General features: G+C 44.8%; 1 long non-coding RNA gene across 7 annotated transcripts; it reads right to left on the reverse strand.

The window, feature by feature from the left end:
• Positions 1-6,660: 6,660 nt before the first annotated feature.
• On the reverse strand, positions 6,661-45,794 carry LOC140454062 (uncharacterized). 7 transcript variants are annotated; one of them, XR_011952580.1, is made up of 11 exons: positions 45,725-45,794; positions 42,132-42,214; positions 39,934-40,035; positions 38,897-38,983; positions 35,007-35,235; positions 30,030-30,122; positions 27,161-27,243; positions 24,569-24,678; positions 21,357-21,465; positions 15,718-15,824; positions 6,661-7,228 (listed from the first exon to the last, which is right to left on the reverse strand). It is a non-coding gene; the product is annotated as an uncharacterized lncRNA (long non-coding RNA). The 7 variants fall into 7 exon arrangements; XR_011952577.1 differs by lacking the exon at positions 39,934-40,035; XR_011952581.1 differs by lacking the exons at positions 35,007-35,235; positions 39,934-40,035 and having other exon boundaries at positions 21,410-21,465.
• Between the last annotated feature and the right edge of the window lie 26,295 nt (positions 45,795-72,089).

The raw sequence follows: 72,089 nt of genomic DNA on the forward strand, positions 1-72,089 counted from the left end.
ACTACTTGTCTTCTAAACAGCATAAGCAGCAAGTGATAGACAGAGTGAAGCAATCCGGGAAACAACAGAACAGATCTGAGATCTGCAGTCCAGCCACATCCAGTTGTGAATGATGTCAGAGCACAGCTGGAGTTCTGAGGACAGTTCTCTTCAAGATATTAACCAACAAGAATGTCAGACTGGATTAATTATCATAAAACTCAAGTCCGTTTGATATTCATATATTTACAATCAGTGTTCAATTCACCAAATGTAGCTGAAGGTAAAGATAATCTTCAAGTGATTGTTACGGTGGAGACATCTGAATACTTGATCAGCAACTTAAAGCCTGTTGTGTTTAGATAGTAATAATTTTAAAGAGATTTTAAAAAAGTAAGGTGATGTGTACAATGGAATAAATTGATTGGTAGGTAGCTGATTATCTTGTTTTAATCTGAAGTTAATTTAGGATTAGCTAACAAATAAACACATGGTATGGAATCCCAGCCCCATGGAGCGCACATCCAGTTCCATGTGGGAAAACCAGGACACTTCTTGTAAGCAACAACCATAAGAAAACGGAGGTGACATGGGAAATGTTAGGAACAGTCGTTTGACGACAGGTAAAGTACTGGCACACACTTCTGATCCCCACATTCCAGGGTTGATGTGATCACACCAGAGAGGGTACACAGGAGATTGATCAGAATGTTTCTACAATTGGGAAATTTCTGCTCTGATGAAAGGTTGGATTGGCTGGGGATGATTTCCAAATAGGATGAGCTGAGATTTAATTGAAGTGATAAAATGCTGAGGAATCCAGTTCGAGTGGATAGGAAGGAGCTATTCATTAACTGAGAGGTCAGAAACTGAAGGTTTTAGATTGAAACTATTTCTCAGAAAGAAGGGGAGGGAAGAATTCATTTCACTCCGAGATGGTGGTGCAGGAACCAATTGTTGGAGTGGCAGAGGCAGTAACCAGCATCACATTAGAATAAAAGGACATGGATGTAACTGAGATGCTGGAACATGCAGGGCTGTGGACTACAGTCTGCAGAATGGGATCATTGTGATTTATTTGACATTTCTCCAGAATATTCAAATCAAGTCCAATTTGAGAATTTATGAACATCACCCAACCTGAATTCCAAATGTCAGAATAACTTTATCAGAAAGTTACAGCACAGATCGAGGCCACTTGGCCTATCCTTCATGTGTTGGCTGTGATAGAACTACCCAGGCTTTACAGCGTTCTGTACTCACCAACGAGAGCAACAATTTCAGACTGTGAACTCTGCCCTCTATGTTGTTATAATCTGTTTTTATAATGTATATCTTTCACAGCTGCATACCTTGTTTCCTGGTTTCTTTCCCAGCCCTAACTCCATTCCCTGTGGCCTTGAGGGACGACCATTTCTGCTGTTTAATCTCTCCTGCCTTCCCCCGTGTGACAGACTGTCTTTTTGTCCTTGTCTCACCCCCACCTTGCTCAAAACCTGTGACATTTCTGATGGTTCCCAGACTTCTGTGACTGCACTGCGCCCCCTGGGTCAGTGGCACGAGTTTTGAATTCTCTTCCTCATAAGATAATCAGAAATCTTTCTGGCTGCAGTTTCCCCTAGATTTTATTTTGAAAAAAAAAGAGGATTTGCTTTAGAGTCAAGTATTTTGAGCCTTCATCCACAATTCTGAGCACTTATACATAAATTGAGACCCTCCCACAGATGTGCAGGTTTGATGGATTGGCCGTGCTAACATGGCCTGTAGTGTGCAGGTTAGGTTAGCCATGCTAAATGTGGGGTTATGGAGGTAGGGTGGGACAGCAGGTCATTGCAGACTCGTTGGACCGAATAGTCTCTTTGTGCGCCTAAGGGATTCTGTAATTCTAACTAGTTGTGATTATTGTCACATTTTCCTAAGTCCAGGTTCATTCAACTCAGGTACACATGCTGCCTTTGTGTTTCTGTGGGTGCTCACGCAATCCTTTCCTTCTGTTTTACATCAATTTCACACTGTATGTGAGGGTGGGAATGAATGTGTAAATATAAATACTCCAACCGAAACCCCTTACAAGTCAGGAACTGTTTCTGCTACTAGCATCACTCACAACAGGAAAATAAAGGTTCAGTCACAAATCTGACAGAAACACAGTAGTTATAATCACCAGGAAAGGCTTAACAGCTTAAAACTCTTTTCTTAAGAGGAGGCTGAGAGACAACCTGGTACAAGTAGGAAGCTTTGTGTCTTTGTTTTCAGAGATTTGAGGTTGAAATCATTGGGTTGAAGCATGTTTCATTGCCCTAGGTCATCAAAGGTGCTATCTAAATGTGCATCTTTCTTTCTGCCTGTCTGTCCGAGTCAACAATCAGATGGATGTGGCATTGTCTGAGTGTTTTCCCAAATCCCTGATTGAATCTGCCTCCCCCGACAATCTCAGGTGCCAGCTGCCTCGAGTCCACCCACATGGGCACGTTGAAGAGCATGACAGGAGAATGGATTCAAACCGAGAGTTCAGTGCCAGAATGAAATAGGAAAAAGGAAATAAACAGGATTTTTGGATCCCAGGGGATACATGCTCCAGGATTAGTCCTTGTGGGCATTCCCGCAGTAACACGAGACAGCATCCCATGATGAGAGTTAAATCCGGGTGGCAGTAGAAGGAACCACTGAACAGGAGCAGGTTTAGTTCAAACACAGGAGGTTTGTTCAGTCAGGAAAAGTGTATTAGACATGGAGGTGAAGTGAGCATTGATGGGAAATGTTACCACAAGGTGCAGATGGATAACTTTCATTGGAACAGGAGGAAGCCATTCAGCCCTTCAACCCATCATGGCTGATTTGTGGCCTAAGTTGCAATTTTCAAAACCATCCAAACTCATCAATAAACTCCTCTGCACCAGACAAGATCAATATTCAAAAACAAAACATCTGTAAATGCTGGGAAATCTGGAACAAAAAGAGAAATTGCTGGAAAAAAATTCAGCAGATCTGGCAGCATCTGTGGAGAGTGAACCTTTGGGTCCAGTGACCGGTCAGGTGACCACCTGCAGCTGACCATTCTGCCTTTTCTATAATACTCTCTGGAATAGGTTCTGGTGCGAGGGGAATGAGACTGTCAATAATAACTGAGAAAACAGGAGGATGTGCTCAATCAGAATAAAACACATTTTGGTTTTCACTTTTAATTCAACTGCAAAAATTATTCATTATCAGTTCAGAAATAAGATAATAGGCCAGACATCAACTCTTCATGTCATTGGGTCTGAGAAACTGTGAATTCTGACCTGGTCCAGCCTACATGTGAATCCAGACACTGAATAACGTGGTTGACTCTGAACGATCTCTTGGGCAGTTAGAGTGAATGACAAATGCTGCCCCAGCAAGTGATGTCATGATCCCATGAACAAACAAAACAAATCTGATCACTGTGGTTACTTGTGAACTCGCCGGTGTTATTGGAAGAGGATGAGTGGGAAGGTTTATGGGGTAAAGGGAGAAGAATGGCATTCAGTGAGGTGATCCTTTGGAGAGCTGATGAGCCAATCAGCCTCCTTTTGCACAGTAACAATTCAGTGAATATTTCATTCTGAGCCATCTGAGGAAATATCCAGGCAGGGTTTGTAAAGAGGTCAGATTGAATGAGTGTCTCAGTGAGCACAAGTGAGACACAGGTACAGAGAGGTTTTGGGATGGATTAAATTATATTTTAAACATTTGCATAGTCATCAACATTACAGCAGTTAAAACTGGGAGTGTAATTAAACATAGAACATAGAACATAGAACATAGAACAATACAGCGCAGTACAGGCCCTTCGGCCCTCGATGTTGCGCCGATCAAAGCCCACCTAACCTACACTAACCCACTATCCTCCATATACCTATCCAATGCCCGCTTAAATACCCATAAAGAGGGAGAGTCCACTACTGCTACTGGCAGGGCATTCCATGATCTTACGACTCGCTGAGTGAAGAACCTACCCCTAACATCAGTCCTATATCTACCCCCCCTTAATTTAAAGCTATGCCCCCTTGTAATAGCTGACTCCATACGCGGAAAAAGGTTCTCACTGTCAACCCTATCTAACCCCCTAATCATCTTGTACACCTCTATCAAATCACCCCTAAACCTTCTTTTCTCCAAAGAAAACAACCCCAAGTGCCTCAGCCTTTCCTCATAGGATCTTCCTACCATACCAGGCAACATCCTGGTAAACCTCCTCTGCACCCGTTCCAGTGCCTCCACATCCTTCCTATAGTATGGCGACCAAAACTGCACACAATATTCCAGAAGCGGCCGCACCAGAGTCTTATACAACTGCAGCATGACCTCAGGACTCCGGAACTCAATTCCTCTACCAATAAAAGCCAGTACGCCATATGCCTTCTTCACTGCACTATTTACCTGGGTGGCAACTTTCAGAGATCTGTGTACATGGACACCAAGATCCCTCTGCTCTTCCACACTACCAAGTAGTCTACCATTAGCCCAGTAATCCATCCAAAGCAGCAAATAAATCTTAAACATTGATGCAGCTAAAGGGGATGCTGGGTAAAGATACCTTAGTTAGTGTTTATTTTATTCCAGGCACACCAGCCTAGGAGCACATCCTTCCTGTATCAATCCTCTCGAGCTCTTGAAGATTTTTGTTCCTTTGAAGTGTTTCATGTTTAGATACTCCAGAGAAGACAGCTTCAAGCTCCTCAATCTCTCCTGCCAGGGCAATGCTGCTGTTAGAATTCAATTCACTGGTGCATGTTACTGGCTGCTTCATGGACTGGAACTGACAATTGAGACTGAAAGGTTACTGTATAAAATATCTTCAACGGTATTGCCAGACGTGAGTGGGTTTAGGAAATTGACCTTGACTTACAGGCATTGAGTGTCACAGCACTTCCTGTTTTGTGGGACATCCTGTTTAGATTCAATCTAATGATAACTATTAGAACTGACTTGCACTGGCTCTGTCAAAGTGGTCAGAGAATTATGGCTGTCATCGAAGCTGGTAACAAACTTGCCATGGGTTAAAAATCGTAAATGATAGAGTAGGTACGAGGTCTGATGGCACTGTTGGAGTATTGATGTTGTTGTTAATCACAGTAACTCGGCTGGAGTTGACTGAATTTATATTGTCTCTTTCTGAATCTCAGGATGTCTCTCTGGGCAATAAGTCTCCAATAAACAGCAATGTGACAATGCGCAGGGATCATCTATTTTGATTTAAATTGGGATTATAGCACTGCTGCTTCACAGCACCAGGTACAAGATTGGAGTCCAGCCTTGGTCAACAGTCTGTTTGGAGTTTGCACATTCCCCTATGATTGTTTGGGCCCCCTCCAGGTGCTCTGGTTTCCTCCCACAGTTCAAAGATTGGTGGGTTAGGTGGATCAGTTGTGCGAAATTGTCCACAGTGTCCAGGATTGTGCAGACTCAGTGGATCAGCCAGCCATGGGAAATGCAGTGTTACAGGGATGAAGCGCTCCAGGTGGGATGCTCTTTGGATGGTTGGTGGGGTTTGATGGGCCAATGCTCTCCTGCCACACTGTCGGGATTCTATTCTATGATTGATGATAAAGCAGGGTGTCCTTGGAGAAGGAGCATGTGGTATGTATCAATGCTCTCGATGTCTTTAGATAGAGGTGGGCATCGCAGGGGATACAGTGCTTTATCTCCACGGCTTTCCCCTCACCCCTAACTCTACTTTGATTTGGCCCCTTCCCACTCTATCATTTGTAATGGTTTGCTTTGCGCGTAAGGGGCTTTGTTTGTAAATATTCAATTGGTTACATGGGTGGTTTACTGCTGGTGATTATATATTAACAAAACCCAAAATGGCGTAATGATGAACGTGGGAAGGTTGCTCAGCTGTGAGAGATAACACTGGAATCAACCAATGAGAAACAAAGAAGTATGTGACGCATTCACACACCTGTGTGATGGGCAGCATGGTGGCACAGAGGTTAGCACTGCTGCCTCACAGCGCCAGAGACCCGGGTTCAAATTCCTGCCTCAGGCGACTGACTGTGTTGTGTTTGTACGTTCTCCCCGTGTCTGCGTGGGTTTCCTCCGGGTGCTCCGGTTTCCTCCCACAGTCCAAAGATGCGCAGGCCAGGTGAATTGGCCATGCTAAATTGCCTGTAGTGTTAGGTAAGGGGTAAATGTAAGGGTATGGGTGGGTTGAGCTTCGGCGGGTCGGTGTGGACTTGTTGGGCTGAAGGGCGTGTTTCCACACTGTAATGTAATCTAACCTGTAATCTAAGATAACACTTGTGGGTAGGAGAAATGGGGGGAAATAGAACACTTCACAGCTCACAGAAGGAGAACTGAAAAGCAGTTAAATCAAATCAAAGGTTCAGACAGGGAGGGAATATTTCCCTGGAGTTTGAGGAACTGGAAAGAGATGGTGTCCGGGAATAGACAGGATTTTGTTTTACAGGGCTTTTGAAATTTTTAAAAACTGTTACATTCAGATAGTTTCATTTCTTTTTGTTTTACTTATTGTGGAATAAGCAGCTACAATATTTTAAAACCATATTCACAAACCTTGTGTTAAAGACAAATGTTAAATAAAATTCATCAAACCATCCCTCACTGAAAACTGATGTGGAAGTGCAATCTCCTGCAGAATCCCTGCCCTGCTTACTTCTTCCTACCCGGGCTCCATGGCTATATAACATACCTGGGAGATAGCAGCAGAAGGCCATTCGGCCTTTCAATCCTGCTCCACGATTCAAGGGGAAACAGCTAACCATCCAGCTCAGTCTCCTGTTCCTGCTGTGTTCCAATCCCCTTTCATAACTTTACCTCAAAGAACTATATCTAAGTCCTCCTTGGGCTTCACTGCCTTTTGTTCCACTGTCATTGCTAAGTTACTGTGTGGGTGTAGGCAGGAGTAATGTGATGGTGCTGCTTCCTGGAGGATGCATTCAGCGTCCCTCATCATCCTGCAGGAACATCAATTGGGTTTCAGCAAATAGAGATAGAACCCATTTCCAGGATATGGGCATCACTGGCTCAGCCAGCATTTATTCCCCATCTCTCGTTACCCTTGAGAAGATGGTAGAGAGCTGCTGTCTTGTACCATTCACAGTCCATTTGGCGCAGATAGACCGACAATGCCATGAGGAGACTGTTGCAGGATTTTGGCCGAGTGATTCTCCATCTTTGGTTCTTCAAATTCTGGGTAACTTTATCATGATCAGCACATGATGTTGAGAGTTCAGTCTGCAAATCTTCACCATCTAGCACCCTGTATAAAGGAATATGTACAGATTAGAAATTCAGAACAGACAATTCTAGTTTCTCTGGAATATCTTTTTCCTCTTCCCATCATTCTGACTCTACTACCCCCTAATGTACACCCTCCCCATTCTCATGGAGTAACTGATAAACAGATCCATGCCACCACATCCCGTCCCTGGTTAGACTCTGCACCCTTTCTGGGTTCACTTCCTTTCCCTTCAGTTGCTGCAAGTCAATAATGTAACAGCAGAATGAAACAGACGGAAACAGAAAGGGAGGTGGCAGATCCTCGGCAGAAGAGGAACCTTCAGGCTGGGAGAATGGGTCACATCCTTCTTTGTTTCTCATTGGTCGATTCCAGTGTTATGACAAGTTGGGAATGTAAATTGGTCCCATGTGGGTGTGGTGACACTTTGACCCTCCAACAGATCAATACTACAAGCAAATACGTTCCTCCTCCAGACAATCAGAGTGTGAAATACTTTCCACTAGTTACACCAAAGCACACGCTCCAAAACCCACCCACATTCTGTACGTGTAGTGCCAGGTTTCTCCACAGACTTGCGGTCCCTGCCTCGGAATTTGGAAGTTGCAGTCCTCATGCAGCCACTGGAGCCGTGTCTCTGGAACGTGAATGAAAAGTGTGGGATGGAGGATGTTGTGTATCGGATCCCCATTCAGACACACGGGACATGTGAGCTGTCACTGGGATTTACTGAGACATCAGCTTAGACAACCTGATTTCTGACATAAGGATCATAGATTCAGCCAATTGGGGGATAGGGAGGTTAATAAGGCCCAGTAGGTTTTAAGCAGAGGTGGCTCAGTAGCGAGCACTGCTGCCTCACAGCGTCAGGGACCTTAGGCGACTGTGTGGAGTTTACACATTCTCCCCATGTTTGCATGGTTTCGTGCAGTTCTCCAGTTTCCTCACAGTCCAAAGATGTGCAGGTTAGGTGGATTGCCCATGCTAAATTACTGACAGTGTCCATGCACGTGCCGGTTAGACAATTAGCCATGGGAAATGGAATGTTCCAGGGAACGAGTGGGTCTGAATGGGATGCTCATCATAGGGTTGGTGTGGACTCGATGGATGAATACCCTGTTTCTGCACTATAGGGACTCTATTCTATTCTCATGAGGAAGAATGTACTTGTCTCAATGTGTTGTGAATCTATGGAATTCCCTATTCAAAATGCGGTGGATGCCAGGACAATGAGCCAATTTAATGAAGAGATACAGATGTTGAATTTGCAATGAGTTGAAGTGTGAGAGAGAGCAGGCGGGAAAATCCAGCTGAGACCGAGGTGAGCTCAATCATCACCGTATTAAATGGTGGAGCTGGTTCGAAGGGCTGCATTGCCTCTCCTGGGCCCAGGGCTTATCTTCTTATGGTAATAACTGGAAAGGTGAATCCAAAACTCACCATCTTCACCAAAGGAGATTTTCGGAAAATGACAGATAGGTGGATTAGCGTTCCAATCTTAGATAGTGAGGAAGTATGTAGGAGATAATGATTTTGCAATTTTAAACTGAGGGGAGACAGTGTTTTATGGTTTTAGATTGTGTCGTACATTCACACCGTCCAGAATACTCTGTTGTGAATATCTATCCTGTACTTTATTACAAAGCCAAGGTCACTGACAATGAAAACCAAAACACCCAGGAAACATCGCCTCCCCTCAGAATCTGATAAAAGGCTTCTGAGAAGTCTGGTTGAACTTAGAACACAGACGGAAAGCTGGAAGATTAGATCCACTCCCAAGATCCAGTGCTTAAACAAAAGGAGACTACAATAGGATGAGGCAGGAGTTGGCTAATATAGACTGGAAACAAAGACTTTATGGTGGGAAAGTTGACGGACAGTGCGAGAATATCAAAGCAATTTTTCGAAGTGCTCAGCAAAAGTATATATCAGTGAAAAGGAAGGACTGTAGGAAGAGGAGTAATCTACCGTGGGTGGCTCAGGAAATAAGGGAGTCTATCAAACTGAAATAGAATGAATACAAATTGGCAAATACCAAGGAGAAACTAGGAGATTAGAAAAATTTTAAAGATCAACAGAAAGCGAGATGGGACTGGGGGAGAAAAGTGATGAGTAACTATCCCCAGGGCCAGAATAGCAGTTTACACTGCTAGAGGGGAACCTATTGTGTGGGGAACATATGGCCTCTGTAATTGTTGAAGCACTTAACTGTTACCATAGAGATAATCCTGATCAAGTTAAAAATCACAGCACACTCCAAAAGCTTGTACTTCCAAATAAACCTGTCGGACTATAACCTGGTGATGTGTGGTTTTTAAACTTTGTCCACCGGCTCCTCCACATCAGAATCCCGATAGATACCCCACTGAAACTGAAGTGCCTGTCACATACTTGAGGGAGCCATGGGGGCGTGGGGGTGGGGTATGTGGTTTAACCACAAAGTGATGAACTGAACTAGACTTTCTAACTGCTGCTGCCATGGAGATAATATTGAGAGACAGTCTCTATTCAAAGTCCCAAACCACAAAGGTATAAGAATGGGAGCTTTACATCGGACAGGTGGGGAGTTACCTGATACTGCCTGGAGGTGTTCTGCATGTACACTATCCATGTAACTGCCGTGTCTCATCAATAAAGACTCAAAGAAGACCTCTCAGAGTTCTGTGCCGAGTTATTCCTATCCAGCAGGGTTCAGGAATATGAGGACACAGCAGTCAGTCTTCACAGTGGAGGATACGAAGAACATGCCAGTAATTGATAAGGAGACTGAGGAAGGTGAGGCCCTCGATAATAACCATTATCACGAAAGAGTTAGAACTGGATATGCTAATGGAGCTAAAGGTAGACAAGTCTCATTGCCCTGATGGAATATATCCCAGGATACCAGAGTTAGGGGGAGAAATAGCACATGCACTTAGGAGTTGTAGAATCCGACAGCAGAGACAGACCCTTTGGCCCAAACTGGCCCATGCTGACCAGAATGTCCATCCACACTAACCCCATTTCCCTGCACTTGGCCCATTTGCTTCTGACCCTTTCCTGTCCATGTATTTGTCCAAATATCTTTTACCTGTTGTGAGTGTTCCTGCCTGAACCACTTCCACTGGCAGCTCATTCCATATACATACCACCCTCTGTGTAAAACAGTTGCCCCTCAGCTTCCCTTTTATTCTTTCTCCTCTAACCTTAAACTGATCCAATCAAGCCATCCAATCCTTGAGTTCCTGGGAAAAAGACTGAGTGCATTCACCTTATCCATGGCCTCTCATGGTCTTATACACTTCTAGAAAAGAACCCCCTCAGTTTCCTTTGCTCTAAACATAAAATCCTCACTTGTCCAACCTCTCCCTATAATTCAGACCCCTGAGCCCTGGCAACATCCTTGTAAATTGTTCTGCACTTTTTCCAGTTTAATAACTGAAACCTACATTACATTCATCATATTTCCAGTGTTTCCCAACGGTGCTGGAACCGACGTGACAATGCCAATGGATTACAATCCATGATCGATAATTAACTCCTTTACAACAATCCCGTTTTCATAGTGTTTCCCATGGTGCAGGTATCCGTTTTCATAGTATTTCCCATGGTGCAGGTATCCGTTTTCAGAGTGTTTCCCATGGTGCAGGTATCCGTTTTCAGAGTGTTTCCCATGGTGCAGGTATCCGTTTTCAGAGTGTTTCCCATGGTGCAGGTATCCGTTTTCAGAGTGTTTCCCATGGTGCAGCTGCTGCCCAATATATGAGAATCCTTACAGTATGGAAACAGGCCCTTCGGCCAAACAAGTCCTTACTGACCCTCCAAACAGTAACTTAAACAGACCCATTCCCCCTAACTAATGTAACTAATACTATGGGCAATTTAGAATGGCCAATTCACCTGCCCTGCACATCTTTGGATTGTGGGAGGAAACCGGAGCACCCGGAGGAAACCCGCTCAGACACGGGGTGAATGCACAAACTCCACACAGTCGCCCGTGGCCGAAATCGATCCCGGGTACCTGGTGCTGTGAGGCAGCAGTGCCAACCACTGAGCCGTCTCTATAGAGTGGAGGGGGCGGGACTGGAGGACTGGGACAATGGGATTGTAAACGATAGATGAATGTGAAGGACACTGGGGAATGGACAGGTCAGTGAGGGACAGGAGCACTGCAGCAGCAGGAGGGGATCCTGGACAAACTGAGCAATGGGAGAGTCTGACAGGAGAGAAACTACAGGAAGGTTCTGTTTCGAGGCTCAGGCAGGGACAGCTGGGAGACAGTATGGCCTGGTGGCTTGGGCAGGTTTACTTATCAGCCTCTTCAAAGATGCTGTTTCTCAACTCTTAGCCTGATCCTCCTAGTCCAGAGGTAAGGACACTTACACTATTTCCTGGTGGGCAAGGGTACAGGGATTGCCTTTCAAAAGGAACTCCCCTGTGTTGGTGACATTAACAAGACTCAATACAGACTCACTGACAAAATGCTGGCGTCCTTGAACTTCATCCAGAATATTAACACCTATAACTGGGCAACGCAGACCCCAACGTACAGAGTTAAATCCTGGATACTAATAACAGCTTTGTGCATGGGAAATCATATCTCATGAATTTGACTCAGTTTTTTTGAAGTAGTAACAAAGAGGATTGCTGAGGTCAGAGCATGGACATGATCTACATGGACTTCAGTAACGTGTTTGACAAGGTTCCTCATGGGAGACTGGTCAGCAAGGTTAGATCACATGGAGTACAGAACTGGCTCGAAGGTAGAAGGCAGAGGGTGCTTTTCAGGCTGGAGGCCTGTGACCAGTGGAGTGTCACAAGGATCGGTGTTGGATCCACTACTTTTTGTCATTTATATCCATGATTTGGATGTGAACGTAAGAGGTATTGTAAATAAATTTGCAGATGACAACAAAATGGGAGGTGTAGTAGACAGTGAAAAAGATTACCTCAGAGTACAAGAGGATCTGGATCAGATGGGTGAATGGGCTGAGGAGTTCAGTTTAGAAAAATGCGAGCTGCTGCATTTTGGAAAAGCCAACTTTAGCATGACTTATACCGCTCCTGGGGAGTGCTGCTAAACAAAGAGTCCTTGGAGTGCAGGTTCATAGTTCCTTGACAGTAGAGTAGCAAGTAGATAGGATAGTGAAGGCCACAGTTGGTCTGCTTGTCTTTACTGATCAGAGCATTGAGTATAGGGGTTGGGAGGTCATAGTGCGGCTGTACAGGACATTGCAAAAGTTGCCGAATCAATATTCCATAGAATTCTGTTCTCCTTCCTATCAGATGGATGCTCTTAAACTTTAAAGAGATCAGAAAAGAATTAAAGCATTGTTGTGGTTCTGTTCGCCGAGCTGGGAATTTGTCTTGCAAACGTTTTGTCCCCTGTCTAGGTGACATCCACAGTGCTTGGGAGCCTCCTGTGAAGCGCTTCTGTGCTGTTTCCTCCGGCATTTATAGTGGCCTGTCTCTGCCGCTTCCGGTTGTCAGTTCGAGCTGTCCGCTGTAGTGGCCGGTATATTGGGCCCAGGTCGATGTGTTTGTTGATATAGTCTGTGGATGAGTGCCATGCCTCTAGGAATTCCCTGGCTGTTCTCTGTTTGCCCAACTCTATCAACAAACACATCGACCTTGAACTTCATCCAGAATGGGGGGGGGGGGCGAAGCAGACAGAGCAGGGGAAGATGGGCAGAAAATGTAGAGTTATTTAACAGATCTAAAACTCAACCCTGTTCCTGTTTTCTCCTCCTCACCTTAATTCCCTCTGAAGGGCTCAGAACAACTGCATAGTTCTTGGAAAGTAGAGTTTCAGGGAGATCAGGTTCTGAACGTGGCATTTAGGACATGAACATTGAATGGAATGTGCAGGTTAGCTGGATTAGCTTTGGGTAATGGCAGGTTACAGAGTTAGGGTGGAATGCTGTTCCGATGGTTGGTATGGTCTCATGAGCCAAAAGGCCTGTTTCCATACTGTAGGGATTCTGTCACTGAGTATAGGGGTTAGGAGGGCACGTTGTGGCTGAGTAGGGCATTGGGGAGGACAGTTTTAGAATACTGAATTCAATTGTGGTCTCCCTGATTTCAGAAAGATGTTACCAGAATAGGCCTTAACCTCTTAATGACAAGTTCCTGGGAAGTGTTGACAGACAAACAGACCGTGCAGTGTGGGTTGACAGTTCCTTGAAAGTGTGGTTGAAGGTAGACAGGTCGGTGAAGGTGGTGTTTGGTATGCTAGCTGTTATTGGGCAGTGATTTGAGGATAGGAGTTGGGAGATCATGTTTTGGTTGCAGTTTATTGGATCGGCCACTTTTGGAATCCCCAGACTGCTTTCAATTGCAGTCTCCCTGTTACAGGAAAGATGTTGGGAAACTTGCAAGAGTTCAGAAAATTTTTTCCAGGGTGTTGCCAGTATTGGAACATTTGAACCATAGGGAGAGGCTGAATAGGCTGAGGCTATTTCCCTGCAGCACTGGACACTTTAGGTGGCTTTATTGAACTTTATAAAATTATGAGGAGTAATGATAGTGTGACTAGCCATCGTTTCTTTTTTTCCCCCCAGGGTTGGGGAGTCCAAACAAATGTGAATCTTTTTTCCAAGGTGGAAATGACAAATTCTAGAAGAGAGATGGCAAGTTTAAAGGATATGAAAACTGAACCAACTGAAGATGCTGTAAACCAGGAAGAGAAACAGAAGTTTCTGGAAAAGCTCAACAGGTCTAGCAGCATCTGTGAAAAGAAATTAGAGTTAACGTATCGGAGGAAGGGTGACCAGACCCAAAACTTTAACTGATGTTTCTTCACAGATGTTGCATGACCTGCTGAGCATTTCCAACAACATCTGTGCAAGTTTAAAGGGGGTTGTTTGGAGTATATATCGGACAGGAACTTTATAAAGTGCGAGTGAGACCACATCTGGAGTAATGACAGAAGTTTTGGTCCCTTTATTTAAGGAAGTACATCATTCCATCAGAGGCATTTCACAGAAGATTGACTGGGATGAACCCTGGTTTGCAGGGATTATCTTTTAATAAAAGACTGAAGAAGTTGGGACTTTACTCACTGGATTTGGGAAGAATGAGAGGGGATCTCATTGTAACATGTAGGATTCTCAAGGGGTTTGACAGGGTAAATACTGATAGGATGTTTCCCATCATGAGGGAGTCTGGAACCAGATTCTGGGATAGCTGCAGAATCACGGATTCTGTTTTGGATTCGTCAAGTTTAAGGCAACACCGACACAAGTGAGGGGTTTCAGCAGCAATGGAGCTGTGGTGAGGTGGAGACAAGCAACATTTAAGAGATTGGAATTCCTGGTGTTTGTGATTGTGTAGATGCCTGATCAGAAGGTCACCTTGGGGTCAGATATGAGAGCAATATTGTCAAGAGTGTGGTTCTGTCTCAGACAGTTCCCAGGGAGAGGGAGGGGCTCAGCAGTAAGGGAAAGTAACTTGTAATAGTAACTGAAGGCAATGGGTTTAACCATTGCAACGTTCCATTGCAGGAAATTGCAGCCAATCCCGTAGTGGGAGTGTGATGAGCAGTTTGATAACTGAGTAATGGAGAGGGATGATGGGGAGGGGGAGCTGGGTATTGTCAGTGTACATGTGAAACCTAACACGGTGCTTTTGGACAATGTCACCTCCTGGCAGTATGGAGGTGAGAAACAGGAGGGACCAAGGAGAGATCCTTAAGGGACACCAAATACAAGGAATTCAGAAAGGAAAGGGAGAGTCAGGATGGAGTAGGTTTTTCCAACAACGGTGGAGTCAAATATTAGTTTGTAGCAGAATGGGAGAGAAGGACGTAACCAGAAAAGACAGACAAGGAACAATATCTGTGAATTGGGGAGGGGGAGTGATGAGGAGGAGGAGCAGCCCAACTCCAAAAGCACTATTCCTACATCAGTGACATCACCCAACTCTACCCTAGTCTCAGCTCATTGACCGAAATACTCGTCCATCCCTGTGTTATCTCCAGACTACGTTATCCAAACACAGTCCTGGCCAGCCTCCCACATTCAACTTACATGCAATCTCAAGAGTATCTAAAACCCTCCTGCCTAAGTGCTCACTTGTACCAAAACTTGTTGATCCATCAAAAGGCTCCTATTATAAAGCAAAAATTTAAAATTCTCCCCCTTGATGTAATTCCTGGCTGTGAACATCCCTGTCTCCCTGCACCACACAACCTGTGAAACCCCGGCAACTCATTTTCTTTCAGACTCCCAACGATGTGTTTATTCATTGCTTCATCTGTCTGGCTGTTTCTACTGTTGCCAAGGCAACGCGGTCTGGAATTCCCACCCTAACCCTCTCAGACCTGCTTTCCTCCTTTAAGGTATTCCTGAAAACCTGCTTATTTGGCAATTCTTTTGATCACCTGACCTAATATCTGTGGCCTTATGTCAGAAGTTCTCAATAGTATTTCTGTGGAATTAAAAACATGATAAAAAAAACAAACTGTTGTTGATTTGCACACACAATGTCAACTCTTCAATGTTACTGAGTGAATAATCTCTAACAGCTCTTACCCAAACACATTGTGGGAGCACCTTCACCACACGAACTGCAGCTGTACAAGGAAGTCAAACATCACCTTCTCCACAGGCAATGGGGCTTTGGCATTGATCACTGGTATCTGTGGAGGGAAAAACACAGTTGATATTTCAGGGAGAGCAAAATGGATTATAGGGAGGGAAAATGGTGCAGAATTTGGGATTTTTAAATTTGTGTTTTACAACGTGCACTAAGTTCTGTAAAACCTCTCATCCCATACCATGAAAATTTCCTTCTCTTCCTGGTCAATATGTCTTTCCTTTCCCCTGCCCTTCACCTTCACACATTTCCAATGCCTTGGCCACAACCCTGTGCTGTCCGTGACGTTTATCATGTGGTTGAGTATTGTCCCGCCCCTCATTCACTCCGATTGGTTGAAGGACCCACTAGCACCTCGCGCCCCCTTTCCCCCACTCTTATTGGTCCTGCGCTGACATCAATAATCCGAGGCCCATTGTGGGCTGGAGCATGCTCAGTGCTTCCTGCTTTTGCTGTTCATCAGGTATGAGAGAGAGAGAGGGCTCATCTCTGTTTCTCCTGATGTCAGACAATAACAACAACTTCCTGCATTGTATGGAGCCTTTCACATTGGCAAATCTCCTAAAATGCTTCACGAATGATGGAAACGTTGATTAAAGAGAACGATTTTTAGGTACATCTTTAAGGCGGACAGAGGGGGTTAGGGAGGATATTCCAAAGGTTTGTGTCCTCGGCAGCTCCAATTGTGGAGTGATACAGAACATAGAAAAATACAGCACAGTACAGGCCCTTTGGCCCTTGATGTTGTGCCAATCCAAGCCCACCTAACCTACACTAGCCCACTATCCTCCATATGCCTATCCAATGCCCGTTTAAATGCCCATAAAGAGGGAGAGTCCACCACTGCTACTGGCAGGGAATTCCATGAACTCATGACTCACTGAGTAAAGAATCTACCCTTAACATCTGTCCTATACCTACCACCCCTTAATTTAAAGCTATGCCCCCTCATAATAGCTGACTCCATATGTGGAAAAAGGTTCTCATGGTCAACCCAATCTAAACCCCTAATCATCTTGTAAAAGGTGGGCAACAGCTTACAATGGAGACAGTTAGTGGCTAACCATAAGTCAACAACCTCACGTCGTAGCCCCTTACCCCACACACCAGGCCTCGTTCTCACAGTCTGCCATTACACACTACCTATGGTTAGCCAATAACACCTAATGACCCTCCTCCAGCCAGATCTTTAACCCCTCCATTATCCAACCGTTCTTCTCACTCTATCCCCACCTATCCTTTACTCCTTTTATTCTCCCCCCACACTAACTTCTGCACATAAACTGACTTTTTTTCTCAGGAACATCTGTCCTAAGGAAGGGACACCAGGTCTGCAACTTTAACTCTGATTTCTCTTCACAGATGCTGCCAGACCTGCTGAGCTTTTCCAGAACCTCCTGGTTGTTGTTTCTGATTTACATCTTCTGCAGTTCTTTTGGTTTTAATTGACCGGGAGTTTGTAATTCAGGTCCCACAGCCTCTGTCCCAGTCTCTGCTGTCTCTCCCACCCCCAAACAGTGACACTGCACCTGCACAGCTCATGGACATGTGTTGTCTTGCTGGCCACACCCCTCATTCAATCCCATTGGCTGCAGGACCACACAGATTCTCCTCCCATTGGTCTGGAGCTGCCGTCAATCAGCCGGGCCCCATTGTGATGAGAGTGGAGGGCGAATCCCTCTCTCTGCCCTGGGATGAGCTTCACCATTCACAGTGAATGGGGCAGTATCACACAGCACAGGGCCTGGGGACTATTCAGCCCATTGGGGCTGTACTCTCTCCCTTTGGAGATGCTGCAAATCTGTCCCAAGTCCCCTGCCTTGTGCCCATAGCCCCCCAAATCTTTCCTGAAAAAGTAAAACTCTAAGTCTGTTTCAGAACACCTGCTGAATCTGTGTCGTTCAGACTGTTCCAGATGCTCAGAACTTACTGAGTTCACATTTTCACTTTATATTATTTGCCAATTACTTGAAAGTAGTTACTAAAAATTGTGACAGTGTTAACAATTCCTCTCTCTCTCTGCAAATTCAAGACCTTGGAACCAAATCTGCACCAGATCGAACTCACTGCTTCACCTTCTCAGCTCCAAGGATAATTATCTGTGCTTCAGCGAGCTCGCCACAAAATAGAGGAATGCATCTTTTTTTTATTAATATCAAAGAAACAGACCTTCAGTCCAATTCGTCCGTGCCAACAAGGAATCCTAATCTAATGGATTCCCATTTACCAGCTATTGGCCTGCATCCATCAAAACCCTTCCTATTCATGTACCCAATTGGAAGCCTTTTAAATGTTGTGATTTTTCAGCCTCCACTACTTCATCTGGTAGCCCCTCCCATACACACACCACACTCAGCTTGAAAATGTTGCCACTTAGATCCCTTTTAAATGTTTCCCCTCTCAATTTAAACCCAGGTACTCTAGTTTTGGACTCACCTAACCTGAGGAAATAGGACACTGGCTGCTCACCTTATTCACACCCCTCGTGGTTTTATAAATCTCCATGAAGTCGCCTCTCAGTCTTTGACTGTCCAGAGAAAATAGCCCCAGCCTATTCAGCCTCTCCCTGTAGCCCAAATCCTCCAGTCCTGGCAACGTTTTTGTAAATCTTGTCCAAACAAGTTTCACAACATCCTTCCCAGAACAGAGTAATTCAAACTGAAAACAGAATTCCAGAAGTGGCTTAATCAACGTCCTGTCCAGCCACAATATGGCGCCCCAGCTTCTGTATTCAATGCATTGACCAATAACGGAGAGCATTAATGGTGTCCCATTTGCCAGCGGTTCACCCTTATCCCTCTAAAACCTTCCTTTTCATGTACCCAATCAAATGCCTTTTAAATGCTGCAATTGTACTAGACTCCACCCCTTCCTCTGTAGTTCATTCCATACTTGCAATGCCCTCAACCTGAACAAGATGCCCCTTAGATCCCTTATAAATCTTTTCCCTCTCACCTTAAGCCTGTACCCTCTAGTTCTGGACCCACCGAACTTGGGAAAAAGTCCCTGACTGCTCACCTTATCCATGCCCTTCATGATTTTATGAGATCACCTCTCAGCCTCCAACTCTCCAGGGAAAATAGTCCCAGCCTATTCAGCCTTTCCCAACAGCTCAAACCATCCAACCCTGGCAAAATCCTTGCAAATATTTTCTGAACCCTTTCAAGTTTCTCAACATTATTCCAAGAACAGGGAGATTGGAACTGAAAACAGAATTCCAGAAGAGCTGTAATCAGTGCCCTGTACAGCCACAATATGACATCACAATCGCTGCATTCAATGCATTGACCAATAACGGGGAGCGTACCAAATGCTGCATTCACTACCCTGCCTACCTGTGAGTCTACTTTCAAGGAACTATGAACCTGCACTCCAAGGTCCCTTTGTTCAGCAATGTTCCCCAGGACTTTACCATTAAGTGTCTAAGTCCTGCCCTGATTTGCCTTTCCAAAATACAACAGCTCGCATTTATCTAAATTGAACACCGTCTGCAATTCCTTGCTCTAATGGCTCATCTGATCAAGATCCTGTTGTATTCTGAACTAACCTTCTTCATTCTACAACTCCAATTTTGGTGTCTTCTGTAAACCTACTGACCATACCTCATATATTCACATCCAAGTCATTTATTTAAGGGCCCAATATCCATCCTTGCAGCACACTGCTGCTCACAGGCCTCCAGTCCGCAAAGCAACCCTCCATCATCATCCTCTGTCTCCTACCTTCAAGGCAGTTTTGTAATGGCTTGCTCTCGCTGCATTCCATGTTATCTAACCCTGCGAACCAGTCTGCTTTGTGGAACCTTGTTGTCCATATAAACAACATTCACCACCTGGCTTAAATATTTTCTTTGTCACTTCAAAACACTCACTCAAGTTAGTGAGACACAATTGTGCATGTACAAAGCCACATTGACTCTCCCTGATCATTCCTTACCTTTCCAAATAGATGGATATCCTGTCCCTCAGAATCCCTTCCAACAACTTGCCTGCCACTGACTTCAGGCTCACTGTTTTCTTGTTCCATGGCCTCTCCTTACCACCTTTTTAAAATAATGGCACCTCACCTGTCGTTATCAACGATACAAATACCTCAGGAGAGGCCCAACAATCAGTTCCCTAGATTTCCAGAAAAGTTCCAGGATACACCTGATCAGGTTCCAGGGCTTTATCCACCTTGATGTTTAGATTAGATTAGATTAGATTACTTACAGTGTGGAAACAGGCCCTTCGGCCCAACAAGTCCACACCGCCCCGCCGAAGCGTAACCCACCCATACCCCTACATCTACATTTACCCCTTACCTAACACTATGGGCAATTTAGCATGGCCAATTCACCTGGCCTGCACATCTTTGGACTGTGGGAGGAAACCGGATTTAAGATATCCAGTACCACTTCCTCTGTAACATGGACACTTTTTAAGTTATCACTGTTTATTTCTCCAAACTCTCGAGCTTCCATATACTTCTCCAGTAAAAACGACTTGAAATATTTGCATATCTTTCGCACCCCCTGTGGTTCCATAGACAGCCTTGTTGACCTTTAAGGGGTCCTATTCTCTGGTCCAGTTAATCTTTTGTCTGTGATATATTTGTTTAATCTCTTTGGATCGTATTCCAGGACATCCCAGAAAGGCCTACTTCAAGGACCATAATTTTCCTCTGACTTGATCAACAATGCCCTCCAACACATACCCTCCACTTCCCGCACCTCCGCCTTTACCCCACCCCTCCAGAGACAATAAAGAATATAATCCTGCGGTCTTCACCTTCCACCCCACTAATCTCCAGATACAGTGCATTAACCTCTTATTCTGCTACCTAAAGTCAGACCCCACCACCAGAGACATATTTCCGTCCCCAACCCTATTTGTGTTCCGCAGAGACCATTCCCGCTGCGCCTTCCTTGTTTGGTCCACACCCTCCCACCAACCCACGGTCCACACCCTTGACCCTACCTTGCTGCCATGGGAAATGTAAAACGTGCGGCCACACCTCCCTCTGACCTCTGTCCAAGACCACAAAAGGATCTTTTTCACATCAGGCAGAGATTTGCCTGCACATCCCAAAACCTCATCAATTGCATCTGGACACTATGAGAAATTTAAACATGGCTCATCCAACTAACCTACACATCTTTGGGCTGTGGGAGGAAACTGGAACACCCGAAGGAAACCCTCACAAACACTGTGGAGAATGTGCCAACGTGAACACAGGCAGTCACCTGAGGCTGGAATTAAACCCAGGTCCCTGGTGCTGAGGAAGAAGCGCTAACCACTCCGCCACAATACTGTGGGATCTTTGGTGCTGATGTGCTGCCCCACTGATACCTCAGTCACTCACCCTGCCTCATGTCCTGATGACGGAGTGAAATTATCGCTGGACAGTTAATCCAGAGACCCAGATAACGATCTGGGGACCCTGGTTTGAATCCCATCACAGCAGATTTTGGAACGTGAATTCAATAAATATCTGGGAAAAATAATCTAGTGACGACAAGGAATCCATTGTCAATTGTTGGAAAAACCAATGTGGTTCACTAATGATCTTTAGGGAAGGAAAATGCCATCCTTACCTGGTCTGGTCTGCATGGGACTCCAGACCTATAGCAACGTGGTTGACTCTTACCTGCCCTCTGGGTAAACGCAGCAATAAATGCTGGCCGAGCCAGTGACAGCCTCATCCTGTGAATGAATAAAGAAAACGGGTCAGGTTGTTCCTTCTCTAGTAGGTACATCCTACAAACTGAATCTGAAATGTTCTCGTACACACTGAACAAATACCTTTCCATCCAAGCCCTTACACTACAGCACTCATAGGCCATGTTGGTAAAGTTAAAACCACTTATCATTGCATCCATATTATTCTTACAGATAACGGAGGTCTCCTGGTAAAATTGTGTCTCAATTCCCCGCTGACTATTGGGAGAGAGTCTATAATACAATCCCAGTAAGATGGTCATCCCTTTCTTATTTCTCAGTACCAACCAAATAGCTTGCTTGGAGGTACTCCCAGGAATATCCTCCCGAAGCCCAGCCATAATGTTATCCCTAATCAAAAACACCTCTCTCCCTGCTCTGCTGGCCCCTTTCTATCCTTGCTATAGCATCTATACCCTGGAACATTAAGCTGCTAGTCCTATCCATCCCTGAGTGATGCCTCTAATTGCTGTAATATCCCAGTGCCATGTTGTTCAAAACCATACCCTGAGCCCACCTGCCTGACCTGTCAGGTCTCTTGCACTGAAATAAATGCAGTGCAACTTGTCCGTCCCACCTCATTCTGTGACTTGCTCTTGCCTGCCTTGACAGTCTGACTGGTGACTCACCTCTTTTCTCACTATCTCTTTAGGATTACCCCGACTGCCCTACTGATTTAATGCCTCCCCAGTAGCACGAGCAAATCTCCCTGCTCTTCAGGACCCCATGCTTTCCCCTTCCTATGCCATTGGTACCAATGTACAATGTCCTCCCACTGGCTATTTTCCCTTTTCAGAATATTCTGCTCCCTCTGTGAGGCATCCTTGACACTGGCACCAGGGCAGCACCACCCCATTCTGATGTCTCACTGTCAGCTGCAGAAACAGCAGACTGTGCCCCTGACTAGAGAGTCCCCGATCACCATTGATCGTGTGGAACTGGATATACCTCACATTATGTTAGAAGCCAGTCTCAGTCCCAGTAACTTGGCTGTCAGTGCTACATTCCCCTGAAAGTCTATTACCACCTACATTTTCCAAAACAGTATACTTGTCTGAGATGGGGATAGCCACAGGAGACTCCTGCAGTACCGACCTACCCCTCCTCGCTTTCCTGGAGGTAACCCATCTACCTGACTGTATCTGCAGTATCCTGCATTCCTGAGACTGCCACCTATCACACCCCCCCCCCGGCTCCTGTCAATTCCTCACTGCCTTTACTCACTTCTCCACCAATCCATACGTTCCAACAGGATTTGCAATCACACTTGCTGCAGACATAATCATCAGGATCATTGAAACTCTCCCTAATCTCCCTCATCCGACAGGAACAGCACACCACTCTACAACAGGCCATCTCTCCGCCTTAACAATCTACAGACCAAGACAAAGGCACAGTCTTACTGCTCGAAACATACTGCCCGAGAATAACTTAATGCTTACGGTTCATATATTAAACATTTAATCAAGAGACTGTAAGATATTTAAAAGAAATCCTCACCTTACTCACTATTGTAGATTTAATAAAATAAAACCGACTAAGATTGATATTTGAAGAGACTGAAACTCACTGAGCTAATCCCCGACTCTGAGTACTTCCAAGGGTGAGGTCTCTCTGAGGCCAGCTGTGAAATGTCTCAGTTTCTCTTCTCTGCCCACTCCATTTCCAGAGAGGTTTTAACTTCACAGCAAGTCAGCTCAGAGAGGTCACTGTTTGGTTTTATTCACTGGGAGTTGCCTTTGCTGCCCAGACCAGTATTTAGTAGCCACCTTTACTTGTCTTGGAGAAAGTGGTGATTAACTGCCTCCCTGAAATGCTGCAGTCCATGTACACCACAGTGATGTTTGGAGAACAATCCCCCTCTGGCCCCACAACCCTCCCTGTCTCTGTAATCCCCCTCCGGCTTCAGAAATTACATGTGCGTGGCGTATGATTTTTATCTGGATTCATTTTTGTTTAATAAACCCTGCGCCCCCCCCCCCTCAAAGAAGTGAAATATTTCACCCCCAAACAAATTTCTGTTAATTGACCTTTTGGAGAGGCTGACACATAGACGTTGTAGTATTTTATCTCACACTGTACACGTAGAATAATGGAACTTTCTTTTCAACATTGCTAAAAAGGGAGGCAACGGCTTAATGGTATTCCTGCCAAATGAGTGACATGTGCAATGTTCCGAGGATTAGGGTTAGAATCCCAACATGGCTGATGGCAGCATCGGAATTCAATACAATCTAGAATGGAAAGGAGAATGATGACCATGAAACTATTGTTGATTGTTAGAAACCCATCTGGTTCACTAATGTCCTGTAGGGAAGGAAACGGTCATCCTCACCTGGTCTGACCTACATGTGACTCCAGACCCACAGCAATGTGGTTAACTCTCAACTGCCCTCCGGAAAAATACTTTAAAAACTGTTAACAAATACTCCGCAGGTATCACTTAAAAACTGGCTGTTCCCATTGGGACTGTGAATTTCTGAAAGGCCTGGAGTGAAACGGAGTTTCAGCTTCACCTTCTCCCTGTCTCACCTCACTCTGTTTACACCCAACTCCAGAACACTCTCATTGAGCCAAGCAGCCCTCATAGTGCAGCCCTGTCATTTTCATTGTCTGCTCACACCTACACTGCCCTCAGCCTCCTGTACTGTTCCAATGCATCTCAATGGGAGCTCAGGGACAGCACCTCATCTTTCAGCTCAGCCCTTTGTAACCCCAGAGTCAACATGGACCTCAGCAGTTTCTGAATGAACAGACAGTTGTCAGAAGCTGGAACATTCCACCTGAAAAGGTGCTGGAATTTGAGTCCATAAGGAATTTTAATGGGAAGTTTGCAGGTAATTGAAAATGTTAATGTGTAAACTTCACATCATGAAGTGGGTGATTGTAAGAACTCTCAGATTTAGACCCAAAGAGACGAGGTGTAATCTGGATAAATCTGTGCTCCCTCTCAGGTCAATATCTCCTTCCTCAGCTGCAGGGCCCAGAACAGAGCACATACCCAAAGGGTGATCCAACCACGAATTTATACATATTTCTGCTTAACAAAAATAATGGAGATATTTTCCCACAAATAAAACAGACAAACCTTTCTCCTTCCAAAGTTAAATGCCAATGATATTCTGATCCTGATTTGTTATCATTGACTGTAAAAACTTGCTTTTGAGATCCCAGCCTCAATTATTCTGATTTAATATCCTATGAAATGAATTCACAAAACAAAACTCACAGTCAGTGCAGGAAGAATAGTAAAGACATACTTTTCTCTTGGTATGTGCTTGATGTGTAAATGCCTCTCTTCAAGTTGCACGCCGCCCCCAAATCCTCGGAAAGGGACATGCACATGTGCCTCACCTGTACCTTACCCATAATAAAGATGGCGACCATATCCCAGAACCTGTCACCGCCTGAGGGCCGCAGCCATTTTCCCACCTGCTGCAAATGCGGGACTAAGAGTTTCTAATTCAGACTAACGAACCGTACAGAGTGTAATTAAAACTTCCCAGTCTAAAGTGACTCATTATCTCCCTGTCTCCGAGGCCACTCTCCCCTTCCCTGTTTGCGTCTCCCACATTCACCAACGGCCGTGTTACGTGGCACTGCATCAGCAGAGTTACTGGTGACGTGTCATCCCACTGGCCACGCCCCTCATTCACTCCCATTGTTTGGATGACCAGCTGGTACCACTTATCTACCAGTCCCGCCACCTTTTCCTATTGGTCCGAAGCTGCCATCAATCAGCTGGACCCCATTGTGAGGTCAGTGGTGGGATCCTCCCCCTGTCTGAATTAAACCCAGAAGGTGTATGGATGGTGTCAATCAGGAACAACAAGCAGAAGGTGCTGGGAAAGCTCAGCAGGTCTGGCAGCATCTGGGTAACAGAAATCTGTCCAGTGGCCCTTCCTCAGAACCGATGGGAGCTGGGAAAATTAGAATCCTGACAGTGTGGAAACAGGCCATTTGGCCCAAAAGGTCCACAGCGTTCCTCCGAAGAGTATCCCACCCAGATCCATTCCCCTACCCTATTACTCTACATTTCTCCTGACCAAACCTACATATCCCTGAGCATTATGGGAAATTTAGCTTAGCCAATTCAACTAACCTGCAGATCTTTGTATTGCAGGAGATAGGGGTTAAAGTGTAAATAACAGGGAGGGACAGAACCCAAAGAGAGACTGGAACATTTAGAAACAAAAAGGAGTGGATTACGATCTGGCTGGGAGGGTGCATAGCTGTTAATGGAGGGGACAGGAAGCGGTGTCTGGCAGCATCTCAGTGGAGATGGTAGAAATGGCGACTGATGATCTACATTCTGCTGCAAAAACAGACCCTGATCTTCCAGCTGCCTGCCACTTTAACACACGAGCCTGTTCCCTGGCCAACATCTCTGTCTCATGCTTACTGCAGTGTTCCAGTGAGGCCAGAACATTCCAAATGGCCCCGTATTTCAAGGACTGCAATTTCCCCTCCCATGTGGTCAACACCATCCACTATATCTCCTCCACTTCCCGCACCTCTGCCTTTGAAACCCACACCTCCAACTGCAACAAGGATAGAAGCCGCCCCTCCCCAGTCCTTACCTTCCACCCAGATACAACACATCATCCTATGTCATTTCCACCAGCTACTAACAGACCGCACCAGCAGATTCCTAAGGGGTTTGACAGAATAAATACTGATGTGTCTGAAGGTAAGTACTGAGGGGGGAGTTTGAAACCAGATTCTGAGTCAGTCACAGAATCAAGGGTTCTGTTTCGGATTCGTCACGTTTAAGGCAACACAGACATGGGTAAGGGGTTTCAGTAGCAATGGAGCTGGGGTGAGGAGGAGACAAGCAACGTTTAAGAGATTGGAATTCCTGGTGTTTGGGATTGTGGATGTCTGATCAGAAGGTCAGCTTCGCGTCAGATATAACTGCAATACTGTGAAGAGTGTAGTTCTGCTGCATAGTTCCCAGTGAGAGGGAGGGGCTCAGCAGTAAGGGAAAGGAATTTGTCAGGCAATGAGTTTAACCACTACAATGTTTCATTGGAGGAAACTGTACCTAATCGAGTAGTGGGAGTGTGGTAAGCAGTTTGATAACTGAGTAACAGTGGAGTAATGGAGAGGGATGATGGGGAGGGAGAGCTGGGCATCGTCAGTGTACATGTGAAACCCAACATGGTGCTTTTGTACAATGTCACCTCCTGGCATTGTACGTGAGGTACAGGAGGGACCAAGGACACCAAATGCAAGAAATTCAGAAAGGAGTTGGAGAGTGGAGATGGAGCAGGATTTTGGAAGAGAAGGGCATAACCAGAAAAGACAGAACAAGGAACAATATCTGTGAATCGGTGAGGGGGACTGATAAGGAGGAGGAGAAAAGAGAGTTGGAAAGTCTGTAGTTTAGTGAGATTAGGGTAAAGGGTCAAGGTGAGCTCTGATAAGGCTTGACAACAGACTGGAGGAAGATGTAGGTTTAGGACAAAAACCAGGAACACCACGTGAGGCAGTTTGGCTAGGCGGGCTAGTGGGAGGGAGAGAAGCAGCAGATCGGATTATCTCAGTCTTAGTGACAGAGAAACTCCATGCGCTCCAAACTCTTGTTGTTAGAGAGAAGGATGGAGGAGACAGGATGATGGACAGTGTTTCACAAAGAAACAAAACCTGGGTAAGTGATATTTAAAGTGAGTGAACAAACCTAATGTATTTAAATTTTATCCAAAATATTAAAACAAACGACTGAAGTCCTGGTTCGAATCCCATCTTGGCAGGTGGTGGAATCTGAATTCAAGAAAAAATAACGAATTAGGAATCTCCTGATCTCCATGGAATCATTGTCAATGGCAGAAAAAACCCTGCCAACCCGACAGTGGCCCAGCAAGCTACTCACTGTATTAATCACTGCAAAGTCTCAACAAAGGAATGAAACTGGTTGGACAATTCGGCATTTAAGATGGCAACATTTAATAAAATCACAGAATCAGCCCTCTCGATGGTGCAACGTCCTCCAGACTAACATCTGGATTTTGGGGCCAAAACATGCAGAGCTGTCTCACAGACCAATCAAGGAACAGCCTGACATACTCATACTCATGAAATCAACCCTTACAGACAATGACCAGACACCATCATCACCACCCCCTTTCCAAGATATTGAGATTGTGCTGATGGAAAAGCACAACAGGGCAGGCAGCATCTGAGGAGAAGCAGAATCGACGTTTCAAGCCTAAGCCCGCCATCAGCCTGACCTGCTGTGCTTTTCCAGCACCAGACTCTTGACTCTGATCTCCAGCATCTGCAGTCTTCACTTTCTCCTGAAATCTCTGGATATGTCCTGTCCCACCGGCAGGACAGACCAGGCAGAGGTGGTGGCACAGTGGTGTACAGACAGGGAGGATTTGCCCTGGGAGTACACAGCATTGGCTCCGGACACCAGGAAGTCTCATGGCTCCTGCTGATTACCATGTACCGTCCTCCCTTGGAGGATGAATCACTTCTCCTTCATGTTGAACAACATTTGGAGGAGCACTGAGGCTATAAAATGGTGTCAAACATACTCTGGGTACAGGGTTTCAATGCCCACAATCGAGACTAGCTCTGCAACAGAATTACTGACTGAGCTGGTCAGGTCCTAAAGGATATAGCTGCTCAACTGAGTCTGCAGCGGGTGGTGAGGGAACCAACAAGAGTGTAAAACATACTTGATCTCATTGTTATGAATTGACCAGCAGCAGATACATCTGTCCATGACAGTATCGGTACGAGAGAACATCACACATTCCTTTTGGAGACAAAGTCTTGCCTTAAAGTTGAGAAAAACCTCCATTGTGTTGAGTGACACTATCACCGTTCTAAATGGGACAGATTTGAAGAGATGGAGGATCCCAAACTGGGTATCTATGAGGCACTGTGGGACATCAACAGCAGCAGAACTGTACTCCAGCACAATCTGTAATCTCATGGGTTTGTAAATCCTGCTCTCACCCATCACAATGGACAGGAAAGGAGGGCATGCCATGAGCAGCACCAGGCAGACTTAAAAATGAAGTGCCATCCTGGTGAAGCTACCAAACAGAACTACCTGCATATCAAACAGCATCAGCAGCAAGCAACAGAGCTAAGTGATCCTACATCCAATGGAACAGATTGGAGCTCTGCAGTTCTGCCACACCCAGTTGTGAACGGTCATGGACAATTAAACAACTCACTGCAGGAAGCGTCACAGATATCCCCACCCTTACTGATGGAGGAGCCTCACACATCCATGCACCAGATAAGATGACAGCATTTGCAGCAATCTGCAGCCAGAAGTGCATAGTGGGATGATCCATCTCAGCCTTCTCCAGTGGTTTCTAACATCACAGATATGAGTTTTAAGCCAATTTGATTCAGTTTGAATAACATCAAGAAATGGTTAAGTAGTGCAAAGGCTACGGGCCCGACCAATATTCTGGCAATAATACTGATGGTTTGTGCTCCAGAACTTGCCACCCACCAAGTCACGTACCGCTCCAGCACTGGCATCGACCGACAATGTGGAACATTGCCCAGGAATGTTCAACACAAAAACACAGGGCAATCCAACCCAGGCAATTTCCATCTATCAGTCCACACTCGATCCGCAGTAAAGTGATGGAAAATGTCATTAACAGGGCTACCAAGCAGCAGTTGCTCAGTAACAGCCAGCTGAGTGACACTCATTTTAGGCTCCACCAGGGCCACTCAGCTCCCGATTGTGTTACCGCCCTGATTCACAACCTGACAACCAGCTGAATCCCAGAGGTGAGGTGAGGGTGACAGCCCAGTCCCACTCCAAGATCACGAATTCTAGCTGATTCTACCCTTGTCTCAGCTCATATACTCTCATCCACCTTGTGTTATCTCCAGACTTCATTATCCAAACACACTCCTGGCCAGCTTCCCACATTCAACCTCCCTGTAATCTCAAGAAAAACTAAATCTCTGCTGCCCAAGTACTCCCTCGAACCAAAACGTGTTGATCCATCAATAGGCTCCTATTCATAATCAACAACATAGAGCCATAGAGATGTACAGCATGGAAACAGACCCTTCAATCCAACCCGTCCATGCCGACCAGATATTCCAACCCAATCTAGTCTCATTGCCAGCATCCGGCCCACATCCCTCAATTTAAAATTCTCACCCTTGATTTAATTCCTGGTTGTGATCATCCCGAGCTCGCTGCATCTCCCACCCTTTGAGACCTCGACAATCCATTCTGTTCGAGACTCCCAATGATCTGTTAATTCATTACTTCACCTGTGTGGCTGCTTTTACAGTTGCCAAAGCAACAAAGGTCTGAAATTCGCAGCTAAAACCTCACAGGTCTGCTTTCCCCCTTTAAGACATTCCTCAAAACCTGTTTATTTGGTAATGCTTTTGGTCACCTGACCTAATATCATCCTTCTCTGGCCTTATGTCTAAAGTTCCCAATAATATTTTTGTGGAATTATAAGCAGGATAATAAAAATACAAACTGTTGTTGATTTGGACATTATCTTCAGATCTTTACTGTTGCTGAATGAATACTCTGTAATGTCTCTTACCCAACCACATTGTGGGAACACCTTCACCACACAAACCGCAGCTGGACAAGAAAGTCAAACATCACCCTCTCTCCAGGCATTAATCACTGGTATCTGCGGAAGGAGAAACACAGTTGATGTTTCAGGGAGTGCAAAACAGATTACAGGGAATGAAAATGGTGCAGAATTTGATAGTTCGAAATGGAAGGGAAATGCACTTGCTTATCGGAAAAAAGAATTCTTGACTGTCAAAGATTTTCCAAAAAAAAAATTGATAAGCAGCACATGGTCAGGGGCTGGGCGGAAGTGAAAAATTAACTTTGAAAAATGTCTCTAAAAGTAATAATAAAATACTAAACAGACCAAATATACACCCATTGTTCGAGACTGAGGAAGCTAGATATTGACAAAGTGGTCACGAGGGAGCCCAGAGATGAAGCAGAGCAGTATAAGCTGTTATGATCCCACAGTCATCGAGATGTACAGCACCGACACAGACCCTTCGGTCTAACTCATCCATGCTAACCAGGTATCCAAACCTAATCTATTCCCATTTGCCAGCACTTGGCCCATATCCCTGTAAACACTTCCTAATCATATCATGTGTCTATTTAAATGCCTTTAACATATTTTAATTGTACTAGCCTCCACCACTTCCTCTGGCAGCTCATTCCACCCACTGCATGAAAGAGTTGCCCTTTAGCCCCCTTTGAAATATTATCCATTCATCCTAAAGCAATGCCCTCTACATCTGGACACCACTACTCCAGGGAAAACACCTTGTTCATTTACCCTGTTCATGCTCCTCATGATTGTATAAACCTCCATAACATCACCACTCACCCTATGGCACTCCAGGCAAAACAGCCCCAGCCTTTTATGCCTCATCCTGTAGCTCAAATCCTCCAACCCTAACAACATCCTTGTAAGTCTTTTTTGAAACCTTTCAAGTTTCACAGCACCCTTCTGATAGGAGGCAGGCCAGAACTGCACACACTATTCCAAAAGTGGCCTAACGAATGTCCAGTACAGCAACATGACCTCCCACATCCAATACTCAATGCTCGAACCAATAAAGGAAAATATACTGAACACCTTCTTCATCATCTTATCTGCCTGCAACTTGACTTGCAAGGACTGAACCTGCAGTCCAAGGTCTCTTTGTTCTGCAAACATCTCCAGGGCCTTGCCATTTAGTGTACAAGTCCTGCCCTGATTTGCTTTTCCAAAATGCAGCACCTCACATTTATCTAAATTATACCCCATCTGATCAATATCTCATTGTAATCTGAGGTCACCTTCTTCATTATCCACAATACCTCCAATTTTGTATGACCTGCAAACTCATTTACGATACCAAATCATTTAAATGAATGGCGAAACAAATCCAGAAATAAACATCCATTTCTCGGAGTTTGAATGTGCTCTGTGTAAATCCTGCCCAATGACTCTGTACCAGAGAAAGGCTGCACATGCGCCTGGCTGCACTTGCCCCCTACAAGGCTGGAGGCTCCGCATGTATCCTGTGAATTCTTGCCCCGAATAAAGATGGCGGCGCACACTCATACCTGCAGCCACACTGAGGCAATTCTCCGTTTACTGAAAACACAAGACTGGGACGTTCAAATTTGTGTTTTCTGACGTGCACATTTTGTTTGTAAAACCTCTCCGCTCATACAGAATCTCTCTCACCTCCTGTGGTTACACAGACAGCCTTGATGATTTTTGCGGGTACCTATTCTCTGCCTGGTTACTCGTTTGTCCTTAGTGTATTTGTACAATCACTCTGGATTCTCCTTAAACCTATTTCCTAAAGCTATCTCATGTCCCCGTTTTGCCCTCCTGGTTTACCTCAAGTATACTCCTACTGCCCCTATACTCCTCTAGGGATTCACACAAAAACAGCTCTCTGTACCTGCCATATGCCTCCTTCATTTTCTTGACCAGACCCACAATTTCTTTCGTCAGGCAGCATTCTTTACACCTACCAGCCTACTGTCTGTGTACTCTCATTGTCGCAGGCCTATGGAGGCAATGGCAGATGAGGATACAGAAGCAATCATTCCCAGTAAAGAGGTAATGTTGGGAAAGATAACAGCCTAAAGGTAGATGGGTATCCAGGCTCTGATGGAATGCATCCCAGGGACTAAAAGAGATAGTGGGGAGGGGGGAATAACAAATAGACCTCGTGAAAATTCACTAAAATGTGTTGGATTCTCGGATGGTTTTGACAGACTGGAAGCTGCAAATGCGGTGCCACTATTTTTCAAAAAGGACCCGTTAGCTTAACGTCTCTAATGGAGAAAATGCTTGAATCTCTCAAGGAAGTACTGGTGAGATATCTGGGTAGAAATTGTCTCACTGAGCAGACAAAGCATGGATTCATGAAAGGCAGGTCATGTTTAACGCATGTCCTGGAATTATTTGAGGATATGACGAGTGCGTTGGACAAGACGGACTCAGTGGATGTGGTGCACCTGGATTTCCAGAAGGTATTCGATAAGTTGCCACACAAAAGGCTGCTGTATAAGGTAAAGATGCAAAGCATTATGGGTAATTATCATTGATACAGGATCGGTTAACCAACAAAAAATAAAGAATGGGGATAAACGGGTGTTTGGATTAGTGTTGGCACTACAACTGTTTGCAATTTACACAAATGTTTTGGAGTTGAGGACCAAGTGTACGGTGTCAGAGTTCACATTTAATACAGAGATGAGGTAGAACAATGTGTGCAGAGGCCACTGTCAGTCTGCACAGGGATACAGATCAGTTATGTGAGTGGGTAAGGGTCTGGCAGATGGAGTTCAATGTTGGGAAATGTGAGGTCATCCATTTTAGTCGGACTAACAGCAAACTGGATGTTGAAATGGTAAAAACATGCACCATGCTGCTGGGCAGAGGGAGCTGGGTGTCCTTGTGCATGAATCACAGGAAGTTGGTTTGCAGGTGCAGCAGGTAATTAAGGCAGTGAAGGGAATACTTTCCTTCCTTGCGAGAGGGATGGTTATGCTGCAGCTGTACAGGGTGCTGGGGAGGCCACACCTGGAGTACTGTGTACAGGTTTGGTCTCCTTACTTCAGGAAGGATGTACTGGCACTGGAGGGAGTACAGAGGAGGGTCATTAGTTTGAGTCAGGAGTTGAGGGTTGGTGTATGTGGAGAGATTGAGAAAATAGTCATTGTAATTTAGAAGAATGGGAGGTTGGATAGGAAACAATAAAATTATGAAGGGAGTAGATAAGACAGAAGCAGGGAGGCTATTTCCACTGGGGGCGGGTCAAACTACAGAACATTACCTCAAAATAAGGGGGAGCAGATTTCGGACTGAGTTCAGGAGGAGTTCTTCAGCTAAAGGGTTGTGAATCTGTGGAATTCCCTGCCGAGTGCAGCATTTGACGTTATCAACTTGAACGCCTTTAAGGCAAAAGGTAGATTTGTGAACAGGAAAAGAATTAAGGGTTTATGGGGAGAGAACAGGAATGTGGAGCTGAGGCCATGAAAAGATCAGGCCTGATCTTATTCAATGGCAGAGCAGGCTTGAGGGGCCAGATGAAAGTTCTTGCCTTGTGCCATCAAAATTGGCCTTTGTCCAATTCAGAACCATAACGTTTAGATCTGGTATATTATTTTCTGTGACTATTTTAAAACTAGTAGAATTATCAGAGACTCCCAACAGTGTGGAAGCAGGTCATTCAGCCCATCACATCGATACTGACCTGGAGAGCCTCCTAACCTCCCACTGTAACATTGCATTTCCCAGGGCCACCCAACCTACACATCCCTGAACACTGTGGGCAATTCAACCTGGATAATCCACCAAACCTGTACATCCCTGAACACTGTGGGCAATTCAGCCTGGACAATCCACCCAACCTACACATCCCAGAACACTGTGGGCAATTCAGCCTGGATAATCCACCCAACCTGCACATTCTTGGACTATGGGAGGAAACCAGAGCACCCGGACGAAATCCATGCAGAAAACCCCAATAAAGTGATCATCTTTCTCATTTCCCAGTTCCACCTAATAACTTCACTGGGTGTACTCCCAGGAATATCTTCCCTAAGCAAAAACATAACGCTATCCTGAATCTAAAATGCCACTCCCCCCTCCTCTCTTGTCCCCCTTTCTATTCTCCCTATAGCATCTATACCCTGGAACATTAAGCTGCCAGTCCTATCCATCCTTGAGTGATGCCTCTGTAATTGCTATAATATCCCAGTGCCATGTTCAAAACCACACCCTGAACTCATCTGCCTTCCCTGTCAGGCCTCTTCTATTGAAGTAAATGCAGTGCAACTGCTCAGTCCGACTTTATTCTGTACCTTGCCCTTGCCTGCCTTGACTATTTGACTTCTGAACTGTACCAGCCTCAGACATATCTCTTTCCTCACTATCTTCTTGGGTTTACACCCACTCCCTCACTGGTTTAATGCCTCCCGAGTATCACCAGCCAGTCTCCCTGCCTTGATATTAGACACCTTCCAATTCAGGTACAATCCATCCTTCTTATGCAGGTCAACTCTACTCCAGAGGAGATCCACAATGATCCAAAAAACGTGAATCCTTTTCCCCTGCACCAGCTCCTTAGCCACTCATTGAGCACCTCCTCCTCCTCTGTAATATGGACATTTTTCAAGATGTCACCATTTATTTCCCCACATTCTATATCTCCAATGTACTTCTTCACAGTAAACACTAATGCAAAATACTTGTTTCCTATCTCGCCCATCGCCTGCAGCTCCACACAATGGCTGCCTTGCTGATCTTTGAGGGTCTCTATTTTCTCCCTAGTTAGCCTTTTGTTCCTCATGTATTTACAAAAGCCCTTTGGATTATCATTAACCCTATTCGCCAAAGCTATCTCACGTCCCTTTTTTGCCTCCTGATTCCCCTCTTAATTATACTCCTACTGCCTTTATACTCAAATTTTTTTTGGATTGGAATAAATGCAAAATATAACATCCTGACAAAACAAACGAAGGTAGGACTTACACTCCATAAAAGTAGGGCCTTGAGTAGTGACATGGGAACAAAGAGACCGAGAGCTTCACGTCTTTGAAGTTTGTGTTACATGTAGACAGGGTGGTGAAGAAGGTGCTTTGCTTAGCACACTTATCTTCATTGTTCAGACCTTTGAGTCCAGGAGTTGGGACGTTGCGTTGAGGATTTACAGGACGTTGGGGAGGCCTCTTCTGGAATACTCTGTCCAGTTCTGGTTGTGCTGTTATAGGAAGGATATTATTAAATTGGAGCAGGTTCAGAAGAGATTTACCAGCATGTTGCCATGAACGGAGGGATTGTGTTCTAAGGAGAGGCTGGATAGGCTGGGAATTTTTTTCACTGGCGTGCATGAGTTGAGGGGTGACCTTATTAGAGGCTTACAAAATCAGAAAGAGTGTAGATAAGGTGAATAGCCGGGAGAGAGGGGGATTCAAAACTCGGGTGCATTCATTTTGAGAAGAAATTAGAAGGATTTGAGAAAAGACAGTAGAATTTTTTTTTAAATTATACGTGTGAAATGAACTTCCAGAGGAAGTGGTAGCTGTGAATACAATTACAATATTTAAAAGACATTCAGATAAGTACATAAATAGGAAATATTTGGATGGATGTGGACCAGAGGCAGGTACAATTAGGTCAGTTTGGAATTATGGTTGGCATGGACTGGGTGGACCACAGGTCCTGTTTCCTTGCTGTATAACATTATGACTCTAATCCTCACTAACTCTAAATTCCTCCATCCTCAACTCTCCCGATCACTGTCACTTCATCCAGCCTCACAACTCTTCCTTATTTATATAATTCCTCACCAGCCACAGAACACTCCCTATCTCATGTCCTCCAGTTTCTCAAATCTCTGCGATATGTGCCTTTCTTTATTTCCAGCCTTGAGGATGCCCTCATTCACTCAGATTGGTTGGAGGACAAACTGGTACGACCTGGTCCTCCAGTACTGCTCTCTGCCCCCCATTGGCCTGCGCTGACATCAATCATCGGGGCCCATTGTGAGGTGAGTGGTGGGATCCTCCCTCTCTCTGCCCTGGGATGAGCTTCAACATTCACAGTCAATGGGGCAGTATCACAGAGCACAGGGGCTGGGGCTATTCAGTCCATTTGGGATGTACCCTCTCCCTCTGGAGATGCTGCAATACTGTTTATGAATAACTGCTGAGTCTGTGTCCAGCTGCGATTCAGACTGTTCCAGATAACTCAGAACTTACTGAATAAAAAAATGTTCACATGTTCACATTATTTGCCAATTACCTGAAAATAGTTACTAAAATTGTGACATTGTTAACAATTCCCCTCTCTCTGCAGATTAAAGATCCTAGAAACAAATTTGCACCTGGTCAAAATCACTGCTTAACCTTCTCAGCTCCAAGGACAATTATCTGTACTTCTGCTAGCTCTCCACAAAAGAGGAACACATCTTATTTTCAGTTATTAGTGTCATAGAGATGTACAGCACAGAAACAGACCTTTGGTCCAATGTGTCCATGACAACGAGGAATCCTCAACAAACGGAGCCCCATTTGCCAGCTATTTGTCCGTATCATTGGAAACTCTTCCTATTCATGTACCCAATCGGATGCCTTTCAAATGTTGTAATTGTATCAGCCTCCACTACTTCATCTGGCAGCTCATTCCACACATACACCACACACAGCTTGAAGACTTTGCCCCTTAGATCCGTTTTTAATCTTTGCCCTCTCAACTTATGCCCATGTAATCTTGTTTTGAACCCACCTAACTGGGGGGAAAAAGACCCTGGCTGTTCACCTTATCCATGCCCTTCATGATTTTATAAATCTCCATGAAGTCACCTCTCAGTCTTTGACTCTCCAGGGAAATTACCCCTAGCCTATTCACCCTCTCCCTGTAGCCCAAATCCTCCAACCCTAGCAAAGCCTTTGTAAATCTTGTCTGAACTCTTTCAAGATTCACAACATCCTTTCCAGAACAGGAAATTTCAAACTTAAAACATAATTCATGAAATGGCTTAATCAATGTCCTGTCCAACCACAATTTGACGTCCCAGCTTCTGTACTCAATGCATTGACCAATAAGTATAAGTATACCAAACACCACCTTCACTCGCCTGCCTACCTGCGACTCTACTTTCAAGGAACAATGAACCTGCACTCCATGGTCTCTATGTTCAGCAACATTCCCAAGGACTTTACCATTAAGTGTACAAGTCCTGCTCTGATTTGCCATTCCAAAATCCAACAGCTTACATTTGTCTAAATTGAATCCAGTCTGCCATTCCTCACTCCAATGGCCCATCTGGTCAAGATCCTGTTTCATTCTGAACTAACCTTCTTCATTGTCCACTACACCTCCAATTTTGGTGTCTTCTGTAAACCCACTGCCCATATCTCATATATTCACATCCAATTCACTTATTTAAGGACCCAATATCCATTCCTGCAGCACACTGCTGCTCACAGGTCTCCAGTCCGCAAAGCAACCCTCCATCACCACCCTCTGCCTCCTACCTTCAAGCCAGTTTTGTATCCAAATGGTTAGTTCTCCCAACATTTCATGTTATCTAACCTTGCTAACCAGTCTGCTCTGTGGAACATCGTTCAGTGTCCAAAAAGACAACGCCCACAGTCTGCCTTCATCAATCATCTTTGTCACATCTTCAAAAAAACCTCAATCAAGTTAGAGAGAGAATTTCCCACACACAAAGCCATGTTAACTATCCCTAATCAATCCTCGTCTTTCCAAATCCATGTAAATCCAGTCCCTCAGAATCCCTTCCAACAACTTACCTACCACTGACGTTAGGTTGACTGTTCTCTTGTTCCCTGGCCTTTCCTTACCACCTTTTTCAAATAATGGCACCCATCTTCCAGCACCTCACCTGTCACAAATAATGATATGAATACCTCAGGGAGGGGCACTGCCATCACCTTCCTAGCTTTCCACAAATTTCTGGGATACACCTGATCAGGTCCCAGGGATTTATCCACCTTGCTACTGTTTAAGACATCCAGTACTTCCTCCTCTGTAATATAGACACTTTTCAAGTTATTACTATTTATTTCTCCAAACTCTCCAGAATAGAATAGCATCGTATTTCTCCCACCTCCTGTTGTTCCACAGATGGCCTTGTTGATCTTTAAGGGGTCCTATTCTGTGTCTGGTTATTATTTTATCCTTAATGTATTTGTAGAATCTCTTTGGATTCTCCTTAAACTATTTCCTAGAGATATTTCAAGTCCCCTTTTTGTTCTCCTGATTACCCTCGCGTATATTCCTGTAAAAACGTGATCCTGTACTCCCAATTCCTCCACCTCTGCCATATCTGCTCCCAGGAGAAGCAATTCCACTCCAGGACATCCCAGAAAGGTTTCCTCTTTCAAGGACCAGATTTCCCTCTGACTTGATCAACAATGCACTCCAACGCATATCCTCCACTTCCTGTACCTCCGACTTCCCCCCACCCCTCCAACCACAATAAGAATATAATCCCCCGGTCCACACCTGCCACCCACTAATCTCCATTAACCTCTGCTATGTCCGCTACCTACAGTCAGACCCCACCACCAGGGATATATCTCCCTCCCCAGCCCTTTCTATCTTCCGCAGAGACCATGGGATCTTTGGTGCCGATGTGCTGCCCCACGGATACCTCAGTCACTCACCCTGCCAAATGGCCTAGTGAGATTATCACTAGATGGATAATCCAGACACCCCGATAACGTTCTGGGGCCCAGGGTTTGGATCCCGTCACAGCAGACAGTGGAACGTGAATTCAATAAAAATTTGGAATTAAGAATCTATTAAAGACCATGAATCCATTGTTAATTATTGTGAAAAAAACCTCATCAGATTCGCTAATATCCTTCAGGGAAGGAATCTGCCATCCTTACCTGGTCTGGCCTACATGTGACTCCAGACCCACAGCAATGTAGTTGACCTTTTACTGCCCTTTGGGCCCAGCCAGTGATACCCTCATCCTGTGAATGAATAACAAAGAAGGTCAAGTCTTGTACACAACCATACTGTTCTTACAGATAAGTGATCTCTTAGTAAATTTGCTTCTCAACTCCCTGCTGACTCTTGGGAAAGGGAGGGGGGTTCAATAGTACCATCCCAATAAGGAGATCATCCCTTTCTTATTTCTCAGTTCCACCTGCATAACCTGCCTGGATGTACTCCCAGGAATACCCTCTTGAAGCCCAGTTGTAATGTTATCCCTAATCAAAATACCTCTCCCCCTTCTCTGTTGCCCCCTTTCTATCTTTGCTATAGCATCTATACACTGGAACATTAAGCTGCTGGTCCTATCCATCATTAAGTCATGCCTCTGTAATTGCTATAATATCCCAGTGCGATGTTCAAAACCATACCCTGAGCTCCTCTGCCCGACCTATCGGGCCTCCTGCATTGAAATAAATGCAGTGTAACTGCTCATTCTGTGCCTTGCCCTTGTCTGCCTTGACTGTTTGACGTCTGAACTGTACCAGCGTCAGACTGAGCTCTTCCCTCACTCTCTCTCTGGGTTTACCCACATTCCTTCACTGGTTTAATGCCTCCTGAATAGCACTAGCAACTGTTCCCTTCCAGTGCCAGTACAATCCATCCTTCTGATGGAGGGCAATTCTACCCCACAAGAGATTCCAATGATCCAATAATGTGAACTCTTCTATTCCTATGTCATTGATACCAATAAACAACAGCCTCCCCTCAAAATGGTTATTCTCCCCTTTAAGAATATTCTGCTCCCTCTCCGAGACATCCTTATACAAAAATTACACATTTGAATAATAAACCTTACACTCATCAGGTCATCATAAAAGGATTACAGGACACATTGTAGGTTTGGGGAGACCTTTTGAGAGAATGCGACGATTCAAAGGAGAATTTTTAAGCAGCAAATGGGATTGATCTGGAACACAATACTCACACACACAATGTGAATATCCAGATCCTGATATACTGAGTAATTCAATCAGAGTTTAGCAGAATATTTACTGAGATCGCCATCTGAATGTCCACCTGTAATATTCTGTAATACAAGTTTATAAAATCTGTCACTATCAGTTCAAGTTAGAAACTCACACCATCCCTTCCTCGTGGCCCAGGATTACTGTACATATTACCCTTGAGGACATCAGCAGTCAACTCAGAGGGAAATCTGTGGGTTTCTAGGAGATTCCAACTTGAGATCTCATGTGACTGAACACAGCAGTTCTTTGACACATTGGAGAAAATGATCCAAGCGCCAGTGAGATATGGGGAACAAGAATGACTTTCTTTTCTTTCATTCCGTGCTGCCGCTCTGCCTCATCAATAAGACATGGGGGTGAAAGGCTAATGCCTAACGATGGGCAAGTTGTCTCCATCCTGACCAATGGGTAGGAAGATCCTCTCAATCACTCCAAAGGGTATCCCTAAAAAGATAGCAACTCTGCCTGCTTCCCACTGCCCAGTGCTCCCAATAAATGTTTGGAAGAATGGGAAGGGGGGATATCTCCTAGAAAAGGCATAACTGTAAAGGTCTAAGAGGATTATGAAAAGAGAGAGATGCACAGGAGAAGGGGGCAACAAGTTGCTAGATGGGGTGTAACTTGGGAAAATGGGAAGTTGCTCATTTTGGAGGAGATAATAAAGAACAAAGTACTATTTAAATGATGGAAACTGTAGAAAGCTGCACCACAAAGGGACCTGGGGTAATTGTTCAGGAAACACAGAAAGCTACCACACAGTTACAACAGGGAATCAGGAAGGGGAATCGAATGTTTTGTTTCAAACGTTTTCAGTATTAGAGTTTGGAGTATATACCTGAGAGTAACGTGTGGAAGTGCTGGTGAGACCACCATATCTGCAGGAATGAGAGCAGTTTTGGTCCCTTTAGATAAGGAAATGTGTCACTTTATTGGAGGCATTTCAGGGAAGATTCAATGAGATGATCCCTGGATTGGAGGGATTATCGTTTAAATAAAGGCTGAAAAGGTTGGGACTCTACTCACTGGATTTTGGAGAAAGAGAGGTGATCTCATTGAGACAGATGGGATTCTTAAAGGGTTTGACAGGATAAATACTGAGAGGATGTGTCTGAAGGTAAATACTAAGAGGGGAGTCTGAAACCAGATTCTGAGTCACAGAATCAAGGGTTCTATTTTGGATTCAAGTTTAAGGCGACACAGATGTGGGTAAGGGGTTTCAGTAGCAATGGAGCTGGGGTGAGGTGGAGAAAATCAGCGTTTAAGAGATTGGAATTCCTGGTGTTGTGATTGTGTAGATGTCTGATCAGAAGGTCACCTTGGGGTCAGACATAACAGCAATATTGTGAAGAGTGTGGTTCTGCCTCAGAGAATTCTCAGTGGGAGGGAGGGGCTCAGCAGAAAGGTAAAGGTAAGGCAATGGGTTTAACCGTGACAATGTTTCATTGGAGGAAATTGCAGATAATCGAGTAGTGGGAATGTGACAAACAGTTTGATAACTGAGTAACAGTGGAGAAATGGAGAGGGATTATGGGGAGGGAGAGCTGGGCATCGTCAGTGTACATGTCAAACCTAACAGTGTTTTTGGATGATATCACTTCCTGGCACTATGTACGTGAGATACAGGAGAGACCAAGGATAGATCGTTGAGGGACACCAAATGCAAGGAATTCAGAAAGGAAAGGGAGAGTGGAGATGGAGCAGGATTTTCCAACAACGGTGAGGTCAAATATTAGTTTTTCACAGAATGGGAGAGAAGGACATTACCAAAAAAGACCAACAGACAGAACAAGGAACAATATCGATGAATTGGCGAGGGGGGAGTGATGAGGCGGCAGAGGAGGAAAGAGAGTTGGAAAGTGAGTTTAGCGAGATTAGGGTAAAGGGTCAAGGTGAGCTCTGATAAGGCTTGACAAGAGACTGGAGAAAGATGTAGGTTTGGGACAAAAACCAGGAACACCACGTGAGTCAGTTTGGCTCGGTGGGTTAGTGGGAGGGAGAGAAGGAGCAGATCGGATTATCTCAGTCTTAGTGACAGAGAAACTCCATGTGCTCCTCACTCGTTGTTGGAGGGGAGGATGGAGGAGACAGGATGATGGACAGTGTTTTACAAAGAAACAAAACCAGGGTTAGTGATATTTAAAATGAGTGAACAAACCTGATGCATTTAGCTTTTATCTAGAATATTAAAACAAAGGACTGAAGTCCTGGTTCGAATTCCGTCTTGGCAGATGGTGAAATCTGAATTCAAGAAAAATACAACGTATTAGGAATCTCCTGATCTCCATGAAACCATTGTCAATGGCGAAAAAAATCCTGCCAACCTGACAGCGGCCCAGCCAGCTACTCACTGTATTAATCACTGCAAAGTCTCAACAAAGGAATTAAACTGGATGGACCAGTTGGCAACTAACAAGGCACCAGAAAATACAACCACAGAATCAGCCCTCTCGATGGTGCAACGTCCTCCTCACTAACATATGGTTTTTGGTGCCAAAATGTGGAGAGCTGTCTCACAGACTAGTCAAGGAACAGCCTGACATAGTCATACTCACGGAATCATCCCTTACAAACAATGACCAGACACCACCATCACCATCCCCAGATATCGAGAGTGGGGTGCTGGAAAAGCAAAACAGTCAGGCAGCATCAGAGGAGCAGGAGAATCGACGTTTCTAGCCTAAGCCCTTCATCAGCCTGCCCTGCTGTGCTTTTCCAGCATCAGACTCTTGACTCTGATCTCCAGCACCTTCAGTCTTCACTTTCTCCTGAAATCTCTGGATATGTCCTGTCCCAGCGGCAGGACAGACCAGGCAGAGGTGGTGGCACAGTGGTGTACAGACAGGGAGGATTTGCCCTGGGAGTACACAGCATTGGCTCCGGAGACCAGGAAGTCTCATGGCTCCTGCTGATTACCACGTCCCGCCCTCCCTTGGCTGATGAATCACTTCTCCTTCATGTTGAATAACATTTGGAGGAGGCACTGAGGCAATAAAATGGAGTCAAATGTACTCTGGGTACAGGATTTCAATGTCCACAATCGAGACTAGCTCTGCAATAGAATTACTGACTGAGCTGGCCAGGTCCTAAAGCTGCTCAACTGAGTCTGCAGCGGGTGGTGAGGGAACCAACAAGAGGGAAAAACATACTTGATCTCATTGTTATGAATTGACCAGCTGCAGATACCGATACTGTCATGGACAGATGTAAGACCGATCATCACACATTCCTTTTGGAGACAAAGTCTTGCCTTAAAGTTGAGAAAAACCCTCCATTGTGTTGAGTGGCACTATCATCGTTCGAAATGGGACAGGCTTCAAAGAGACGTAGGATCTCAAACTGGGTATCTATGAGGCACTGTGAGACATCAAAAGCAGCAGAACTGTACTCCAGCACAATCCGTAATCTCATGGGTTTGTAAATCCTGCTCTCACCCATCACAATGGACAGGAAAGGAGGGCATGCCATGAGCAGTACCAGGCAGACTTAAAAACGAAGTGCCATCCTGGTGAAGCTACCAAACAGAACTACCTGCATATCAAACAGCATCAGCAGCAAGCAACAGAGCTAAGTGATCCTACATCCAATGGAACAGATTGGAGCTCTGCAGTTCTGCCACACCCAGTTGTGAACGGTCATGGACAATTAAACAACTCACTGCAGGAAGCGTCACAGATATCCCCACCCTTACTGATGGAGGGGCCTCACACACCCATGCACCAGATAAGATGATAGCATTTGCAGCAGTCTGCAGCCAGAAGTGCAAAGTGGGATGATCCATCTCAGCCTTCTCCAGTGGTTTCCAACATCACAGATGTGAGTTTTAAAGCAGTTCAGTTGCGTTTGAATAACATCAAGAAATGGTTAAGTAGTGCAAAGGCTATGGGCCCTGCCAATATTCTGGCAATAATACTGATAGCTTGTGCTCCAGAACTTACCACCCACCAAGTCACGTACCGCTCCTGCACTGGCATCTACCGACAATGTGGAACATTGCCGAGGGATGTTCAACACAAAAACACAGGGCAATCCAACCCAGCCAATTTCCCTCTATCAGTCCACACTCGATCAGCAGTAAAGTGATGGAAAATGTCATCAACAGGGCTACCAAGCAGCAGCTGCTCAGCAACAGTCAGCTGAGTGACACTCATTTTACGCACCACCAGGACCACTCAGCTCCCGAGTGTGTTACTGCCCTGATTCACAACCTGACAACCAGCTGAATCCCAGAGGTGAGGTGAGTGTGACAACTCAGTCCCACTCCAAGATCACTAATTCTAGCTGATTCCACCCTCATCTCAGCTCGTATACTGAAACTCTCATCCATCGTGTGTTATCTCCAGACTTCATTTTCAAAACACACTCAGGGCCAGCTTCCCACATTCAACCTCCCTGTAATCTCAAGAAAGTCTAAATCTCTGCATGTTGATTCATCAAAAGGCTCCTAATTATAATCAACAGCATACAGCCATAGAGATGTACAGCAAGGAAACAGACCCTTCGGTCCAACCCGTGCATGCCGACCAGATACCCCAACCCAATCAAGTCTCACCTGCCAGCACCTGGCCAATATCCCTCAATTTAAAATTCTCACACTTGATTTAATTCCTGGCTGTGATAATCCCTAGCTCCCTGCACCATACACAGTTTGAGACCTCAACAACCCATTTTCTTCGAGACTCCCTACCATTTGTTAATTCATTACTTCACCTGTGTGGCTGTTTCTACAGTTGCTGAATCAGCATGGTCTGAAATTCGCAGCCAAAATCTCACAGGTCTGCTTTCCACCTTTAAGACATTCCTCAAAACCTGCTTTTTGGCAATGCTTTTGGTCACCTGACCTAATATCTCCACCTCTGGCCTTATATCTAAAGTTCTCAATAGTATTTTTGTGAAATTATAAGTATGATAATAAAAATACAAACTGTTTTTGATTTGGACATTATTTTCAAATCATCACTGTTGCTGAATGACTACTCTGTAATGTCTCTTATCCAACCACATTGTAGGAGCACCTTCACCACACAAACTGCAGCTGTACGAGAAAGTCAAACATTACCCTCTCCACAGGCAACAGAGATTTGGCATTAATCACTGGTATCTGTGGAAGGAGAAACACAGTTGATGTTTCAGGGAGTGCAAAACAGATTACAGGGAATGAAAATGGTGCAGAATTTGATAGTCAGAAATGGAAGGAAAATACACTTGCTTATTGGAAAAAAGAATTCTTGACTATCAAAAATATTCAAGAAAAAAGTAATATGATAATAGAGCAGCACATGGTCAGGTGCTGGGCTGCAGTGAAAAACCCTTTGTCTATAAATTACTTTTAAGGGTCTATAAAAGTAATAATACAATAGTAAACAGACCAAAAATACACCATGGTTCGAGACTGAGGAAGCTAGATATTGACAAAGTGGTCATGAGGGAGCCCAGAGGTGAATCAGAGCAGTATCGGCTGCTATGATCCCAGTGACTCTTTCCTGGAGAAAGGCTGCACATGCGCCTGGCTGCACCTTGCCCCCTACAAAGATGGCGGCTCCGCACATGTCCAGTGAATCGTTGTCCCGAATAAAGATGGCGGCGCTCACTCAGGCTTGCAGCCGCGCTGAGGCCATTCCCCATTTACTGCAAACACGGAACTGGGATGTTCAAAGTTGTGTTTTCCGACGTGCACAATTTGTTTGTAAAACCTCTCCGCTCATAGCAATACAGTTTTTCTCCCGTTTCCCTGTTTATTTCTTTCCTTACCGTATCCTTTCTCTCCATAACTTCCCGAACATTCATTACATCGACACTGCGCCGCGCGCGAGGGTGATCACATGGTTTAGCTTAGCTCCGCCCTTCATTCACTTTGATTGGTTGGAGGACCAACATCCCGCTAGGTCCTCCAGATCCGCCCACCGTCCTTTCATTGGTCCGGTGCTGACATCAATCACCCGCGGGACACTTTGTTGGCGAGAGCATGCGCAGTGCGTCCTGCTTTAGCTGATATGCTGGGTAATGTGATAGGAGAGTTTGCTGAGGGGAAGAATTCCCTTTGTGTGAGCTCTGCAGTAGATTTCCTTTATTCATGGAGGGAATTGCCTTCCTACTCATGACTGCATAGCTGTGATTGATGAATCAATGCCATCTGTATCAGTACATAAACACCCCGTTTTCACAACATCCGAGATCTTTAGCACATTGTATCACACTCTTCTTTGGAGACAACAAAAAAACATGAAACGGAGCCTCAAGGAATCGGAGCAGGAGTAGGGCATTCATCACCTTCAGCTTGTTCCCCCATTCTATCAGATAATGGCTTGGCCAACCCAGACCTCAACACCTCTTTTATGCTTGATCCGCATAGCCCTCAACTGCTCAATATTTCAAAAATCTATCTGTCCTCTTTTAAAATAATTTGAGATAGAATCACAGATTCCCTACTATGTGGAAACAGGCCTTCTGCCGAACAAACCAGAACAACCCTCCGAAGAGTAACCCAACCATTCCCCTCCCCACATTTAACTTTCACAATTGTTTGGGTGAGAAAATTCTAGTCATTCACTGAGGGAAAAAAATCTTTACTTTTTCTAAAATGAATGTTCCCTTATGTAATGGCCCCTGGTTTGAGACTTCACTGGTGCTAGAAGATTTAGTCAACATCTACCCTGTCAAGCTCCTCAGAATCTTGTTTCCATAAGATCACCCCTGCTTATCTATTCTTGATAGGTCAACCCTTTTGTCCTCAAAGCAGCTAAGTGAATCTTTTTTGAATGGTCTCCTATGTTAGTTTATCCTTTATTAAATATGGGAACTAACATTGTATACAGTACACCAAGTGAGGACTCAGCAACAGCCAATGTGGTTAACCAATCCTCAGTCCATGCTAATACATTATCCCGATACCATGAGCTCCTAAATTGTGCAATTAACTTTTATGTAGCACCTCATCATCTACATTTTAAAAATCCATATACAGAACATCATTGGATTGCCCTTTATCAGCCCCGCTTGTTATCTCCTCAAGGAACTGTCGTAAATTTGTCAAATATAGTTTCTCTTTCACAAAACCCAGTCGACCATGTTTAATGATAAGCTTTTCTAAATGTCCTGCAATTTCTTTTTTAATATTCGACTCTGTAGATTCTTTCAATAGATTTGCTAAGTATGATTCCCCTCTCTTAAATTAATGCAGACTCTGTCCAATCCTGTCACTGTTCAGTAAGAAACTTGACTGTACCCCAATATAGTTAGTAAATGTATCTGTATTTATTTTTAACAATTGATTACTTATAAATGCTGGACCCATGCTATATCAATGAATTAATGACTCTGAATTTGGGTTATAATGTTTTTTTTTGTAAATTCCTTTTTTTACTGTGTTAGGCAGACAGCACCAAGTGATCACTCTTAATTGTGAGTAACTTTGAAAATAATATATTTTTTAAATGACATCCCAAAATGCTACCTCATTATTGTGCAAGGAGGATTTTGCATTCAATAGTTTGCAGATAAAATTGAACAGATGTTTGCTGCAATTTGGCCAGAATGCATGTTACACCAAAGTGGCAACTCTGTTGTCAAATTCTTCCTTGACACTGCCCAAGGCGATACTGATGGGACTTCACTTTGCCATTCTTGTTCACCAGCTTTATTTCCAGGTTTAATTCTGTAATCATTCTAGAGCTTGCAATTTTAGACAACTTCTCTTTAAGGTACATATGTAAATATCATACTGAAATGTTGCACTGAATGGTACCAAATCTGAAATTAGTCTCTGATCTGACCCTTCTACATATGTATTGGCATAAGTCTATGCCAGTAATTTTTCTGAAACCTGTGATTCCTGATGAAGGACTTATGCCCGAAACATCAACTCTCCTGCTTCCCGGATGCTGCCTGACTTGCTTTGCTCATTGGGGAAACTTGCAGGATCTGTAGAAAAAACACGTGTTTCAGAGTGTATGCAATAAACCTGAACATTGCTTTTTTTCACAGAGCTTGGGAACCGACTGGAGCAGCAATGAAGCTCGTATTGTTTTTTAAATTTCCGAGCTTGCCAAATTATTGTTGGTAAATGCAGGTGACTTTATCAAAGCACATTTCACTGCCCCAGCTAGGAATTTGGTCCCAATTCTGTCAGTCCATCCATTCCTATGGACAACAGATATTTTAAATGTGAGCACTCCATTTAACTATTTGAATTGAATGCTTCAGTGGTTATGTCCTCTTGGATTCTTAATTTCAAATTACTCAATATGATTTCTTTGTCCCCCCTGAATTTGCCAAGCACTGGGCAGTTCTGGAATATTCCAAATATTTACAATAGATGCATTTACACTATTGAAGGCAACCTGGCAGATTTGAATACCATTCAGGTAGTCAACAACAATACATCAGTAACTTTATGAATTGCTTACTGTAGACCAACAACATAAGCCAAGTATTAGGGAAACCACAGTTGTCTCCCATGGATTCCCAAATCTAAACAGTGCATTCCAGATATGCTCACTATCACCATCTGGGAGCTGTCTCCTAAAGTGCTCCCAGAACTTAGAAAGCGCACACACTGCCCCCCCAAAGCTAAATCTGCTGTCACAGGCTTCACTCTTATTGCATACAATGACATTTATTGTCCAGTTCTTTAACGTGACCAATGATTTTACAAACAATTTATAAAATACTTTAAATTCTGGAGAAATGTGATGTCAGCCCTTTGTAGAAGTGAATGGAAAGTGTGATGTTTGCTTGACCTTTGGTCTATGTATCAGACCGAACTGAAACTTTAGCAAGATGTGGGATGTTTCCCACACACTTTGTTTAAAAAAGCAAAGATTATGCTCTGAGATTTAAATGTTCAATCAGGTTTAAAAAAAAATCCTTCCAAAAAAATTGAGTTTGACTTCAGCTCCTTTAAAGCGACATGCTCTTGGCCTTCAATTTTGTGACATGTGATCATTCTTTGGTAAAGGTGGCTGTGTGCAACACTGCAGGATGTTGTGCTGAAGTGCCTCATTGGGTAGATGAGCTTTATTACTGGTGTAACTTGGCTAATTTTGAGATGGAATATTGAGTTAAATCTTGTTTTTAAACTGAGGCATGCTTGTGTAACTCAAGTGTGGAAACTATGCTCATGTTTGCAATGAACCTTTCACTTTTGAAGATTAGTATTTTTCCGATCTGTTTTGAAAATAAAGTTCACTATCGAAAGCACAGTGCTGGAGAACCGCAGGTCCAGCAACATCTCTGAGGGGAATAAAATATTGTAAGCTCCAAGTCTCATGACCATTTGTCCATTCAGACAAAGAGTCACTGAAATTGAAATGCAACATTATTTTTCTCTTCACCGATGCCCTCAAAACTGCTGAGATTCTCCAGCACTGTGTTTCTGGGGTTCAGATCTCCAGCACCTGCAGTTTATTGTTTTGTTATCGATCCCATGATTTGACTTGGGGAGCGGTTCAGATCTCCAGCACCTGCAGTTTATTGTTTTGTTATCGATCCTATGATTTGACTTGGGGAGCGAGAGGCAGCAACTGTGATCAACTAGAATAAAACTCCCCAACCATGAAAAAAAAACACATAGTTCTTTATACTTTGCAAAACACAACTGTAAATAGAAATGCAATTAAGCTAAGTGCAAGAAGGCATTCTACCTGCCGTGTCTCAAACTTGCTACTCATCTTTGAGGACTAATCTGTCAGAATTGTGTTTACTCCCTTCCTTTGAGATCACAGTCCACAAATGTCCCAGTTCCAATTCCTGGGCCGGGCCCGGTTACCACATTGCAGTGGGGTGGGGAGTTTTGTGTCAGCCTGAAGTTTTGTTAATAACAACATTGCGGGTTGAAGTTGACGGTTTTGACGAATATTGTGTCATCAAACTTGGAGGAAATCCTTCCGAATGTATTGATTAACTGGACTGAGTCTGTTTACATGCTGCCCTGTTAGTAGTGCTGTAATATTCTCAATTAATAATCACACAACACCAGGTTATAGTCCAACTGGTTTAATTGGAAGCACACTAGCTTTCGGAACAACGCTCCTTCATCAGGTGATAGTGGAGGGCACAATTCTAAGGCACAGAATTTATAGCAACAATTTACAGTGTGATGCTGCTGAAATTATACATTGAAAAATACCTTGATTGTCTGTTGAGTCTTTCATCTGTTCAAATACCATGATAGTTTCACTTCTTTCATGTGTAAGTCACAAAACCTTTTTTTAAAAGTTGCATTCCTGACAGTGGCCCATCAAAACACTCTTTGTATTAATCACTGCACAGTCTCAACAAAGGAATGAAACTGGATGGACCACATTACATCTACCAATGCACTGGAAAATACAACAACACAATCAGCCCTCTTGACCCTGCAACTTCTGTCTCACTGTGGGCCAACAGCAGCAGCAGAACTGTACTCCAGCCCAATCTGAAATCTCATGACCTGGTATATTCCCCATTCAACCATTAACATCAAGCCAGGGGATCAACCCTAGTTCAATGGAGAGTTCCGCAGGGCATGCCAGGAGCAATACCAGACATACCTAAAAATGTGATGCCAACGTGGTGAAGCTACCCAACCTGCATGCCAAATAGTTCTATTTGGTGTTGCTTGCGCTATGTGATCCAACAACTAATAGACAATAGACAATAGATGCAGGAGTAGGCCATTCTGCCCTTCGAGCCTGCACCGCCATTCAATATGATCATGGCTGATCATTCCTAATCAGTATCCTGTTCCAGCCTTATCTCCATACCCCTTGACTCCACTATCTTTAAGAGCTCTATCCAATTCTTTCTTAAAAGAATCCAGAGACTGGGCCTCCACTGCCCTCTGGGGCAGAGCATTCCACACAGCCACCACTCTCTGGGTGAAGTAGTTTCTCCTCATCTCTGTCCTAAATGGTCTACCCCGTATTTTTAAGCTGTGTCCTCTGGTTCGGCACTCCCCCATCAACGGAAATATGTTCCCTCCTGCCAGAGTGTCCAGTCCTTTCATAATCCTATACGTTTCAATCAGATCCCCTCTCAGTCTTCTAAACTCAAGGGTATACAAGCCCAGTCACTTCAGTCTTTCCGTGTAAGGCAATCCTGCCATTCCAGGAATTGACCTCGTGAACCTACGCTGCACTCCCTCAATAGCCAGAATGTCTTTCCTCAAATTTGGAGACCAGAACTGCACACAGTACTCCAGGTGTGGTCTCACCAGGGCCCTGTACAGCTGCAGAAGCACCTCTTTGCTTCTATACTCAATCCCTCTTGTTATGAAGGCCAGCATGCTATTAGCCTTCTTCACGACCTGCTGTACCTGCATGCTTGCCTTCATTGACTGGTGGACAAGAACACCCAGATCTCTCTGAACAGCCCCTTTACCTAATTTGATACCATTGAGGTAGTAATCTGCCTTCCTGTTCTTGCCACCAAAGTGGATAACCAGACATTTATCCACATTAAACTGCATCTGCCATGCATCTGCCCACTCACCTAACTTGTCCAGGTCACCCTGTAATCCCCTAACATCCTCATCACATTTCACCCTACCACCTAGCTTTGTGTCATCAGCAAATTTGCTAATGTTATTGCTGATACCATCTTCTATATCATTTACATATATTGTAAAAAGCTGCGGTCCCAGCACGGATCCCTGCGGTACCCCACTGGTCACTGCCTGCCATTTCGAAATGGAGCCGTTAATCACTACCCTTTGTTTCCTATTAGCCAACCAATTCTCTATCCAATCTAGTACTTTGCCCCCAATCCCGTGCGCCCTAATTTTACTCACTAACCTCTTGTGTGGGACTTTATCAAAAGCTTTCTGAAAGTCCAGGTACAGTACATCCACTGGATCTCCCTCGTCCATCTTCCGAGTTACATCCTCAAAAAATTCAAGAAGATTAGTCAAGCATGATTTCCCCTTCATAAATCCATGCTGACTCTGTCCTATCCTGTTACTATTATCCAGATGTGCCGTAATTTCATCCTTTATAATAGACTCCAGCATCTTTCCCACCACTGAGGTCAGACTAACTGGTCTATAATTTCCTGCTTTCTCCCGCCCACCCTTCTTAAAAAGTGGCACAACATTAGCCGCCCTCCAATCCTCAGGAACCGACCCCGATTGTATTGAACTCTGGAAAATAATCACCAGCGCATCCACGATTTCCCGAGCCACCTCCTTCAGTACCCTGGGATGCAGGCCATCAGGTCCCGGAGACTTATCAACCTTCAGACCTAACAGTCTCTCCAACACCAAATCCTGGCAAATAGAAATTCCCTTAAGTTCAGGTCCTTCAGCCACTGTTACCTCAGGGAGATTGCTTGTGTCTTCCCCAGTGAACACAGATCTGAAGTACCCATTTAATTCCTCTGCCATTTCTTCGTTCCCAGTAATATATTCCCCTGCTTCTGTCTTCAAGGGCCCAATTTTTGTCCTAACCATTTTTTTGCCTTGGACATACCTAAAAAAGCTTTTACTATCCTCCTTTATATTCTTGGCCAGTTTACCTTCGTACCTCATTTTTTCTCTGCGTATTTCCTTCTTACTAATCCTCTGTTGTTCTTTAAAAGCTTCCCAGTCCTCCGTTTTCCCGCTTATCTTCGCTAAGTTGTACTTTTTCTCTTTTAACCTTATATGTTTCTTTACTTCCCTTGTCAGCCACGGCCGCCCATGTCTCCTCCTGGGATCTTTCTTCCTTTTAGGAATGAACTGATCCTGCATCTTCTGCATTATACACAGAAATATCTGCCATTGTTCCTCCACGGTCTTCCCTGTTAAGGTATTAAACCATTGAACTTTGGCCAGTTGCTTCCTCATAGCTCCATATTTCCCTTTATTCAACTGAAATATTGTCACTTCAGATTGTACCCACTCCCTCTCAAATTGCAGATTGAAGCTTATTGTATTATGGTCACTACTTCCCAATGGCTCCTTCACTTCGAGGTCACTGACCAATTCTGGTTCGTTACACAATACCAGATCCAGAATCGCCTTATCCCTGGTCGGCTCCAGCACCAGCTGCTCTAAAAATCCATCTGATCAGATCTGATCTGATCAGATCTGAGCTCTGCAGTTCTGCCACACCTAGTCATGAATGGTTATGGACAATTAAACAACTCACTGCAGGAAGCATCACAGATATCCCCACCCTTACTGATGGAGGGGTCTCACACATCCATGCAACAGACAAGACAACAGCATTTGCAGCAATCTTCAGCCAGCAGTGCCAAGTGGATGAGCCTTCATTGGTCCCTGACATCACAGACGTGAATCAACTTGGTTGAAAACTTATTTCAAATCAGATAAAGAAATGGAGTAGTGTAAAGGCTGTTGGCTCTACCAACATTGTGGCAATAATACTGATGGTTGTACTCCAGAAATTGCTGCCCACCAAGACAAGTCCAGCACTGGAACCTACTGACATTGTGGAACATTTCCTAGGGATGTCCAACACAAAAACGCAGGACAGAGCCAACTCAGCCAATTTCCCTCCATCAGTCGACACTCGCTCAGCAGTGAAGTGATGGAAGACCATAAGACCATAAGACATAGGAGTGGAAGTAAGGCCATTCGGCCCATCGAGTCCACTCCGCCATTCAATCATGGCTGATGCGCATTGCAGCTCCACTTGCCAGCGTTCTCCCCGTAGCTCTTAATTCCTCTAGACAACAAGAACATATCAATCTCGGCCTTGAAGACATTTAGCGTCCCGGCTTCCACTGCACTCCGTGGCAATGAATTCCACAGGCCCACCACTCTCTGGCTGAAGAAATGTCTCCGCATTTCCGTTCTGAAATGACCCCCTCTAATTCTAAGGCTGTGTCCACGGGTCCTAGTCTCCTCGCCTAACAGAAACAATTTTCTAGCATCCACCTTTTCAAAGCCATGTATTATTTTGTACGTCTCTATTAGATCTCCCCTTAATCTTCTAAACTCCAACGAATACAATCCCAGTATCCTCAGCCGTTCCTCATATGCTAGACCTGTCATTCCAGGGATCATCCGTGTGAATCTCCGCTGGACACGTTCCAGTGCCAGTATGTCCTTCCTGAGGTGTGGGGACCAAAACTGGACACAGTACTCCAAATGGGGCCTAACCAGAGCTTTATAAAGTCTTAGTAGTACATCTCTGCTTTTATATTCCAACCCTCTTGAGATAAGAGACAACATTGCATTCGCTTTCTTAATCACAGACTCAACCTGCATGTTTACCTTTAGAGAATCCTCGACTAGCACTCCCAGATCCCTTTGTGCTTTGGCTTTATTAAGTTTCTCACCATTTAGAAAGTAGTCCATTCCTATATTCTTTTTGCCAAAGTGCAAGACCTCGCACTTGCTCACGTTGAAGGTGTCATCAACAGTGCTGTCACGCAACTGCTCAGCAATAAACTTCTGTGACACCCAGTTGGGGTTCTGCCAGGGCCACTCAATTCCTGATCTTGTGACAGACTTGATTCACAAACTGACAAACAGCTGAATTCCAGAGGTGAGGTGAGGGTGACAGCCCAGTCCCACTCCAAGACCACTATTTCGACTTCAGTGATATCACCTGACCTCACCACAGTCTCAGCCCATTTACTGAAACTCTCATTCATTCCTTTTGTTAACTCTAGATTTCATTACCTAAACCCACTCCTGGCCAGCATCCCACAATCACCCTCCCTATAATCTCCAGAATATTGAAAACTCTACCGCCCAAGTGCTCACTTGTACCAGAACTTGCTGATCCATCAAAAGGCTCCCATTTATAAGCGACAACAATTTACTTTCACACCCTTGATTTAATTCCTGGCTGTAATCATTCCTATCTCCATGCACCAGACACCCTTTCATATCTCAATAACTCATTTTAGTTTAGACTCCCAATGATGTGTTTATTTTTGAGTTCAGCTGTGTGACGGTTTCTATAGATTCCAAGGCAACATGGTCTGGAATTCCCACCCTCTAAGATCTGCTTTCTTCCTTTAAGGCATTCCTGAAAAATTGCTTATTTGGCAATGGTTTTGGTCACTGGACATAATATTCTCCAGCTGTGGCCTTATGTCAAAAGGTCTCAATATTTTTGTGAAATTAAAAACATGTTGATTTGTACAGGTATCTTCTACTTTTCACTACCGCTGAGTGAATAATCTGTAATGTATCTTACCTAACCACGTTGTGGGAGCGCTTTCACCATTCAAACTGCAGCTGTACAAGGAAGTCAAACATCACCCTCTCCACAGGCAACAGGGCTTTGCCAATGATCACTGGTATCTGTGGAAGGAGAAATACACATGATGTTTCAGGGAGTGCAATATGAATCACAGGGAATGAAAATGGTGCAGAATTTGACTGTCAGAAATGGAAGGAAAATCCACTCACTATTGGAAAAAAGAATTCTTGACTGTCAAAGATATTGTGGAAAAAATAAGGATTTGATAATGGAACAGCATACGGTCAGGAGTTGGGCAGCAGTGGATAATCCATTTAGAAAAAGGTCTGTGAACGTAGTAGTAAAATACTAAACATGGCAAAAATACACGCATGTGAGTCTGAGGAAGCTAGATAACGAACAAGTGGACATCAAGGAGCCCAGAGTTGAATCAGAGCAGTGTTCACTTTTATGAACCCACAGTCAGAGATGTCTAGCACAAAAACAGACTCTTCGGTCCAACACACCTATGCAAACCACATATTCTAACCTAAACTATTCCCATTTGCCAGCATCCCTCTGAACCCTTCCTATTCAAATGCCTTTTAAATGTTACAATTTTGGTTGCCCTTTAGGCTCCTTTTGAATTTTCCCCTCTCACCCTACACCTAAATCCTCTAGTACTGGGCTTCACCAATCCTTGTCTATTTACGCTATCCATGCCCCTCACGATTTTGTAAACCTCTTGAACATCACACCTCAGCCTATGACACTCCAGGGAAAATGGCCCCAGGCTATTATGCCTCTCCCTGCAACTCAAATCCTCCAACCCTGGCAACATCCTTAAAAAATCAATTCTCTAACCTTCCAAGTTTCAGTGCCTCTTTCTGATAAGATGGAGACCAGAATTGCACACAATATTCCAAAGTGGCCGAACCAATGTCCTGTACAGCTCCTTTCCTCAATGCTCTGACCAACGAAGGGAAGAATCCCAAACAACGTCTTCACTATCCTATCTACCTTTGACCTACTTTCAAGGAAATATGAACATGCACTCCAAGATCTCTTTGTTCAGCAAGACTCTCCAAGACCTTACAATTCAGTGTGAGTCCTGCTCTGATTTGCTTTTCTAAAGTGCAGCACCTCACATTTATCTAAATTAAACCCTATCTGCCACTCCGCAGCCCATTGGCCCATCTGACCAATATCCCATTGTATTCTGAGAGAACCTTTATCACTGTCCACAATACCTCCAATTTTGGTGTCATCTGCAAACTTATAAACCGTACCGGCTCTATTCACATCCAAATCAGTTAAATGGATCATGAAACAAATCCAGAAAAAAAACATCCATTTCTCTGGGTTTGAATGTGCTCTGTGTAAATCCTGCCCTATGACTCTCTACCAGGGAGGGCTGCACATACACACCACTGAACTTTGCCCTTGACAAAGCTGGCGGCCGCGCACGTGTCCAGTGAATCTTTGCCCCGAATAAAGATGGCGGCGATCACACGATGAGTTTATTTTCCAGTTTACTGCAAAAACAGGACTGTAAGTTTCAAATTTGTACTTTCCGATGTGCACCAAATGTTTGTAAAACCTCTCAGCCCATACCAACACCATTTCCCTCCCACTTCCTGCTGTTTATTTCTTTCCTTACCAACTGCTCTCCATCCACATGTCCCGCACATCCGCGCCCACTATGAGGATAATCACGTGGTATAGTCTAGTCCCGTCCCTCATTTACTCTGATTGGTCGGAGGACCAAATGCCCCGCCAGGTCCTCCAGTTGTGCCCCGACCTCTGTCTTTCCATTGGTCTTCCGCTGACATCAACTACCAGGGGCCCCATTGTTGCCTGGAGCATGCGCACTGCTTCGTGGCTTTTGTTGCTGTTTATCAGTTACAAGAGTGAGACACAAAGTTAAAAATCACACAACCACCTGATGAAGAAGCTGCAAAGTGAGTGCTTCCAAATAAATCTGTTGGACTACAACCTGGTGTTCTGTGAATTTTAATTTTATCCATCCTAATCAAACACCAGCACCTGTAAGTCAAGAGTGCGGGAGGAATGCAAAATATAACAACAAAATAACTAGGAACAGGAGAAGGCCGTCCTGCCCTTTGAGCTTGCTCTGCCATTCATTAAGTTCATGGCTGATCATTTTGTGGACGCAGAACCATTTACCAACGTTCTCACCGTGTCCCTTAATTAATTAGTTATTTCTTTTAAAAAAAAGCTACATTAGCTTTAAAAACGCTTACTGAACTAGCATCAACTACTTCCCTGAGCAATGAATTCCATAGAGATCAAGAAATTCCTTCTCAATTCAGTCCTAAATTTGCTGCCTCTAGTCTTGTGGTGATGCCCTCTTGTCCTGGCTTCACCTGCCAGGTGAAACATTCTCTCTACTTCTGTTTTATCCATTCCATTCATTATTTTATTTCTTTCCATTCTTCTGATTTCCAATGAATATAATCCCAATCTACTCAGTCTCTGTTAAGACAACCCCCTCAACTCCGGAATCAACCTAGTTAACCTCCTCTGCACCCCCTCTAGTGCCGGTACATCCTTGAGCAAGTAAGGAGACAGAAACTGCATGCAGTACTCCAGGTGTGGCCTCACCAGCACCCAATACAGCTGGGACATAACCTCTGCTTTTAAACACAATCCCTTCAGCAATGAAGGCCAAAATTCCATTTGCTTTCTGAATTGATTGTTGTACATGGTAACCAACCTTCATGCACAAGGATACTCAGGTGCCCCTGCATAGCAAATTATGCAACTTTTTAAAATTCAAGTAATAATCTCTTTTTAATGTTACTCCAACCAAACAGTAGGACTTTACATTTATGAACATTCTATTCCAAATGCCAGACCATTGCCCACTCACTCAATGTATTTATGTTCCTCTGCAAAGTTTCACAGTTCTCTGCACAATTTTTTCTGCTACTCATCTTAGTGTCATATGCAAACTTTGACACCCTACGTGTGGTCGCCAACTCCAAATCATCTGTATCAATTCCATATAGTTGCAGTCCCAACGCTGATCCCTGAGGCACACTATTAGTCACTGATTGCAAGCCAGAATAGTACTGATTTATCCCCACACTTTGCTTCCTGTTAGTCAACCAATCTTCTATCCATGCTAATACTCTACTCCTAACACCATGCACCTTTATATTATGCAACAGCCTCTTGCACAGCACCTTGTTGAAGGCCTTTTGGAAATCCGGGTACACCGCATCCACTGGGTCCCCATTGTTCACCTTGCTCGAAATGTCTTCACAGAATTCCAAAAGATTTGTGAAGCAAGACCTGACCTACATGAACCCATGCTCTGTCTGTCCAATGGGACATTTCTATCAAGATTCCCTGCAATTTCTTTCTTGATAATAGACCCAAGCATCTTTCGCACTACAGAGAATAAGCTAATTTGTGTATAATTCCCCACCTTTTGTTCACCTCCTTTTTAAAAAAGTGGCATCACTGTTGCTGCTTTGCAATCTGCTGGGACTGCCACAGAGTCCAGTGAATTTTGTAAAATTACTGCCAGTGTATTTGTTATTTCTCCTAGTATCTCCTTTAGTACCCTGGGATGCATTCCATCAGGGTCAGAAGACTTTTCTGTCATTAGCTCAATTAACTCTAACAGTCCAACACGAGCTGTTCTGTAATAATGATGGTTTCCAAATCCTTACCTATCTTTGTCTCTTTGCTAATTATTGGCAAGATATCAGTTTCCTCCACTGTGATATCCCATAATTAAATGCTCCTTTTCATTTTCCAAAGGACCAACATTTACTTTAGCCACTCTTTTCTCATTCAATATAAAATTTTGCTAGCTGTCTTTATGGTCTGTGCTAGTTTATTTTTCTCATGTTCTATCTTACTTTTCTTTATCGCTCTTCTGTGGCTTTCTGTTGACCTTTAAAGTTTTCCCAGTTCTAGTTTCAGGCTGTTTTTGGCCACTTTGCATGCCTTCTCTTTCAATTTGATCGCTTTCCTTAGATACCCATCGCAGAGTATGCCTTTTCTTACAGTCCTTCCTTTTCACTGGAATATGCCATTGTTGAGCACTTTGTAAAGTGCCTTTGAAAATCTTACACTGCTCATCAACTGTCCCACCATAACATCTTTGTTTCCAGTCTACTTTATCCAGGTTCTCCCTCATTCTATTGTAGTTCCCTGTTGAAGCACAGGACCCAGGTATTAGATTTTATCTTCACACTCTCCATATGTATTCTAAATTCAACCATACAGTGATCACTTCTTTCAAGAGGATCCCTAACTCTGAGGTCATTAATTATTCCTGTCTCTTTGCACAGGGCCAGATGCTGGATAGATTGCTCCCTTGTCAGTTCCATTTCATACTGTTCAAGAAAACTATCATGGATACACTTAATAAACTCAAGGCTACCCTGACTGAGCTGGTTCGACCAAACTACATGTCGATTAAAATCACCCATGATAATAGCTGTACCATTTTACCGGCAATAGTTATTTCTTTGTTTATTGCCCATCCCAATGTGATGTTATTATTTGGTGGCCTGCACACGACATCTGTCAGTGACTTTCTTGTTGGAATTTTGAATGCATCATTCCAGTTTCTCCTAATGTACAGCAATAACAACAGCTACTTGCATTGAATGGAATCTTTTACAATGGCAGATCTCCTAAGGTACTTCATGAATGATCAAAATATTGATTAAAGAGAATGATTTTAAAATACATCTTAAAGGAGGATAGAGAAGGTTAGGGAGGGTATTGCACAGACTTCTGCCCTTGACAGCACCATTCGTGGAGTGACGCAGGTGGGATGGGATGGAAAGGGAACATGCAAAGGGGAAATGGAGGATCACAGGCAGTGCATAAGGTCTTAAGGACAGAGGAGGTTCCAGACTGAGTCTGTCTGTCAGAGAGTATGGCTGCCTCATGGACTTTGAAGCTCTGCAATGGGTCCATACATGTCATGTTAGTCGAGGAGAGTATAACAGTGGCTGAGAGAACTTTTGATGAGGACTAGTCTCCTGAGGTAGTGAGGGCTGAGGTTAGAAACAGAAGAGGAGAGGTCACACTGCTTGGAGTTTTTTTTTTAAATCGGCCTCTGCAAAGGGGAGGTGGAAGAGAGGATTAGCAAAATTATTCTGGATAGGAGTGAAAGTAACAGGGTGGTCATTATGGGGGACTTTAACTTCCCCAAAATTGACTGGAAGTGCTCTAACTCTAATACGTTGGATGAATCGTTTTTTATCTAATATGTACAGGAGGGTTTCCTGACACAGTATGTTGAAGGGCCGACAAGAGGGGAGGCCACATTGGATCTGGTATTGGTAATGAACCAGACTAAGTGTTTGATTTAGTTGTAGGTGAGCACTTTGGAAAGAGTGACCATAATTCAGTTAAGTTTAGTTTAGCGATGGAAAGGAATAAGTACATGCCACAGTTCAAGAGTTATTGATGGGGCAAGGGCAATTATAATGCTATTAGGCAAGAATTAGATGCAGAGAATGGGGTAGCAAAATGGAGGGAATTCAGACAATGGAAATGTGAAGCTGGTTTAAGGAACAGATATTGCGTGTCCTTGATAGGTATGTCCCTGTCAGGCAGGGAGGAAGTGATAAGGTAAGGGAACTGTGGTTTACTGCAGAAACTGCATCTCTTGTTACGAAGAAGAAGGAGGCTTAGGTGTTGATGAGGCAAGATGGTTCAGATGAGGCGATGGAGAATTACAGATCAGCTGAGAAGGATTTAAAGAGAGAGTTAAAAAGAGCAAAGAGAGGACATGACCAGTCTTTAACACATAGAATAAAGGAGAACCCTAAAGCTTTCTATCGGTATGTGAGGAATAAAAAGATGATTAGGGTAGGAATAGGGCCAATCACAGACAGAATGGGAAGATGAATGTTGACCCTGTGGAGATCGGAGAGATGCTAAATGAACATTTCTCATCGGTTTTCACTCAGGAAAAGGAGAATATTGTAGAGGAGGAGAATGAGGTTTGAGATATTAGACTAGAAATTATCAAGGTTAGTTACGAACAGGTGTTATCAATGCTGGAAGGAGTGAAAATAGACAAGTCCCCTGGGCTGGATGGGATTTATCCAAGGATTCTCTGGGAAGCTAGGGAGAAGGTAGCATAGCCTTTGGCTTGGATATTTGAGTTGTCATTGTCTGCAGATTTGGTACCAGAGCACTGGAAGATTGCAAATGTTGTGTCCTTGTTCAGGAAGGGCAGTAGAGATGATCCAGGTAATTATAGACCAGTGAGCCTTACGTCTGTTGTAGGAAAGGTTTAGGAAAGAATTATAAGAGATAAGATTTAAAATCATCTGGCAAACATCAATTTGATTTCAGATAGTCAACTTGGTTTTGTCAAGGGCAGGTCATGTCTCACAAACCTCATTGAGTTTTTTGAGAAGGTCACCAAGCTTGTAGATGAGGGTAGGGCATTTGACGTGGTACACATGGACAAAAGTAAAGCCTTTGACAAGGTTCCACATGGTAGGCTGTTGGAGAAAATGCATAGAAACAAGCCTCACTACGAGAGCAGATTTGCTCAAGCAAATTCGAAGGCAGGTTTGCAGATGGGAAAGCAAGCAAGGAAGCTCTGTTCTTGTCCATGTAAAAGGCTGCAGTTGAAGAACAAAGCAGTTTCTGCCCAGTTTCAAACTAGGGACCTTTCGCATTTGAGGCGAACGTGATGAGTCCAGTTACTAGTCATGTGCCACCAGGATCGGTTTTGGAACCACTGCAGGTATAGGTGAATGGATTAGGAAATTTGCAGACGACACTAAAGTCAGTGTAGTAGTGGACAGTGTGGAAGAATGTTACAGGTTGCAAGGGGACTTGGATAAACTGCAGAATTGCGCTGAGAGGTGGCAAATAGAGTTCAATGCAACTAAATGTGAGGTGATGCACTTTGAGAAGAATAACAGGAAGGCTGAATACTGGGTCAATGGAAAAAGTCTTGGTAGTGTGGTGTGCAGAGGGATCCTTGAGTCCATGTACATAGATCCCTGAAAGTTGCCACCCAGGTTGATAGTGCTGGTAAGAAGGCAAACGGTGCGTTAGGTTTCATTCGTGGAGGGATTGAGTTCCGAAGTTGAAATACCATACTGGAACTCTACAAAACGCTGGTGCAGCCACACTTGGAATATTGTGTTCAGTTCTGGTGCCCATATTTCCGGAAGGATCTGGAAACATTGGAAAAGGGGCAGAGGAGATTAACCAGAATATTGCCTGGTCTGGAGAGAAGGTCTTGTGAGGAAAGGCTGAGAGACTTGAAACTCTTCTCATTGGCAAGAATAAGGCTAGAGGGGATTTGATAGAGACATACAAGATGATTAGAGGATTAGAAAGGTAGACAAAGGTATTTTTCCTAGGATGATGATGTCAGCGTGGGGGGAATGGGGGTGGAACCCTACTCATGACTCCACCTCCATTCCCCCCACTCCAGTTACAGGCTTCGCCCCCACTCCCAGCTCCACACCCACACCAGATCCCAGCTCCCAGCCCTGCCGAGTTTTCACCATCCCTCCAGACCTCCCCCTCACTGAGGACGAACGATCAGTTCTCAGCAAAGGCCTCACCTTCATCCCCATCCGTCCACACATCAATGAATTTAATGCACACCGTGACGTCGAATAATTCTTCCGTTGCCTCCGTCTCCGAGCTTACTTTCACAATCAGGACTCCTGCCCACCTTCCGAGGACCCCTTCGCCCACCTCCAACACACTGCATCCACTTGGACACCCCACGCTAGTATATTACCTGCCCTCGACCTCTTCATTTCCAACTGCCGCCGGGACATTAACCGCCTCAACCTGTCTACCCCCCTCCCGCATTCCAACCTCTCACCCTCACAATGCGCAGCCATCCAATCCTTCTGCTCCAATCCCAACCTCACCATTTTGCCAGCAGATAAAGGGGGCACAGTGGTAGTCTGGCACACTAACCTTTACACCGCTGAAGCCAAACGCCAACTCAAGGACACCTCTTCCTACTGCCCCCTCGACCATGACCCCACCTCCCATCACCAAAAAATCATCTCCCAGACCATACAGAACCTTATCACCTCAGGAGATCTCCCACCCACAGCTTCCAACCTCACAGTCCGGGAACCCTGCACTGCCCGGTTCTACCTCCTTCCCAAGATCCACAAGCCTGACCACCCTGGCCGACCCATTGTCTCAACATGCTCCTGCCCCACTGAACTCATCTCTACCTACCACGACACTGTCCTACCCCCCCCCCCCCCCCCCGCCCAGTCCAGGAACTCCCCACATATGTTCGAGACTCCACCCACGCCCTCCACCTCCTCCAAGACTTCAGTTTCGCCGGCCCCTAACGCCTCATCTTCACCATGGATATTCAATCCCTCTACACCTCCATCCGCCATGACCAGGGCCTCCAAGCCCTCCGTTTTTTCCTCTCCCGATGTCCGCAACAGTACGCTTCCACCGATGCTGTCATTCGTTTGGCCGAACTGGTCCTCACCCTTAACAATTTCTCCTTTGATTCCTCCCACTTCCTCCAGACCAAAGGGAGAGCCATGGGCACATGTATGGGCCCCAGACATGCTTGTCTCTTTGTTGGCTACGTAGAACAGTTGATCTTCTGTAATTACACCGGCACCACTCCCCACCTCTTCCTCCCCTACATTGATGACCGCATTGGTGCCACCTCGTGCTCCCGCGAGGAGGTTGAGCAATTCATCAACTTCACCAACACATTCCACCCTGACCTTAAATTTACCTGGACCATCTCTGACACCACCCTCCCCTTCCTGGACCTCTCCATTTCCATTAATGATGATCGACTTGACACTGACATTTTTTACACACCCACCGACTCCCACAGCTACCTGGATTACACCTCTTCCCACCCTACCTCTTGCAAAGATGCCATCCCATATTCCCAATTCCACCACCTCCGCCGTATCTGCTCCCAGGAGGATCAGTTCCACCACAGAACACACCAGGTGGCCTCCTTCTTTAGAGACTGCAATTTCCTTTCCCACGTGGTTAAAGATGCCCTTCAATGTATCTCGTCCACAACCCACACCTCCGCACTCAGACCCCACCCCTCCAAATGTAACAAGGACAGAACACCCCTGGTGCTCACCTTCCACCCGACTAACCTTCGCATAAACCAAATCATCCGCTGACATTTCCGCCACCTCCAAACAGACTCCACCACCAGGGATATATTTCCCTCCCCAATCCTTTCTGACTTCCGCAAAGACCGTTCCCTCCATGACTACCTGGTCAGGTCCACGCCCCCCACAACCCACCCTCCCAACCTGGCACCTTCCCCTGTCAATGCAGCAATTGCAAAACCTGCGCCCACACCTCCTCCCTCACTTCTATCCAAGGCCCTAAAGGAGCCTTCCAATTCCATCAAAGTTTTACCTGCACATCCAGTAATATCATTTATTGTATCCGTTGCTCCCGATGCGGTCTCCTCTACATTGGGGAGACTGGACACCTCTGAGCAGAGCACTTTAGGGAACATCTCTGGGACACCTACACCAATCAACCCCACTGCCCTGTGGCCCAACATTTCAACTCTCCCTCCCACTCTGCCGAGGACATGGAGGTCCTGGCCTCCTTCACCGCCGCTCCCTCACCACCAGACGCCTGGAGGAAGAACGCCTCATCTTCCGCCTCGCAATACTTCAACCCGAGGGCAACCTTCAACAGTTTCCTCATTTCCCCTTCCCCCACCTCAAGCCAGTTCCAAACTTCCAGCTCAGCACTGTCCTTGTGACTTGTTCTGACTTGTCCTACCTGCCTATCTTCTTTTCCACCTATCTACTCCATCCTCCGACTGCTCCTGACCTATCACCTACATCCCCTCCCCCACTCACCTATTGTACTCTATGCTACGTTCTCCCCAACCCCACCGTCCTCTAGCTTATCTCTCTACGCTTCAGGCTGTCTGCCTTTATTCCTGATGAAGGGCTTGTGCACAAAACGTCGATTTCGAAGCTACTTGGATGCTGCCTGAACTGCTGTGCTCTTCCAGCACCACTAATCCAGAATCTGTACCCCACCACATCACTTTGCCCCACAAAGAGGAGTGGCACAGTCTGTACTGGGATGCACTGGGGCCCTGAAACACATGGTAAAGACTAAAATCACCAGAGCATAGATAGCCCCACCACATTGTTTGCATGTTCTATTGTTTTTACACTGTTCCTGCCTTCCCTTGTTTTTTCTTAATAAAGTCGTTATTACACACACCTGCACAAGCTGTGAAATGAACTCAGGCCTCTCGATCCAAGATTCGGGATATTTTCACCACATCACAAGGCATCGACTCTAATTTCCCTTGTCCCTGAGCCTGCTGAGTAGCGCCTGAATCAACTCCGCAATTGGGAAGAAGGGGCGGAACAGGAGGACCGAGCAGCGGCCGGTCGTCTAACCAGAGTGAGTGAGGAGCGGGGCCAAAGCATTCTCGGAGAGCGAACGCTTCCGGATTGACATTCTCACTACACAGTGGAGCATTAAGCCTCTCCCATGAATCAATGTGAGATTTTTAAGAAATAGTTGAGATGTAAATCTGATAACGTACATTAGGGAGATTTAAACAATCCTGAGATAAACACATGGGTGATTTTGCAATAGTGTAGGGGGACGAGCTGAGAATAATTCATAGGTCGGCGTGAATAATTCACAGATCGGTTTACACAACTCGAGTAAGAAACTTATTTTCAAACTCCCAGAACGATTGGTAATTTACATACCTGGCTAGTATGGTTAAATTGGACCAAACAATCTATTTACATACTAATTATCTCAATGACTGTAACTTGACAGAGCAATTGTTAATGACTATTATTTGACCCATGATCCTGTGCAGTTATGAATATTATCTATAAACTCACCGGCAATCTCAAACGCACGCGCAGTTTGGTTTCCATGCAGAGCATGCGCAGTGTCACATTGATCAGGTCACGGAGAAAAATAGACATGGAGCTGCTTTCTCCGGCAGCGGCTGCGATCAGCTTCAGAGAGCGGCGCTCAGAGCCGGTGTGTGGGAGCCTCGCTGGGAGAAAGGAGTGGAGAGAATTCACAAGTCCTGGATTCAGGTTAAAAGTAACTCGAAAAAGACCCTCAAGGCCCGGGTAAGGAGGTGGCGGTCTCTGATCAGGGAAGGGGCCCAGGGTCACGGCCGCCATTTGTTTGAGGGAAAGAGGGAGCGCGGACTTCAGGGCCGCCATCTTGAGAAGGTCAAGGTGCAGGAGGGCGGGGCTCTGGGGGTCTGTAGAACAATCAGAGGAAAGGGAAGCCCCATTGTTATTGATTAATTCCACGAACACAGCTTCACTGGGCGGTCCTGCAGGAATATCCTCTCTCAGTCCTGCTGGGATGTTTCACCCCATCAGAACCAGCAGCTCTCCTCCTCTCTCAGCTCCCCTTCTGTCCTTCCTGCAGCATCTGTCCCCTGGAACATTGAGCTGCCTGTCCTGTCCCTCCCTCAACTGTTGTTTCTGTAATACCTGTGATATCCCAGTCCCACCTTAGATTACTTCACTAAAGACAGGAATACACCCGATGACTGTTTCTTAACATCAGCAATTGTTTAATACTCATTTACAGGTTTTTAATTACGTAGTTTTTGAAGCATTTACTTCACATTCAATCATTTGCAATGGTGGGATTTGAACCTGTGTCCAGAGAACACTTGTTGAGTTTCTGGATAAATTGTCACAAATAATGCCACTGGGCCATCACTTCACCTGCTCACAGTTTGTATATCCCAGTGCAACATGAATCAAAACCCTTTCTTCCTGCACAATTGTTTCACCCGGCACTCAGTACCTCAGTACTGATGTGACTCAGTACCTCTCCATGTGGTATCCCTCACTGTGTGGGTCTAATTGCTGCCTCTGTCAGCGTCTCTCACTCTTGAAGCTACTCCAGATCATGAGCCAACAGCATTCTCCACTCCAGAGAGATGAGGCAGCACAGGCCAGGAATGGAGACTGGGATTTTCGAGATCTCTGTGGTCTCAGTGCCATAAGATATAAGACATAAGACATAGGAGTGGAAGTAAAGCCATTCGGCCCATCGAGTCCACTCCTCCATTCAATCATGGCTGCTGGGCACGTCAACTCCACTTACCCGCATTCTCCCCGTAGCCCTTAATTCCCCGAGACAACAAGAATCTATCAATCTCTGCCTTGAAGACATTTAGCGTCCCGGCCTCCACTGCACTCTGCCGCAATGAATTCCACAGGCCCACCACTCTCTGGCTGAAGAATTGTCTCCGCATTTCTGTTCTGAATTTACCCCCTCTAATTCTAAGGCTGTGTCCAGGGGTCCTAGTCTCCTCACCTAACGGAAACAATTTCCTAGCATCCACCCTTTCCAAGCCATGTATTATCTTGTACGACTCTATTAAGTCTCCCATTAATCTTCTAAACTCCAATGAATACAATTCCAAGATCCTCAGCTGTTCCTCATATGTTAGGCCTACCATTCCAGGGATCATCCGTGTGAATCTCCGCTGGACACGTTCCAGTGCCAGTATGTCCTTCCTGAGGTGTGGGGACCAAAACTGGACACAGTACTCCAAATGGGGCCTAACCAGAGCTCTATAAAGTCTCAGTAGCACAACGGTGCTTTTATATTCCAACCCTCTTGAGATAAGTGACAACATCGCATTCGCTTTCTTAATCACAGACTCAACCTGCATGTTGACCTTTAGAGAATCCTCGACTAGCACTCCCAGATCCCTTTGTACTTTGGCTTTATGAATTTTCTCACCGTTTAGAGAGTAATCTGTGCTTTTATTCTTTTTGCCAAAGTGCAAGACCTCGCATTTGTTCACGTTGAATTCCATCAGCCATTTCCTGGACCACTCTCCCAACCTGTCTAGATCCTTCTGCAGCCTCCCCACTTCCTCAGTACTACCTGCCTGTCCACCTATCTTCGTATCATCGGCAAACTTCGCTAGAATGCCCCCAGTCCCTTCATCCAGATCATTAATATATAATGCGAACAGCTGTGGCCCCAACACTGAACCCTGCGGGACACCGCTCGTCACTGGCTGCCATTCTGAAAAAGAACCTTTTATCCCAACTCTCTGCCTTCTGTCAGACAGCCAATCCTCAATCCATCCCAGTAGCTCACCTCGAACACCATGGGCCCTCACCTTGCTCAGCAGCCTCCCGTGTGGCAACTTATCAAAGGCCTTTTGGAAGTCTAGATAGACCACATCCACTGGGTTTCCCTGGTCTAACCTGTTTGTCACCTCTTCAAAGAATACCAACAGGTTTGTCAAGCATGACCTCCCCTTAGTAAATCCATGTTGACTTGTTCTAATCAGACTCTGCTCTTCTAAGAATTTAGAAACCTCATCCTTAATGATGGATTCTAGAATTTTACCAACAACTGAGGTTAGGCTAATTGGCCTATAATTTTCCATCTTTTGTCTTGATCCTTTCTTGAACAATGGGGAAACAACAGCGATCTTCCAATCATCCGGGACTTTCCCTGACTCCAGTGACTCTTGAAAGATCTCAACCAATGCCTCCCCTATTTCCTCAGGCGCCTCTCTCAGAACTCTAGGATGTATCCCATCGGGTCCAGGAGATTTATCAATTTTAAGACTTTTTAGCTTTTCTAGCACTATCTCTTTTGTAATGACAACCATACTCAACTCAGCCTCCTGACTCCCTTTAATTGTTGGGATATTACTCCTGTCTTCCACTGTGAAAACTGACGCAAAGTACTTGTTAAGTTCTCCTGCTATTTCCTTATCTCCCAGCACTAGGCTTCCAGCATCAGTTTGAAGTGGCCCAATGTCTACTTTTGTCTGTCGTTTGTTTCTTATGTATTGAAAGAAACTTTTTCTATCGTTTCTAATATTACTGGCTAGCCTACCTTCATATTTGATCCTCTCCTTTCTTATTACTCTCTTTGTTATCCTCTGTTTGTTTTTGTAGCCTTCCTAATCTTCCGATATCCCACTGCTCTTGGCCACTTTATAGGATCTCTCTTTTTCTTTAATACAGTTTCTGACTTCCTTTGTCAGCCATGGCTGTCTAATCCCTCCCTGGATAATCTTTCTTTTCTTGGGGATGAACCTCTGTCCTTAATTATACCCACAAACTCCTGCCATTTATGCTCTACTGTCTTCCCCGCAAGCCTCTGCTTCCAGTCTATTTTAGTCAGTTCCTCTCTCGTGCCCTCATAATTACCTTTATTTAACTGTAACACCATTACATCCGATTTTGCCTTCTCTCTTTCAAACTCCAGACTGAACTCTACCATATTATGATCGCTGCTTCCTCAGGGTTCCCTTAAGATCTTTTATAAAGTCTGGTTCATTGCAAAGCACTAGGTCCAGAATAGCCTGCTCCCTTGTAGGCTCCATGACAAGCTGTTCCAAAAAGCCATCCTGTGAGCATTCCATGAATTCCCTTTCTTTGGATCCACTGGCAACATTATTTACCCAGTCCACCTGCATATTGAAGTCTCCCATGATCACCGTGACCTTGCCTTTCTGACATGCCTTCTCTATTTCCCGGTACATGTTGCGTGCCTGCTCCTGACCACTGTTAGGAGGTCTGTACACAACTCCAATTATGGTTTTTTTGCCTTTGTGGTTCCTCAATTCTACATGATGTCCTAAGTTATCCTTGCTTTTTTCTGCATTCCCAGTCTGCCTCAATTTTAAATCTGCCTGGACACATGCTATCCTGCTCCTTGTCTTTCCATTTAACGTCATACTCCCTGTTGCTTTCACTTTCCCTTCCCCCCCCAACTCAGAAGTTTAAAGTCCTACTGACCACCCTATTTATCCTCTTTGCTAGAACATTGGTACCTGATCGGTTCAGGTGGAGACCGTCCCAACGGTACAGATTCCCCCTGTTCCAAAACTGATGCCAATGCCCCATGAAGTGGAATCCCTCTTTCCCACACCAATCCCTTAGCCACGTGTTTACTTGCCTAATTTTCTTGTCCCTATGCCAATTGGCACGTGGCTCGGGCAGTAATCCGGAGATTATGACCCTTGAGGACCTGTGCTTCAACTTCCTGCCTAGTGCCTTGTAATCCACAAACAGGTCCTCCACCCTAGTCTTGCCTATGTTGTTGGTACCAACGTGGACCACAACAACTGGATCCTCCCCTTTCCGCTCCAATATCCTTTCAAGCCGGTCGGAGATGTCCCGCACCCTGGCACCGGGCAGGCAACACACCATGCGAGACTCCCGATCCGGCTTGCAAAGGATACTATCTGTCCCCCTAATTATAGAATCCCCTATAACCACTACTTGTCTATTAACTCCCCCCTCTTGAATGGCCTTCTGCACCATGGTGCCTTGGTCAGTTGGTTCATCCTGTCCAGAGCCCTTTTCCTCATCCGAACATGGAGCAAGAATCTCGTACCTGTTGGACAAGGTCAAGGGCTGAGGCTCCTGCACTCCTGAACTCCGGTTCCCCCTACCTGCCTCACTTACAGTCACACTCTTTTGTGCCTGATCACTAACTGAATGTGAATTACTTAATCTCCCAGGTGTGACTGCCTCCTGAAACAAAGCGTCCAGGTAACTCTCCCCCTCCCGGATGTGCCGCAGTGTTTGAAGCTCAGATTCCAGATCATCGACTTTGATCCGGAGTTCTTCCAGCAACCAACACTTGCTGCAGATGTGGTCACTGCCTTTCGCAATGGGATCAGCCAGCTCCCATATCATACAGCTACAGTACATCACCTGCCCAACCATCTCTGCTTAGTTAATTAATTACTTAGTTACTTTATACAAGTTTGAGTTAGAATACTTTCTGATACCTCTCTGCTATGGTCTTTCCCTAAAGAATTAATATATACACACACACAAAAACAAAGTAAATTTTTAACCAGTCACTGGTAAAGAAATAGAAAATCCTTACCTTATAAAAAAACCAGTGTAGTTAAGGAGGTTAGAGGTTAGAGGAGGAGGGTGGGTGGGAGATACTACAGGTGTAGAATCTCGGATTTAGCCGCCTTCCTGATTTATATACTCACTGCTGCTCCCACTCAAATGGCCGTTGGTGTCGAAGGGTGAGTATTTATACTCACTGCTTTCCGTCCAGGCTGCCCCTCTGGTAGACGTCACTTCCCCTGCTTCTCCCGCTGTTTCTGTGAAGAGAGAGGAACAAAAAAACACCGCTGCCCGCTACGGGTAAGTAATTTTAAAACAAACTGGCTTACCTTAGCTGTAGTCTTCCAGGTTCGTTTTTACTCAGCCGCTGCTCCCACTCAAAATCTATATGTGACCCTCAAAGCATTAGTCTAATTTCCCATTCTGCCTATTTCTGTGTCTTCTACAGGTACTCATGGAGTTCCTGACTCAATAGACTTGCCAACTGCTGGTTGGGATGATGGTTGGTCAGCCAGAAAGACAAAGTCAGGGAGGTCGGGAGTCTTCAATAAATCCTGCTGCCAGGTAAGATCATTCCAGTGCACAGAACAGAAAGTAATAAAGGGGATCCAAACATCAGCTAACAAGACATGACATAGAGAAAGTGCTGGAGGGGGAGCACAGTACAGACACACCCCAGGCTCAATCACCACGCCTGCTGCAAGTTTTGTTGTAATGAGACAGCATCGGGAGTTCCCAGTTATCAGTCCAGGCCTGTGCTTTCTTAGGGAGCATCAGAACAACTGAGGGGAAAGCAGGCCTCCCACGAGAGGATGGTAATGCTGCCTGGGATCTTTCTGTTCCCTATTCCCTCTACAACACTGTATCTATGGCTTGTATTGTGGACCAGTGTCTTCAATCATTCTAACTCCTGTCACAGTTCCTATCTCTGTCATCTCCTCCCCTCTCACCAATTATTTCACATATTTGAAACCTCCAGTCCAGATGACCGTCCGTATCGCTGTAACTTGCTTCAGTCTCTACAACATGCCTTGTCTCGACAGTCTCCTCCTCCAATAACTGGAGACATCGGGTCTGTTTCTGTACAGCATGACTCTTCGGCCGAGGTTTCCTAAATGGAATGAG

The sequence above is a fragment of the Chiloscyllium punctatum genome, chromosome 28, assembly GCF_047496795.1.
Source record: "Chiloscyllium punctatum isolate Juve2018m chromosome 28, sChiPun1.3, whole genome shotgun sequence".
In the NCBI taxonomy this organism is placed as follows: domain Eukaryota; kingdom Metazoa; phylum Chordata; class Chondrichthyes; order Orectolobiformes; family Hemiscylliidae; genus Chiloscyllium; species Chiloscyllium punctatum.